Source organism: Pristis pectinata, chromosome 32 (genome assembly GCF_009764475.1).
Source record: "Pristis pectinata isolate sPriPec2 chromosome 32, sPriPec2.1.pri, whole genome shotgun sequence".
In the NCBI taxonomy this organism is placed as follows: Eukaryota; Metazoa; Chordata; class Chondrichthyes; order Rhinopristiformes; family Pristidae; genus Pristis; species Pristis pectinata.
Genome location: NC_067436.1, coordinates 8,823,195 through 8,895,283, shown reverse-complemented (window position 1 = coordinate 8,895,283; position 72,089 = coordinate 8,823,195). Strand labels below are relative to the sequence as shown.

At 44.6% G+C, this 72,089-nt stretch overlaps 1 protein-coding gene across 17 annotated transcripts; it reads right to left on the bottom strand.

Annotated features, from left to right (window-relative positions):
• Positions 1-14,609: 14,609 nt before the first annotated feature.
• Positions 14,610-62,107, bottom strand: LOC127585220 (pneumococcal serine-rich repeat protein-like). Of its 17 annotated transcripts, none has more exons than XM_052042499.1 (15): positions 51,589-51,723; positions 46,044-46,105; positions 36,880-42,339; positions 34,214-36,375; positions 33,314-33,372; positions 31,660-31,814; positions 29,317-29,450; positions 29,140-29,204; positions 25,734-25,879; positions 24,774-24,898; positions 22,749-22,807; positions 20,747-20,892; positions 19,289-19,500; positions 19,101-19,190; positions 14,610-17,510 (listed from the first exon to the last, which is right to left on the bottom strand). In XM_052042499.1, exons 2-15 carry the CDS (start codon positions 46,081-46,083, stop codon positions 17,487-17,489), a joined length of 8,877 nt encoding a protein of 2,958 aa, XP_051898459.1. In that variant the 5' UTR covers positions 46,084-46,105; positions 51,589-51,723; the 3' UTR covers positions 14,610-17,486. The 17 variants fall into 17 exon arrangements, with proteins under 17 accessions (XP_051898459.1, XP_051898466.1, XP_051898467.1 ...); XM_052042506.1 differs by having other exon boundaries at positions 34,214-35,703; XM_052042507.1 differs by having other exon boundaries at positions 34,214-35,073.
• Positions 62,108-72,089: the final 9,982 nt, after the last annotated feature.

Sequence of the window (72,089 nt, the reverse complement as noted above, 5' to 3'; positions counted from 1 at the left end):
CCTTGGTGCTGGTCTTCAATGAGATGCATTTTGTGGAAGACTTATTGTTTAGGATGGTGGCTTTTGAGTGCTGCTGGGGCTAAGGTGAGCATGTAGCCAATGAGCTAGGTGAGAGGGGGTGGGCAGTGTAGGTACAACCCAGCAGCTTGGCACACTGACACTATTGAATAGTTCCCTTTTACGATGAGATGGACTCTGACCTCACGATCTACCTTGTTGTGACCTTGCACCTTATTGCACTGCACTTTCTCTGTAGCTGTGACACTTTGTACTGTTATTGTTTTTAACTGTACTATATCAATGCACTCTGTACTAACCCAGTGTAACTGCACTGTATAATGAATTGACCTGTATGATCGGTATGCAAGACAAGTTTTTCACTGAACCTCAGTACAAATGACGATGATAAACCAATACCAATACAAGTAGGCTTTCAGTGCAAAAAAAAGACGCAATTAGAGACAAGTTCATCGACCATCCCTCTGCTTTCACAGATGCTGCCTGATCCGCTGAGTTCCTCCAACAGTTTGGGTTTTGTTTTTTGCCCCAGATCCCAGTGTCTGCAGTCTCCTGTCTCCATTCCTCCTGAGATGTTATTGACCGGAAGCATCTTATCTGTTATCATTGTCTGATCTACCCTGTATGTGACTCCAGAACTGCAACAAAATGGTTGATTCTTAACTATCTTCTGCATTGGCTTAGAAAGCCGCTTGGTAAAAGGACAATGAGGGAAGCAAGTAAAGAAATAGAAACAAGAGTAGTGGGTGCCTGGAATGGACCACCAGGGATAGTGGTGGAAGCAGATACGATGGTGGCATTCAAGAGGCTGTTAGATGCATGAACCTGGATCGATCGAACTGGGAGAAAACAGCGCCAACTGCTGTGCCAGCATGTGGTGGATGGGTCTCTGCAGCTTCTCCCCATGTTACGACCACCCAACAGACACCCTGCACGTATGAATGAGCCTTTGGCAGACCAGTGGGATGGATGGGTATGGATTTTCTGGCTGCTGCAGGCATCTTCTGCTGGGTGGGAACAGGGCGCTTCTGTGTGCCTTCTCTCCATCCCCCTCCCCGAGCAACAACCATCTGGGGGTGGATAGAGCCAAGCAGAGCTGGGAGCGCTGAGCAGACTCACTTCCTCACTCGCTGAGTCAGTGAAGGCCGTCACTCTCCCTTCACTGCTGTTTGTGTGATCCTCTCCCACACGGTTTCCGACTTACAAACAGCTTGGGTGCTGAAGAGTTAACAGGAACGGAACCCTGTCATAACCTGACGACTGCCTGTAGCATCCTGCAGATGGATACCAAGCTGATGTTCTCTGGGACACTTTCCACTCTCCATCTTTCTGCCATAGATTGTACCCAAAGGGTTCAGTGGCACCTTTGTATCAGCAGCGGCTGAAGGTAGGAGCTTTATAAAGATTTCACCAGCTGCTGCCACTTGCCTGCAATGAGGAAAAGTCAAACCTTTCTAAAGCACTCTACAGACAGTGTGGATCACTGAGGATTTAAACAGTGAAAGAAGAACAGAAAATGCTGTACGTGCTGAGCAGGTCAGGCTCCGTACAACCTGAAGCTCATCCTACCTGCTGAGCGCTTCCAGCATATTTGCTTTGATTTTCAGCTCCTTTAGTTCCTGCTTTTTGATTTTAAAAAAAACAGGTAATGTGAGATGCAAATTTGAAATTGCTAATTTTCTGAAACTTTGGATCTCTCTCCTCTGAAGGCTGTAATGTAGCTGGTTTGAGGAAGAGGTTCTTTGAGTTAATGCCCAGCTCTGTTGGATCGGTGTAGGAAGCTAAAGACAGAAGGAGAAGGTTAAAGAATTAAAGCGATAGAACCTCTGCTTGGGCACATTTTGTGCTGGGAAAGAGTCTTGGGTCTAAACCATTCACTGTGCAGACACAGATGGGCTGAATAGCTTCTGTCATGGGTTCTTTTTAAATGTTTGTTCTGCAATAGGTTGAAACTCTAGACAGCAGTTGAAGTTATATGTATGGGATAATGGAGAACGGTCTGGCAGATTTACATGAAGCCAGTGCGTGTGTAGAAATAGCAACGTGGCAGTGCTGATGCACTTGAATAGCTTGATACAAGATGAGCTTCAACTGTTAATTATATAAATTTTTGAAGTACATTTCAATGACTCTGCAAAATGCTATGATGTCCTTCCTTTGTATTCAAAGTTGGCTCCAGGGTAAAACATCTTAAGATTTACAAGCTTGCAAAGAAGAGGGTCCAGTTTTATTTCCTTGTTCCATTCCTACCGTGTTTTCACCAGTTCAGCTACTCCAGTGCCTCTTCTAATCTTCTAACAAGTGATCATCAACCTAGCCTACTAGTTTGCTGTCTCTCTGCCCAAATCTGCTGTGTGCTTTCTGCATTTGTTTTTATATGGCACCTGGCATATTTGCTAACTCGTTTTAAATCAACTTCTCGTGCAAGTCTGTCTGACCCATTAAACACTGCTTTCTCACGTGCACAACACTGTTTTACCCAGGTCAGATCAAAATCTCAGTGGGATGAGCCAGATCTGTGTTGGGAGAAGGAATCGGTGATAACAAAGGAATTGTTGACATTTCAGGGTTTTGACCTGAAATGTCAACAATTCCTCCTTCCCACACAGATGCTGCCTGACCCGCTGAGTTCTTCCAGCAGATTGTTTGTGCTCCAGGTTCCAGCCTCGGCAGTCTCTTGTATCTCTGTAGATCAAAATCTGCTGGGAAAATTTGACTGTGCAGTTCATTTGCCTTGGCTGTTGTCTTCCCCATTGTCATATGAGCATCAACACCATCAAGTTGTAGATTTCCTCCCATTCTAATCAGAAGTGTTGCTTTTGGATGCAACCTATGATCTCTTGTAGAAGTACAATCAGCTTGGAGCATGCCTTCTACTTTCCCATTTAAAGGAACACTCTGCAGGCATTAAGAGCTTTAGAATACAAAGGCTGTTGAAAAACCTTCCAAAGCGACACGCAAAATGTTGGAGGAACTCAGTGGGTCAGGCAGCATCTATGGAGGGAAATGGGCAGTCGACATTGAGAAATTAGACCCATTGAACACTGCTTTCACATGTGCGCATCACTGTTTTACCCAGAATAGATCAAAATCTCAGTGGGTTGAGCAGTGTGTGGGGTGGGGTGGGGGGGTGGTGGTGGAGAAGGAATCATCGATGGTGCAGGTCCAAACCCTGTATCAGGTCCTACAGATTGTTTATTGCTCCAGATTTCCAGCATCTGCAGTCTCTTATGTCTCCAAAGTTCACAGTCTGCTTTAAACCTGCAGAAGTGGTTTCTTCAGCATTTAGCTGCCAAATTACTCATTGCCTGAATGCTCCCATGGTGAGACTGCTGGTATAGGCATTCTTTCTAGCTGAAGTATGGCAGGATTTTCTTCACAGTCAGCAGCTACCATATCAGTGTCGCCTATCTCTGCGCAATGGTCAGTTTGCTCTGAATGAGGATATATTTCCAGTGCTAGTATGTTTTAGTCTTTCCTAACAAAAATAGGACTAGGATTGGCAATGTGAAGTTTTGCTGAAAAACATCCACTCTAACCTCTTATTAATTTTACTTTGTGTGTCTTGATGTCCGGTGCTCCTCAGGCGATTGGAAATCCGTTCCATTTCACAGACTTGTACAGCCTGTGGGGAAGCTACTGTCAAAGTTGAGTTTATTGTCAGATGCACAGGTGCAATGAAAAACTTACTCGCAGCCACATCACAGGCACGTGGAATTATGTAAGCAGCAGTCACAAGAAAATCTTAAATTAAACATAAATTATACCCAGTTTTTACAAGAAAGGTGTGCCGCAGGGATCGGTGCTGGGTCCGTTGTTGTTTATCATCTATATTAATGATTTAGATGATAATGTGGTAAACTGGATCAGCAGATTTGCAGATGATACCAAGGCAGGCACAGTGGTGTAGCAGTTAGCATAACGCTATTACAGTGCCAGCGACCCGGGTTCAATTCCTGCCGCTGTAAGGAGTTTGTACGTTCTCCCTGTGACTGCATGGGTTTCCTCTCGATGCTCCGGTTTCCTCCCACATTCCAAAAAGACGTATGGTTTGGGAAGTTGTGGGTATGCTATGTTTGTGCCGGAAGCGTGGCGACACTTGCGGGCTGCCCCCAGAACATTCTACACAATGATGCATTTCACTGTGTTTTGATGTACATGTGACTAATAAAGAAATCTTAAAGACTGGGGCCATAGTGGACAGCGAGGAAGGCTATCAAAGCTTGCAGCATGATCTGGACAAGTTGGGAAAATGGGCTGAAAAATGGCAAATGGAATTTAGTGCAGACAAGTGTGAGGTGTTGCACTTTGGGAGGATAAACCAGGGTAAGACTTACACAGTGAATGGTAGGGCTCTGAGGTGTGTGGTAGAGCAAAGGGACCTGGGAATACAGATCCATAGTTCCTTGACAGTGGCATCACAGGTAGATAGGGTTGTAAAGAGCTTTTGGCACGTTGGCCTTCATGCATCAGGGCATTGAGTACAGAAGTTGGGATGTTATGCTGAACTTGCATAGGATGTTGGTGAGGCCAAATTTAGAGTATTGTGTGCAGTTCTGGTCACCTACCTACAGAAAAGATATCAATAAGCTTGAAAGAGTGCAGGGAAAATTTACATAGATGTTTCTGGGACTTGAGGACCTGAGTTACAGGGATAGGTTGAATAGGTTAGGACTTTATTCCCTGGAGGGCAGGAGAATGAGGGGGAGATCTTATAGAGATGTACAAAATTATGAGGGGTATAGAGAGAATGCATGCAGGCTTTTTCCCCTCAGGTTAGGTGAGACTAGAACTCAGAGGTCACAGGTTTGGGGTGAAAGGGAATCTGAGGGGGAACTACTTCACTCAGAGGGTGGTGCGAGTGTGGAATGAGCTACCAGCGAAAGTGGTGGATGTGGGTTCAATTGTAACACTTAAGAGGTTTGGATAGGTATGTGAATGAGAGGTATGGAGGGCTATGATCCAGGTGCAGGTAGATGGGACTAGGCAGAAAACAACTGATGGCTGGTCTGGGACTCTAGTTTGGTCTGCTATTGTCTCTTGGCATCCCTCAACTTTATGGAGATTGTACCTTTATTTCCTGTATAGGTCGGGGTCACCCGATTTGAACGCAGCTGACCTGGACTTCAGTAGGGAGTGGACCTCTCGGTTCAGCTATGGTTTCTGGTTGGGGAACACATGGATTGACTTCTTGGGTGCACAGTCATCTACACACCTGCTGATGAAGTCTGTGAAGGCAGTGGCATACTCATTTAGGTTGGCCGCTGAGTCCTTGAAATGGACCAGTCCACTGACTTATTTTTATTCTAATTGTGTTCTTTCTTGTAAAAATTGTGTATAATTTGTTTCTCTTGTGAATGCTGCTTATATGATGCTATGTGCCTGTGGTGCTGCTGCAGGTAAGTTTTTCACTGCACCTGTGCATACACGTACTTGTGCAGATAACAATAAACTCGACTTTGACTCATTTATCCTCATTTCACAAACCCACCATTCAGTCTGCTGAACTCCTGCTGTGCTCCATAGCACAGATATTGTTCCTTGGGTAGCGAGGCTAGTTATCTAAGCAATCCTGTGGTATCACCAGGACTCTATATATTTGAGGAAGATGTCTTTACTTCACACAGAGATAGTTAAAGTGGACTAACAGTTGTCTCTGATACAAAGGGAAAAGTTATGCAATAAATCCATAATTGCATGTGAATGGATAAGAGATTGAGTCAATTTGCCTTAAGGAGACGAAGGTTGCTCAATTTGTAGGAGCTTCTTGTAACTGAGGTAATGCGGTAGAAGTGTCAATTTAGTAGTTTAAAGGGAAAGGTTGTTTGGAGGTGAAGAACAAGACCAAATGTTAGATGTTAAAATGTGCCAAATCGTGAGATGTTGTTGCATATTCTCTTATTTTATATTCAAATCAGTGCAAATGACTGGGGCGTAGAGAAAGTTCAAAGAGAAAGTATGTGCTTTCAGTCTTCAGGACTGGCTGTTGAATTCAACAATTTCAGCTCATTACCACTTTCAACTGCTCTGAAATTTGCTCCGATCAATGTTGCAGTCTGCATTGAACACAAGAAAATAGGAGCAAGAGTGGAGCACCAGGCCCCTCGAGCCTGCCTCGCCATTCAATCTGATCATGGCTGATCTATGCTGGCCTCAACTCCTCTTCCGTGCCAGTTCTTCTCTCTTCCCCCCCCCCCCCCCCCCCCCCCCCCATAAACTTCCCTAATCTATCAAAAATGTATCCACCTTCGGTTTAAATACCTCCAATGATCCATCATCCACAATCCTCTGGGGCAGCGAATCCAGAGATTCGCCACTTTTGTGTGAAGAAACTCCTGCAAACCTGAGGCAAGGCATGGAAGGATTCTTTCCTGCTGCAGGCAAATGGGATGAGCGTAGATGGGTATAAAGCTCAGCGTGGACATGATGGGCCAAAGGGGCCTGTTTCGGTGCTGTGCGACTCCATGTAGAGATTGAGATGTTTCCACCAGTGGGAGGGTCTCAAATGAGGGGACCTCGACGTGAGGTAAAGGGGCTCTACCGTGGGCCCGGATATTTTGTCTTTCAATAAAATCTCACCTAAGCTCCCAAGAATACATGAGCGTTAGGGTCATACAGCAGAGAAATAGGCCCTTCAGCCCACTATGTTCATGCCAGCTCTTTTGCCCATCCACACTAATCCCATTAGGACTATATCCTTCTATACCTTGCCTGTTTAAGTGTGTCTAAATGCCTCTTAAATGTAGTGATTGATTCTGATTCCACTACCTCCTCCTCTGGCAGTGCGTTCCTGATCAACAATGCAGATAAAACTTTTATAGCCTCTTCTGACAGGATAGTCCTCTCAGCCCAGGAAGTGTCCTGCTGAATCTGTTTTAGATGGCCTCCCATGTTACTATAACTTTTCTTAGATGTGGACCAAAACTGTGCACAAAGTGTGTAAGTTGAAGAACAACACTTACCAAGTGATGTGACCTCTCAGTACATTGTTGTACCAGGTACTGCTGTTCAGTTTACCTTCAGCAAAGGATGTTTTGTTGGCAAGTGGTAATATTTGTATCAGTTCAATAGTATCTCCTGTATATGGGCAGGCACAGTAGTGTAGCGGTTAGCATAACATTATTACAGCGCTAGCAACCCGGGTTCAATTCTGGCCGCTGTCTGTAAGGAGTTTGTACATTCTCCCCATGACTGCGTGGGTTTCCTCCCACATTCCAAAGATGTACGGGTTAAGAAGTTGTGGGCATGCTATGTTGGCGCCGGAAGCGTGTCGACACTTGCGGGCTGCCCCCAGGACACTCTACGCTCACTGTGTGTTTCTATGTACATGTGACTAATAAAGAAATGGTATCATAGCCATTGTGATAGCATCAAGAGTAGATTCTTATAGAGTCATAGAGCACTACAGCACAGAAACAGGCCCTTCGGCCCATCTAGTCCATGCTGGCCTGGTTCTCTGACTAGTCCCATCTACCTGCACCCGGACCATAGCCCTCCATACCTCTCCCATCCATGCACCCATCTAAATGTCGCAATTCAACCCGCATCCACCACTTCCGCTGGCAGCTCGTTCCACACTCGCACCATCCTCTGAGGGAGGTGTGAAACTAATCGGGCAATCTTGTATTGCAACATACTTGTCTCATAAGAATTAGTGCAACAAAGTTGATCATTTTTATGTATCTTCTTTGAATGAAGCTCTTGCTTCCATTAGATGAGAGTACCTCAGTGTTATGGAGTAAAAGAACCAAGTGTCAGAAATCCATTAATTCTGTTGAATGCCACTGGCTACAATGACTGTGAATTTAGTTTGCTAAACTAATGGAATTTACAGCAGGAAATGAGGCCGTTCACTCCATCCAGTCCCTGGTTCTTGGAGAAGGCGGCATGAGTAGAAACCAATTATTTGTGTAAACCGCTAAGTGTTTATTAAGTACAAGATTCTACATTTAACACCGGGTGATCTTGGACAAGGATGACTTACTTCCACTCTGGGTTTGTGGGATCTGAGACCAATGCAGGAACCACAGATGGGTAGTTTGTGAGCCAGTGCGCTCCTTCCACCACTTCCACAGGGCTTCTGTGTGCTCCGGGTGCATGGTCTGAAAGTTCTCAACGCCACCCTGAACACTCCTCCTCCACTTTGAGCGGTGGTGGGCCAGAGATTCCCAAGAGTCGCTGGGGATGTTGCATTTCTTCAAGGAGACTTTATGAGCACATACTTGAAGCTTTTCCACTGACTAGATGAAAAACACGATGACGCTGAAGGAACTCAGCGGGCCAGGCAGCATCCGTGGAGAAAAGCAGTTTCTCATCTTTCATCAGTTTTTGATCATCGTCTTTTCGTCTAGATTCCAGCATCTGCAGTCCCTTGTTTCTCTTTTCCACTGTCTGCCTGTTAAGTACAAGATTCTTAACGGCAGTCGACAGTTGGCATGCAACTCTCAACCTTTGAGCTCCGGAACCTGGTGGACGTGGGAGACGCAAGAGACTCTGCAGATGTTGGAATCTGGAGCAACACACACAAAATGCTGGAGGAACTCAGCAGGTCAGGCAGCATCTCTGGAGGGAAATGAACAGTCGACGTTTCGGGCCGACACCCTTCATCAGGACCGGAAAGGAAGAGGGCAGAAGCCAGAATAAGAAGGTCGGGGGGAGGTTGGCAGTTGATAGGTGAGTCCAGGTGAGAGGGGGAATGAAAAGGAGTGATGTAAGGTGATAGGTGGAAGAGGCCAAAGGACTGAAGAAAGAATTCAGTAGGAGAGGGCAGTAGACCGTGGAATAAAAGGAAGGAGGTGTGGAATAGATAGGTCATGAGGGTGGGGCGAGCAAAAAGAAGGGATGAGGGGGCCACAGGAATGAGGGAAGACGGGAGAGGGGAGGGGGTGACCGGAAGTTAGAGAAATTGATGCTGAGGCCATCAGGTTGGAGACTCCCAAGGTAGAACATGAGGTGTAGTTCCTCCAACCTGCGTCTGGCCTCAACGTTGCAGCAGAGGAGGCCATGGATAGACATGTCAGTAGGGGAGTGGGATGTGGAACTGAAGTAGGTGGCCACCAGGTGATCCTTGTTTCTGCAGTGGATGGAGCGAAGGCGCTCGACGAAGCGGTCACCCAATCTGCGTCGGGTCTCACCGATGTGGAGGAAGCCGCACCGGGAGCACCGGATTCAATAAATGACACCCTCGGACTCACAGGTGAAACACTGCCTCGCCTGGAAGGACTGTCTAGGATCCTGAATGGTGGTGAGGGAGGAGGTGTAGGGACAGGTGTAGCACTTAGTGCGGTTGCAGGGATAAGTGCCGGGAGGGACGAATGGGTAAGGGAGTCACGGAGAGAGCAGTCCCTTCGGAAAGTGGAAAGAGGGGGTGAGGAGAAGATGTGCCTGGTGGTGGGATCCCGTCGGAGCAGGCGGAAGTTGCGGAGACTGATGTATTGGATACGGAAGCCCGTGGGGTGGTAGGTGAGGATAAGGGGAACCCTGTCCCTGTTATGTCGGGGGAGGGATGGGGTGAGGGCAGACGTGCGGGCAGTGGAGGAGATATGGATGAGGGCAGCATTGATGATGGTGGAAGGGTAACCCCATTTATCGAAAAAGGAATGGATCTTGGACATCCTGGAATGGAAAACCTAATCATGGGAACAGATGCTGCGAAGGTGGACGAACTAGGAGAGGGGGGTAACATCCTTGCATGTGACAGGGTGGGAAGAGGTGTAGTCAAGGTAACTGTGGGAGTCACTGGGTTTGTAAAAGATGTCGGTGGTTAATCTGTCTCTGGAAGTGGAGAGAGGTGTCGGAGACGGACCAAGTGAATCTGAGGGCGGGGTGGAAATTAAGGCTAAGTTGGTGAAATTGACGAGCTCCGCACGGGTGCGGGAAGCAGCCGCAATGCAGTCGTCAATGTAGCGGAGAAAGAGTTGGGGGGCGTTACCGGTGTAGGCTTGGAACGTGGACTGTTCCACGTAGCCGATGAAAAGGCAGGTGCAGCTGGGGCCCCTGCGAGTGCCCGCGGCTCCTCCTTTGGCTTGGAGAAAGTGGGAGGAGCCGAAAGAGAAGTTGCTGAGGGTGAGAACCAGTTCCGCCAGATAGAGGAGGGTCTGTCGTCAAGAAAGAAACAGAGAGCCATTGTTTTTAGTTTGCCCGTGCCGTTCCTGTCTTCCCACTAGGTCCTTAACTCTGTACAAATCAGTGACCATGTATGGTCTTTAACTGAGTGCATAAGTTGATTGGCTCTTGTGTTCAAGACTAACACACTCATTTAAGGTCCCAAGTCTTTTAGTTCCATCCAGGTAAACAGGGACATGGAAGGAAACCAGGATACCCAGTTGTCTGGCCAAGTGTTATACTCCTTGGTTGACATATATATCAGTAATTGGTAGTTTCACTAACGAGTTAGTGAAGTGAACGTTTGACTTGGTTTGTGCCTCAGACTTTTGACTTATTACTTTATGTGGGTTTAGTGGGCATTTGTTGCCATCCATAATTGCCCTCGCAGCTACAGAGAATGCCGAGTGTTTCTGGCATTCTCTGGTTTTGTTTCGGATACCTAGCATCTGCAGTGTTTCAGGAGCTCAAGGTCATTCAGCCATTATATTGCTCTGATCATTCACGCCGGCTTCATCAGCATTCCACCTGTAGGTATCGAATCTCGTGAACTGTTATTCAGTGTTATCTTAATCTAATGGTCAAGCAGGTTAGGCAGGCTCACCTTTCAAAAAAACAGACGTGCTCTGTAGCATCTTCCCACTTAATCACTAACCAAGGATCCTTATCACAGTTACAAAAACACACACATAGTCTACATATTAGCTGCAGTTTTTTTAAACATTTAACTTAGCATGTTTCCTTCATGCCTTAAGAATACAATTTTGCAAAGATTCATAAATGAAGGTTTGAGAAGATTTTGCTGGACGTGACACTGGTTTTGCTAACTAATGCCAGATACAGTGGGATTGCGATTAAAATGTAGCAGATTGAAATGGCAATTAATTAACCTTCATTCCTTTGCTAATGAATTGTCCTTCAAAATGTAAAAGAGTGCATTTAAATAAAGGGGCTGCTTTATTCTGAAAAATGAGGGTTTTGTTTTGACAATGCTAACTTGACTGGTTGTTTTCCTCAAAGTTCTCAATACCTTCCAACATTCTAAAGAGTTCAGAATGTGATGCGTAGTCCATTAATCTTTTAGGGTGTGTGCTGTTGAAGACGTCATTAAGTCTCATGTTCTTTTGAGCTGAAGAGGTTCAAATATTGAGGCTACATTTGTTGCTGGGTGCAGTGTCTAATGTGGGCTATTCTGCAATTTCAGAGGGGGCACTAATTCTTGTGTCTAAGAGGGTGGGCCTGTGTTACAGTGGCAAAGTTCCCACCATTGAATCGGAAGGTACCACTAGGTTAAGGCGGAAGGAGTTTGGAATAGGCCTGTTGGACTAGAGCACAGATGTCTTGTTGGTCTTTCCCACTCCCTCTGAAGTCTGAAGTGCAGCTGGGTGACTTGTTATTAATGCTCTCTGGACTGAAGTTTGGATAGTTGTGCAATATCACCGATAGCCTTTCCCAGTCCAACCATGTAGATGCCACGGTCAAGAAAGCGCACCAACGCTCTTGTTTCCTCAAGAGGCTACAAATATTCGGCTTGTCCCGTTAAACCCTCACCAATTTTATAGATGCACCATAGAAAGCATCCTATCTGGATGCATCACGGCCGTAAGAAACTGCAGAGAGTTGTTGACACAGCTCGGCGCATCACGGAAACCAGCCTCCCATCCATGGACTCTTGTCTACACTTCTTGCTGCCTCAGAAAAGCAGCCAACATAATCAAAGACCCCACCCACCCCAGACATTCTCCCTTCTCCCCCTCCCATCAGGCAGAAGATACAAAGCCCGAAAGCACATACCACCAGGCTCAAGGACAGCTTCTGTCCCGCTGTTATAAGACTATTGAACAGACCTCTTGTACGATAGGATGGACTCTTGACCTCACAATCTACCTAGCCATGGCCTTGCACATTGTCTACCTGCACTGCACTTTCTCTGTAACTGCAACACTATATTCTGCATTCTGTTATTGCTTTTCCCTTGTACTACCTCAATATGCTGATGTGGTGAAATAATCTGTGGATGTTATACAAAACAAAGTTTTTCACTATTCCTCAGTACATGTGACAATAATAAACCAATTGCCAATTACTAAATTACACGTGAACTCACACTGGATTCCCCTCTCTGCTGACTATAAGCCGGAGCTGTTCTCTGGTTTGGAGAGTGCCCGTTCCCATGGTCTCAACCTTTGCATGTCTTCTCTGGGTGATTGTAAATGAGGACATCCATGTTGCTCACCTTATTTCACTTCACTTCTCCAGAAGAAAGTCCTCTCCTTTGCAGCAACAGATTGGTCTTGGAACATGACGCTTTTCTCCGCCCTTCTCGACCCTGCACTCTGCTTTCGATATCAAGGCTCAAGGCCCCATTTTCATCCATCACGTTTAATCTGAGCTGAGAAGATGTGTCTGGTTCCTGTTAAAGTTACTAAATGGAAGCAGAGTGTCACAGAGTCACACGGCATGCAAACAGGCCCTTCAGCCCATTGAGTCCAGCCAACCGTCAAGCACCCATTTATGCTAAACCCAGTCTACTCTCGCCACATTCTCATCAGCTCCTCCGAGACTCCACCACTCACCCACACAATAGGGGTAATTTACACACCATTTAACCCCTGGACTTCCACATCTTTGGGATGTGGGAGGAAGCCAGAACACCCGGTTGTGTGGCAACACGTTAAAATCTTTGGTTGGTGAATGAATGTAGCACAATACAGCACAGGAACAGGCCCTTCGGCCCACGATGTTGTGCTGAACTGATTAAACTAGTAATTAAGTGTATAACAAAACTAATCCCTTCTGCCTGCACAATGTCCATTTCCCGCCATTCTCTGCACATTCATGTGCCCATCTAAGACCCTCTTCAACGCCTCTATCATATTTGCCTCCACCACCACCCCTGACAGCACATTCCAGGCACCCACCACTCTCTTTGTAAAAGAAAACTTGCTCTGCACATCCCATATGAGCTCATCCCTTCTCACCTTAAATGCATGCCCACTAGTATTAGACAATTTGACCCTGGGAAAAAGATACTGGCTCTCTACTCTAACTATGCCTCTCGCAGACTTCTATTATGTCTCCTCTCAACCTCCACAGCTCCAGAGAAAACCCCCCAAGTTTGTACAACCTCTCCTTAAAGCACATGCCCTCTAATCCAGGCAGCATCCTTGTTATGACCTTCTACCTTGTTATGAGCTTGCACCTTATTGTCTACCTGCAATGCACTTCCCTTTTGCTGTGTCACTTTACTCTGTATTCTGTTATTGTACTACCTCAATGCACTGTGTAATGAATTGATCTGTACGAACGGTATGCAAGACAAGTTTATCACTGTACCTCGGTACAAGTGACAATAATAAACCAAAACCATTCCTGGTAAACCTCTTCTGTACTCTCTCCAGACCCTCCACGTCCTTCCTGTAATGGGGGCGACCAGAATTTAATGCAATAGTTCACTATGTGTCAATGATTTGTAGCTTCACTAACAGGAGTTGGTGAGGTGAATGTTCGACTTGGTTTGCGTCTCAGAACTTTGAGTTATTGGTTCACGTGGGATTTGTTGGCATTAATTTGGTGGTGAGTGACCTTCTTAAACTGCTGCAGTCCTTCTGGTGAAGGTGCTTCCACAGTGCTGTTGCATCAGGAGTTCCAGGATTCAGACCCAGCAATGGTGAAGGAACAGTGATGTGTTTCCAAGTCAGGATGCTGTACAACTTAAAGGGGAGCTTGCAGCTGGTGTTGTTACCCTGTGCCTCTGCCCTTTGTTCTCCTTAGTGTAAATGTTTGCAAGGTGGTTTCAAAGAAACCTTGGTGTTTTGAGAAGGTTTGCACTGGTACACCAGTGGTAGAGGGAGACGATATTTAAGGTGGAGAATTGACTGAGAAGCAAGTGAGCTGCTTCCTCCTTCAATGGGTTGAGCTTTCTGAGTGTTTTTTGCACTCGTCCAGGCAAATGAGAGTGTTCTATCACACTCTTGCCTTGTGGAAAAGGCTTTGAAGTGTTGGGAGGTGGGTCACTCTTCACAGGGCACTCCTCCTCTGACTTATTCAAGTTGGCACGGTATCAATGTGTTTGGTCTGTTTAAGTTTCTGTGTGGTATCAAAACCTTCCTTTCCATTGTTTGGGCCCAGGTGATGCCCAAACTGAAGGAAGATCTATATAGTTCATGGAAGAATCTGTTCAAACACACCTGGAGTCAAAACATACGGTCTTGAATAGGACTAGGAAGGTAGCTTGACTTTATCACTCAAACATAATCTATGGTTATTATGAAGGCCCAACCCAAGCTAATTGTTGATAGGTAGACAATGTCTGACTAACATCTGATATTGTGATACACAAAAAGAGCTGGAATTGTCTGATAATTGATGCCCAAAGTCAACAAACAGACTGGGTCTAGGAACTTTATGTTAAGTCAATCTCTTCTGTTTAAATGAAGCAAAAAGTAAAGGATTCACAATGGGCCCAAAAGATTGTTCTGATTTATAAGAAGCATTTATTCAGTAGTACAATACATTTACAACAAAAAAATAAAAAAGGTCAGAAAATATATCTCTGCATTATGTTTTATTTCAAATTAACATGTTCAATCCATTGAACTAGAGGGTGTTTTTATAAAGAAAACTTGGCACATATTTATTCTTTATAGTGCTTAACAGTAAGAATAGTAGATAAATAATCCCTTAAAATCGATTTAATTCAATTTAGCATCACTAAGAAGGTGAGTTAACTTATGATAGTGTGGGAATAATAGACATATACTTAGAAACAATAGCTGTGATGAGTCACACTGGCACTACATTTACATAGTACCTTTCACTTCCCTTTCGGGATGTCTTAAAGCACTTTAGAACCCCTAAAATACTTCTGAAAATCAGTTGCTGTGGCAATCAATTGGTGCACAGCAAGCTCCCACAAACAGCAATATAGCGATGATCAGGTAACTTGTGGCAAAGATGAGTGAGAGATCAGTGCAAGGGTAACTGCCCCTACTGTTGTTCAAGCATTCTGAGGCTGTGACGAATACATTATACTCACATTTCCCTCTGAGGGGAGGGTACAATTAGTGCCACAATGAATTCAGTGTGAAAATGTAGTCACATTGCTTCCTTGTAAAGAAGAGGTTGAATTTCACCTTACCTAATGCTACCTTACTGTCTGAAGTCCTTAGGAAAATAGTTTTGACAAGGATACTGGCAGGGATTGAACTAAAACCTGTTAAACTTGTGCTCAAGTGAACCTAACCTGCTCAGCAAACATAGTTTCAGCCACACTTCTGTCATCAGCCAGCTTAAACCGGTTCTGTTCCTGAGAATCATGTGTTACTACTGGAGGATTTATTTTGTAAAGTGCAGGTTTTGAGATTTTTTTTCAAGGAGTCTTCAAATATCTTGCAGTCACAAAACTAACTTCAAACTCCTTTTGTACGTGAAGGATTAGTATAAGTATTGTAACCAGAAGTGACTAGTTTATGTTATAATGGTTGCAAGTTACTCAGTAACACATACAATTTCAGCTACAGCCCTAAACACAGCGATTTCAAATCAACACAACCTGGAATCCTTCTTGGTTTAACAATGAGATTCAAAGTCTCAATAAGATCAACGTTTCAACAATAGCTAGGTCAATCTGCAATACATTTCCACTGAGAACTTATGTCCATATCCCGCCTTAGATTTAGCCTTCTTGTTTCTGAATGCCAATGAAGTTAGTGTAGCTTAGTAGAAAGATGCAAAGCAATAAAACATGCATAAGTTAAATCCTTCAATGTTAGTACAATCTATAACATGAACTAAATATTCATTGCCACACAGAGAACAATCTCCCTTAAATGTTACAAGTTAATGCGTTTGATTGTGGTGTATGTGCCTCGTATCATTGGCACATTCATTCAGAATACCTGAGCCTTGAAGTTCAGTTGTGGCGTTACGGTCACATGAACACATAATACAAAGTTTTCAAACTCTTCACTTTATAAATAGATAAAGTCTCCTGCAGAGGGTCATTAAGGATGAATGCATTGAATAATTGCATCCCTGTGTTCTAGCCCTGACATCTTTAGCAGCTGGCTCACACAATGTTGTTGTAGGATAGGCACCCTGGTGTTTTTATAAATATTGCTTTCTCCTAAACACACGGTGCATAATAAGTTGAAACAGTGCAGAGGGGCAGATTGAGGATTAAGATAAAGGTCCTTGTAGTCCATGTCACATGTAATAAATTTTCTTATTAACACATACTTAGCATCAGAGCTACATAGAGTGCAGGAGAGAGCAAGGATGCATGCACTTGAGATGATCTGTGTCTAATTGCTAAGTTCACCCCTTGACACTGACAATCTTGTCTTTGCGGATGTTACTTTCATTCATTTTTCCTGAGATATCCATCATTGAGGCTCATAAGAACAAGCAACAACTGTGTGACACTGAGGGTGTGTAATGCAATGAGGTTAACATTGAGCCTGCATGCCAGTGCTGTGTACAAATATCATCTGTTTGTAAGCATCAGAGAGAACTTGGTTGTGCTAATGATCTCAGTAGCCCTTTCACTTCGGCAACGTTCTGTGTTACCTGAAAACTAACGACCACTGGGCGACAAAGTTGCAAGCTTCTATAAAAATAATGTACAATAGATTTACTGCTAGGAAGATTCCTGCAGATCACAGCATGTCTAGGACGTAAGGAAATTCCTCTTGTCACTGATGTACACAAACTCAACACTCCCTACATTCTCATTTCATCTTGACATTTGCTGCTCTGTTTGGCTGCAAACTTGATTGCAGTTGCCCCAATGGTATCCCAACCATTCTGCCTTCCAGTAAATAAATTGCCAACCTCCAGTGTGCATTGTCTTGCACTCAGATAAAGCTACATTCATTCAGTGCAGGTTTGCTTTTGTAATGGTTTATGGTATAATATTAGAGATGCATGCAAGCCGATCAGCTTCCACACACCATAGGTCTGTCATCAATTCAGCAGAAACCTGACTTAGGTTGACTTCAAATTTTAATACAAAGGCAGAATATTACCAGTTAAAAGACAGAACTTTACAGATGAGTATAAATTTAAGACAAAACTCCCATCAAGAGCAAATTCTGGATAAGCTCCTGTCCGTATAGCATGGCAATGCATACATCTTCAATTATGGTGGGAGCACTGAGTGATTGCCCAGGTAACTACCACTTTATAAATGATATCTGCCTTGATGTGAAAGAATCAGCCTGGTGATGATTCAGTTCATTTGGTTGCATGTGCATTAGTTTGGATAATTTGTTAGATAAATACTGTGATCAATATTCTTCATAATCCATGTCAGTTTATCCCTCTGAATCCAAAACTCTGGTCACTGCTATCCTTGCTGCTTGTCAGTTGATGTTGTACGATTGACCCTAGAGTGCGACAGAAGAGCCAGTGTTACTCTGGAACCTTCAGTGCATTCAAAGCCCGGTAATGATACATTCTGAAGCCATGGATCTCAAGGGCTTTTTGTAACAAAGCCGGCTGCTCTAAGAAGTGACATCTATGGCCATGATACAGAAACAGTAATATTTGCAAGGATAATTACACATATTAAAACATTCTGAGGGTAGTCCCAAGATTATTCCATCATAAGTAGGGGGAGATGGAAATTGCCTTCAAGAGCACACCCTCCAGAGTGTAACTTTACAGAATCAATACTTAAGCCAAGCTGCGAATCCATGCTTGGTACTCTCTCACATGTTAAGCTGCACTCTTCGCTGAACTTTTATATTGACCATCTCTTGCTTTGCAACCTTAATAAACCCAATTTGACTGGTTTCAAAGTGCACTCTCCCCATTGAAAACCAGGTGTTCACATCTGTGGGACAATCGTGGTGTGACAGAACCAGTTGGTACCTATGGGACAATCCTAGTGTGACACAACCAGTTCACACCCGTGGGACAATCGTGGTGTGACAGAACCAGTTCACACCCGTGGGACCATCGTGGTGTGACAGAACCAGTTCACACCCGTGGGACCATCGTGGTGTGACAGAACCAGTTCACACCCGTGGGACCATCGTGGTGTGACAGAACCAGTTCACACCCGTGGGACAATCCTGGGAACTTGACACAGGTGACATTAAACATTCCTAACCTTAATGAGATCAGGGTGCATCTTATTCTGTGTCTGATTTAGTAATGAGATTTTTTGATGTTTACATACAAGACACTTTCTGCCTTACATAGAAATGGAAGTTGCTTTTCCATGACCTGTTTAAAATAGTTGACAATTTTATCGTGTATTTTCTTGTCAAAAGTTAATGCATTACTTAACTCGGAAATTTTCCCACATCAAAAATTTGATTTGTGTCCTGTGGTGGCACAAGACTGTTTCTTGCACAATAGAATCTAATACTGGAGTAGGAAATGACTTGGCCCACTACAACTAGTCTTTGGAACTCTTTTCCTCAAAGGGCAGTGAAAGAGGAGTCATACAGCACGGAAACAGGCCATTCAGCCCAACTGGTCCATGTTGACCAAGACTGCGTTCTAAGATAGTCACATTTGGCCCATATCCCTCTAAACCTTTCCTATCCATGACCTGTCTCAACCACACAGATAGTTTTCGGCCCCACAATTCTAATCTTCCCTCTTAACCATGCAATTTTCCCTCATTCAAGCATTTATCCAGTTCTCCTTCAAAATTAACTATTGAACCTGTTCCCATCTCTCTTTTGTTCCTAGAATTTTCTATAAATTTATGGCTTTCTAAAGACACTTGCATAAAGCCAAGTGGACAGCATTTATTTATAGTGATTGAACAATCAAAAGCAAACATGAAATCATCTATTAATCTGGTATCCATGGTTGTTGCTTGAAACTAGAGGCCAGATTTGGAGCAGCAAACTGAGTCAGCAGGAGGTGAACCCCAAAGATGCCTCTTCTGGATCCAAAAGACTGTTGCTATTGTGATTCCTTATTCAGGTGCAGGCATGTTGGATAGGGATGACACTTACCCCAAACATTGGAAGTCTCAAATCCAAATTATCAGGTGATTCCAACCGGAGGGCATTTGCTACTTTGGAACAAAAACCTGTCTTAACGAACTGCAGAAAAACAAGAGGAAACGTGTTGAAATCCTTTGCTCATGATTAAAGAAGTGCCGTGATTATGGTCTGTCTGCAGGTCATTTTAGGAAACTTACCAGAACAACAAGGAAGGGGAGTGCAAGGAGAGCCAAGCCGCACATGACAATGATTGCAACAGCATAACCTGGGAAGGGTCTTCCTGGAGCTGGCTGATTAACTGTTGTACTGGCCGTGGTTGTAGTTGCTGTGGTTGTAGTTGCCGTGGTCGTAGTTGTGCTGGTTGTAGTTGCCGTGGTCGTAGTTGTGCTGGTTGTAGTTGATGTAGAAGCTGTGAATGAGAAGTGTCTTCTTTAATACATGTGAGCCATATAACAAAGTTCTTTCAAGGTATCGACTGGTAAGTAGAAAAGTTCCAGGATATAAGAAGAAGAATTCTTCCTCGACCTCCCCACAGCTACACTAAACTTTACAGCCACCCGACTCCTTGTATGCTGGATGCAAGTTGGAATAAGTTGTGAACTCCCAACTCTTGCCCAAGTGCTGAGTCCAGCAGCGAAAGAGAAGGTCTGCTATTCAACCTCCAGTGACCTCCGAGCAGCAAGTAGTTAAATGGCACGTTGGCCTTTATTATTGAAAGGGTTGGAGTTTAAAAATAGGGAGGTTTTGTTACAATTGTACAGGGTTTTAGTGAGGCCACACTTGGAACACTGTGCTTGGTTTTGGTCCCCTTATAGACGTAGATGCATTGGAGACTGTCCAGATGAGATTCACCAGGTTAACATGTGGAATGAGAGGGTTGTGCTATCAAGAGAGGCTGGACAGTTACGGTCTTTATTCCTTGGATGTTAGAAGAATGAGGAATGACCTTATTCAAACATGTAAGATCCTAAGCAGGCTTGACAGGGTAGATGCTGAGATATTTCCACTAGTGGGAGAGTCAATAACAAGAGGACATAGTTACAGGATAAGGGGCTGGTCATTTAAAACTAAGGTCTGCAGAACTTTCTTCTCAAGAGGGTAGTGAATTCTCTGCCCCCAAGGGTGGTGGAGGCTAGGTCATCAGATGTATTGAAGGTGAGGATCGATAAATATTGAAAGATTGAGGAATTGAGGGTGATGGGGAACTGGCACAGAAGAGGAGTTGAGGCCGGCATGGATCAGCCAAGATCACATTGAATGGTGGGTAGGCTTGAGGGGTCGAGTGGCCTCCTCCTGCTCCTATTTTCACGTGTACGTCAATGCGTTAGTGTGCAAGAGCAGAGCTCCGGAATGCACTGACACTGCAGATGACCAGTGATTCCTCCTGGAACTGCTTACTAAAGGTCAGTGCAATCTAGCCTGTGATATGCAGACTTTGCACCCACCTCTATAGCTTTCCCTATCCAAATCACCATTCCCATTAGTTTCAAAATCAGGACAAAAGGGTACAGCAAGCATCAACCCACCAGCTCCCTGTATGTGCCCTCCCAAAGTTGGATTCAGGCCCATCAACTCCTCAAATAGTATTTTTTTCTGTCCTGCAGATTGATACAATGCAATCTAGAGATGTTTCTTTTTGGAGAACTATGACATACTTGTGTTGGTAAGGCGGTCTGTATCCAGAGTTAGACCCGCACTGTTGAATTCTGCAGTGTTATTGGCCAGTTGTTGGATTACATTAGCTCGCGTAGTTGTACTTGGTTGAAAATTGACTTGGGCATCACATAGAATGGATCCGTTCCTAGATAAATATAAAGAGAACAAAAAAGAACTGTTGACTATGCATTTATTTGACGAGAAATTACTTGATGTTGTGACTATTGGCAAGGCCACATCCTAGCTAATGGGGAAAATACATGACCTGGTGTACTGACGTCTGCAGTCTCTTGTGAATCCATTCTAATGCTGCCATCTGCATGTCACCTCAGCCACAACTGATGGTTAATGTCTTCCACAGAACATTCGTCCCAACCCACCATTGCTAGTCCACCATTGTTCCATATCCCTTATTGTTACCCCGACGAAAACAGTTTCGCGTTCCCCTCCGCCGTCTGACAGTGTTCACAACCTCTTTTTATCTCATTCATTCAAGGGATGTGAGCTTCTCAGGCTGAGTGGGTGTTTGATCGCCCACCCCTGCTTGCCCTTGGGAAGGTGAAGAAGCTGCCTTCTTCTGGAGGCGAGTTAAAGACTTTCATTCCCCTATTTTTCGGAGTGTGAGTTCATCCTAGCCTCATGGTTGTAATTGTATCCAGGTGCCTTGGAAAACTGTTTGGCTGTAGAAATCCATTTAAAGCACCTTTAAAATGTCAAGTGCATTACTGGTGGAATTTTGGGCATAGCTGGAAGAATAAATGAGGAGAGGAGAGAAGGGTCAATGCTTCCATGTGGTGAAGGGCATAACTAGAGGCCATCAATAAAAGATGGGAACAAGGAATCCAGTGGAGAATTGAGAAGAAACATCTTCACCCAAAGAGTAGTGAGAATATGGAACTCACTCCCTCAAGGAGTGCTTGGGGTGATCAATTTCGGTGCATTAAGAGCAGCTTGTCTAGTCTTTGAGGGAGAAGTGAGTAGAGGGTTACGTTGATAGATTTAGACAAGACAGGATGAGGCTCAGATGGAACACAAACAGTAGCATGGACTCGTTGGGCTGAATAGCCTGCTTCTCTGTTGTATATCTGTGCTCTTATGTAAGTCCCTGTTCCCCCCCACCACCCACCCCCCAGACAGTCTCCCCACCTGTTTTCAGTTGTGTAGGTCAAAGTACAAGGAGTTTTTTGTTACTTCCTACATGGTCAACATGGAAGATTACAGCACCAAAGAGACCATGCAGCCCATTGTGTTTGTGCTAATCTGGAAGGACATAACCAACCTAATCCCCTTACCTCTTGCTCTGTAACTTTCTACCTATCTAAATGCAACACAGAAAAAAAGCGCTGGAGGAACTCAGTGGGTCAGGCAACATCTCTGGAGGGAAATGGACTGTCAACATTTGGGGTTGAGAGCCTTCATCTGGACAACCACAACCAGATGAAGGGTCTTGACCCAAAACGTCGACTGTCCATTTCCCTCCATAGATGCTGCCTGATCTGCTGAGTTCTTCCAGTGCATTTTCTTTATGTGTTGCTCCAGATTCCAGCATCTGTAGTCTCTTGTGTTTCCTATCTAAATACAATGTGGGTCTTTGTCTCCACTAATCTTACCGATGTCCCCCAGCCCCAAACATTGTCCTCAATTCAAATCACCTCCCACCCACCCTGGATATTGACCTTTCTGGTAGAGTAAACAGATTCTTCTTTCCCATTCTATCCTATCCATCCACAAGAGGTACAAGAGCTTCAGGAAGCAGATGAAAATTCACCTTCAAAACTATAGGACAGAGAACAAAAGCAGGAAAGAGTTTCCTTTGTAGGTTGGTGAAGAAATCATCAGTAATGGTCCTACTCTTCCCCACTGACACTCTGGATAAAAACAACTAAGAGTACAGAGAGTGCCTTTAATATAAAGAGGATACACCCATAACCATAACGAATCACACAAGCATTTGCCCCACATTTTCTTTCTCGTTGAGTGACAGAGGAGAATGGTACTTACACAAATCTCTCAATTACGACATCCAAGTAGTTGCGATTGCTGCTAAAGATATTGTTCACCTAAAGCACAAAAGCGGCAGATGTTTTAGCATAGCCGGCGTAGTGAATCAGTGAGTAAAATGGTCATGCTTTACTCTTAAATAGAATATTTATGTCACTTTTCTAAACATACAAATGAGTTAAACTTTGCTTTCCCCTTTTCCTTTGGATTTATAATAAAGTCACAGGGCGTAGCAAGTACTGCTTAGTTTGTGCATCTAAAGGAGGAATTGTGAATTGTTTAAGGGCTCACTAACTTCTCTTGCTGGGAATATCTTCCTCAGTATCCAAGGTGGTTTATAGGTCCCAAAGCAGAACTTTGAATGATGTGAAGGTACCTGAGATGAATTTAACACTTGGGAAGCTCAGATGGGACACAAAATGGTAGATAACAACCTCTGTGCATGAATTCAGAATGACGTTAAGAGTTAATCAGTTTCACCCTACTTTCCTTATTCCACGACACAAGATCACACAAAGAAATGGGCCTGGTGATTGCATCTAGGGGTCCTTAATAATAAACCAAGTCTGGTCACAACATATGACAGTGGGATAAAATTCTGCATTCTGTTGTTTCTTTTTCCTTTTGTACCGCCTTGATGTCCTTATCTATGGAATGATCTGTCTGGATGGCATTGCAAGCTATAGCTTTTCACTGTATCTCGATACATCTGACAATAATAAACCAATTACCGATTAGAACAGACTCTGAAGTAAAACCATGCAGTTTCACTATTCATGGGAATTTTATGTAAAGGGATTGGCATGAAATTTGGCCAAAACCCTTAGTCGTGGAATCTGTAATCCTTGTCATTCCCCAACACAAGTTCTTTAATTTATGTTTTTCTTGTGAATGCTTCTTATCTGATGCTATGTGTCTGTGATGCTGCTGCAAGTAAGTTTTTCATTGCACCAATGCATACATGTACTTGTGCATCTGACAGTAAACTCGACTTTGACTTTGACAATCTCAATAGCCATTGCTGAAAGCTTTCATGAGCTTTGTGGAGCTGACCTCACAATCTGTGAGCATGGCTTTCTCAGGCTAATATTCCTGTTCCCACTGAGAATGAAACTCTGGGTGTGCACAGAGCCTGTTTTCATACATTGTCCAAATAGCAGGTCAAGTGTGTGTGCCCTTAACATCATGACCTTCTGCCTCTAGCCCCTGTCCTGCCATTTCATATCATTTTTCGCCCATCTGTTGTGAAGGATGAACCGTTCAGAGCATTCTTAAAATTCCTTGATGTATTTCTCAGATGACTAAGAACTCCTGGTCACATGGGTGAGTTGGCACTTACAGATAAAGTCACAGGAGTAGATAGTTATTCTAAGGTTCAGCATTGTTACATATGCAGATTGACCTCAATGCAACCAAATTTCAGAAATGCACCTAGTGTAGCAGTTAGCGTAACGCTTTACAGCGCCAGTGACCTGGGTTCAATTCCGGCCACTGCCTGTAAGGAATTCGTACGTCCTCCCCAGTTTCCTCCCACATTCCAAAGACGTGCAGGTTAGGAAGTTGTGGGCATGCTACGTTGGCGCCAGAAGCTTGGCGACACTTGCGGGCTGCCCCCAGAACACTCTACGCAAAAGATGCATTTCACTGTGTGTTTTGACGTACACGTGACTAATAAAAAAATCTTATTACCACAACATGCATTTGGCGACAAAGATCTAACTTCTTCATTTCCCATTAAATAAAATAGATGAAAAGAAAAAAAATTACATAGTATCTGCTTAACAGTTTAGAAGCCTGCTTATATCACCTACTGTGCCTGACTCAAGGCTACATAGAAGTTTTACTGCTTTGTTTATGCACCAACAGTGACAATCTTTGTCTCATAAGATTGGGTGTATAATAAGCCAACTTAATTAAGCATCACTTCAAACTGTAAGCAGAAAAGTGTTATTGGTAAAATATCTCACAGCTAAAGAAAGTTAGCTTTATCTTCACACAGCATATAAGTCTAAATGGAGTACGCACCGCTTTTGTAATGATGGAGCTGATGTTTCTGAACCTGGGGCTTCCTCTGTTGTTGAGATCATTTGTAAAATTGACATTTGTAAAGCGAAGTTGAATTGAAAAATTTTGGGAAACAAGAGTCACACCTGCAGGAGGAGAAGCAACAACGTGTCAAGCCTAGATGTCCTTTACCCCGCATTCTTGCCAATCAGTTCCTGAATAAAATGGGCAATTAGGTATAAATAGTCCCTGGTGGAAGAGTTCATTGCCAGAGAGATGCTATTGTCCAATTGCATTTGTGCCCAAGAATGTTCCCCATCTGCCTGTGAACCTTTCATCCATTTCCCAGTCCCTAGTAAGTTACCTGTGGCACTACCCATGATTTATATTTAATATTCAGATGGTAAATGGGATACAAGTGTAAATGGATACAAAATCTTGCTCCACAGAGTTAACTAATGGCCAAAGCCTGTGACCTTTTAGTTGGCATCATGAAATGAGGACTTTTAGCATTATAAATTACAATGTGGAGGGAGTGTAATTCTAATAGGTAAAGTTGGAATAACACAATGGCAATAGAAAGCTAGGTCTGCGGAGGAAATGCATGCAAGATCTAACTATATAAAAAACAAACACTCGATAAAAATGTGAATCTTGCCAACATTTGTTGACATATATTTGGGTAAAGTTTGTAGTGTCATTTAGTACAGGTGGTTTAGTGTAGTTGTGTGATGTTCACAAGGTTTTTATTTTATTGGAAATATTAAATTAAGCATATATAAAATTGAGCATGGAGTAGACTTGCAAACTGAGCGGAGAGGACTCCTGGACATTCGACTTATCAGTTTGATTGTCAGACACGTTGTTGGGGTTTGCCTATATAACAATGATTAGTCAACTTTAAACCAGTTACAGAAGGTAGGACACTGTGAACTAGGGAATAAAGTGTGAAACACCACTGCACGTCACCTGGTGACTTACCGTTTACTGTTACGCTGGATATGATGATGTCAAAGCCTGAAGTAGTGATATTTCTAATAAATAAATCTCGCAGCTGTGGTCGATTTTCAGGTTTGTCGGTGGTGATTTGGACATTTGTAGTCACCTGCACCATTTCTGTAGAATTGCTGAAATATAAACATAACCAGAATCTTCAGAGGGTTGGTCACTGAGTTGAGTCATCAATTTTCCATCGACATTACTTGTATCTAATAAGCTTTGTATCTATAATAATGCTGTATGTCTTTTGGTGGAAGGGATCTTGGTACACTATACGTGCCTTGGTGCAGTTTGGGCATCCTGGGCTCTTGCAATGTCATAGAGTTATACAGCACGGAAATAGACCCTTCAGCTTAACTGGAAACTTTTTCACACAGAGGCTGATGAGTATGTGGAACAAATACCAGAGGAAGCTGTGGAGGCGGGTACAATTACAGCATTTAAAAAACATTCAGACAGGTACACGGATAGAAAAGGTTTAGAGGGATATAGAGCAAACTCAGGCAAGTGACACTAGCTCAGGTAGGCACCTTGGTCAGCATGGTGAACTTTAAGTGCATATGTTTTGGTGTGGGGCATGTTAAATTTTCTCTTCAGTTGATATTTGGGATCTTGGCATTTATTGTCCACTTCTGATTGCCCTTGAGAAGCTTGTTAGAAGCCTCCTTCTTGAACTGCTGCAGTCCTTCCAGTGAAGGTGTTCCCACAGGCCTGTTCAAGGACTTAGGCTAGGGTTGCATATGTATACCTTTTGTACAGGGAGCTTGGTGTACCTTAGTGCTACATTTCATGCTTCATATTTTTCTAAGGGCTTCGAAAGAGGCCATTCGGACCATTGATCCAGTTCCATCCCCCTATTTGTTTTCTTGCAACCCATACGTTCTCACCCACCCCTCAAGTTCACCAATTCTCCTACCATCCACTCACACCAGGGGTAATTTACATTGGCCAATTAATCTACTAGCACACCTTTGGGATGTGGGAGGAAACTGGAACACCGGGAGGGAAACCCACGCAGTCATAGGGGGATCGTGCAAATTCCACATAGACAGCACCTGATGTCAGGATTGGATCTCTGAGGCGGTTGCTCTAATATTCATCAAACCAAAGACCGTTGCACAGTTTTTTGTTTAACAATTCATTATGAGCCAGAACGGAAAGATGACATTTTTCAGGTGTCTATAACCATACGTCACCGAAACAGGTCATTTGTCTCACTATGTCCACGACAACCGTCAATCACCCATTTTTACACTGATCTCAATTCTTTTCTCCCCACTCCCCTATCAACTCCCCCCAGGTTCTATCACCCACCTACACTAGGGGCAATTTACAGCGGCCAATTAACCTACCCACCGGCACGTCTTTGAGGAAACCGGAGCACCCGGAGGAAATCCATACAGTCACAGGGAGAACATGCAAACTTCACACAGACAGCACTGGAGGTCAGGGTTGAACCAGGTCATTGGAGCTTTTGGGCAGAGGCTCTACTAGCTGCACCCCTGGGCCACCCTAACTGTAGTGGATTTGATAGAGGCGGACAAGATCATGATGGGTGTAGAGAGTTTAAGCAGAGGGAAGCTGTTCCCATTGGTGAATGAACATCGAGAACACTTATGCTGGAAGTCTGAAATAAAAACTGCAGGTGCTTGAAGCACTCTACAGCTCAGGCAAAGGACACAAAGTGCGTCCACAAACCATGATCTTCCATTTGTTAATTTTCTAAGCCGTCATTCCTGCAGAAATCTGTGAGTACCAGCTTAGAAAGTGTACATTTCAGGGCAATGGTCCTTCATCAGAATCACTACAGGGACGGTTCAAGGAACAGGGGGATATGGAATTAAACATTTGGGGAAAAGAAATGGGGGGATTTATAAGGAACACCATTTTTACTCAGAGGGTAATTGTGGTTAGGAAGTCACTACTGCAGACTGGCAGAAGCAGAATCAATCAGTGGGAATTGGATGGACACAAGAGGGAATAATATCCTGGCCTACAGGGAAAGAGTGGAGGAAAAGTACTGATGGGATTGCTATACCAGCAGCTAGAATGAAGTCAATGGGCTGAACGGTGTCCTTTTGTGTTAAGAAACGATCAAGGTCCTGGATGGGGCTGTAGGTTTTTTTCCAGTAGAGTTGGGCCCAATATGTAATCCATAACTCTTTTGAGAAGTTGTGACAGGGTTAGACTAAAACTTTGGTTAGGCCACATTTGGGGTATTGTGTTCAGTTCTGGTCGCCCCATTACAGGAAGGATGTGGAGACTTTGGAGGGGGTGCAGGAGAGGTTCACCAGGATGTTGCCTGGATTAGAGCATATTAGCCACAAGGAGAGGTTGGACAAACTTGGATTGTTTTCTCTAGGGCATCAGAGGCTGAGGGGAGACCTGATGAAGGTTTATAAAATTACGAGAGGGTAGATAGCCAGATTGTTTTTCCCAGTGTGGAAATGTCACATACTGGAGGGCATAGGTTTAAGCTGAGAGGAGGAAAGTTTAAAGGAGCTGTGCGAGGCAAGTTTTTTTTACACAGAGAGTGGTAGGTACCTGGAACACACTGTCAGGGGAGGTGGTGGAAGCATATAAGACAGCAACATTTAAGTGGCATTTACACAGATACATGAACATGCAGGAAATGAATGGATCATGTTAAGACAGATGCCATCGTGGTCAGCACAGACATTGTGGGCCAAAGGCCTTGTTCCTGTGCTGTGCTGTTCTATGTTCTATTTCATTATTTAACATGGATGTTCTGAGGTCAAGTAGCAAAGTTCTTTTATTCAATCATTTCCAAGATGGTAAACATAAGCAAAGGAATATTTAGCAAGTGTGACTATATCATGCTGGTTCCTGGTTCCTGCATTGTCAGTGACCAGTCAATGAAAGGCAAACACCTGCTGCAACATTTATATTAGGTAAGACGGATCAAATGCCAACATCAATCAGTGTACCGGGCTAATGAAATTAGATCGGTATTCTTCGGAGTTTAGAAGAATAAGGGGTGATCTTATTGGAACATATAAGGTTGTTGGGGGAATGAGAGGGTAGATATTTTCACTAGTGGGAGAATCTCGATGGAGGGGACATAGTTACAGGATCAGGGGGCGGTATTGAAAACTAGGCTGTAGAGGAATTTCTTCTCACAGAGGATGGTGAATCTCCAGAATTCCCTATCCTTGTGGAGGCTGGATCATTGGGGATACTTAAAGAGGAAGTCGAAGAAGGATCAGGAAATATAGAGAACTGGCACAGAGGAGGAGTGAGGCAGAGCATCGCAGTGCAGTCTTGAGAGGTCAGGTAGTCTACTCCTGCTCATATTTTCTTATGTTCTTTGATCAGACTGAGAAGAAAGTACAAGGCTCTGATAATACGTAATTTGAAGGAGACATACCTGAAACTGACAGCATAATTGGACGTGGAGTTTGAGCCAAATTCAGAAGACAAAACTCTTTTAAGCTGTTTGATCAAAAGAAAAGGTCAGTTGGACAACCTTTACGCTTGATGTAAGCTATTTGAATCTGCATTTGCCAAATTGAACAGAATCTATGTGCAATTTGCAATTACTTACCCAATCTATTACTGAATTCCGGAGGTTTACAAACTCATCAGAATTGGCGTCGTTGAGACTGGTGGTGAAAGCTCTATCTTCTATTACAAAGGAAACATTCAAAGAAATTGGCTCCAAATTGTCCAGTGTGTTATCTGAAGAACAAACAATCGATATATAAGCTGGGTAATAAAACATCTTTATATGACTGAGCAATTTAGCTTTTGTATTTCTACCTTTGAGCCTTCCCCAATGGGTACCTAACCTTCAGAGAAACTGCAGACATAATTCCCACCATTTTGTGACATTGATTTTCAACAATATACTGATACTGTCAATTCAAGTACAAGTACTCATAACTTAACTCCTTCTATGGCCTTGTTTCGGTTGTTAATACTCTCATGGGCCTGCCAGCAGAGTACCCAGGTTACTGTAGAAAATTTATGTCAGCTGCATGAACCAGCAGTGAACTGTGGAGTCCAGTTTTACTGCATTAAAATACACGGACTGAGAGTACAATGTCTCTGGTCCTATTCCCTCACTGTTAACAGAGACAAAGGATGTCCACGGACCATGATTTTCCACCTATTACGTTGTCAAGCCGATGTTCCTGCAGAAATCTGTGAGTACCTGTTTGGAGAGCTAATTCCAACATCAGAAGTATCACAACAAACAGTGACCAGTGTGTTCATGTTGGCCCCCAACACTGCAGATGTCTATGATTGCTTGATGAAAATGCTTCCCACTGGATTAATATCCACAATATTTTGCACCAAGTGAGCTACTGCTGTATTCGATGAAATCGCAAAGAAGCGCTCGCCTTGGCTTTGCTTAGAGAGAGTTTAACCTGGAGACACAAGGGACTGCAGATGCTGGAATCTGGAGCAACACACAAGGTGCTGGAGGAACTCAGCGGGTCAGGCAGCATCTTTGGAGGGAAATGGACACTCGACTTTTCGGGTCGAGACCCTTCATCGGGACTGAAAGCCAGAAGGGAGATGGCCAGTATAAAAAGGAGAAGGGAAGGGGTGGAGCAAGAGCTGGCAGGCAATAGGTGGATCCAGGTGAGGAGGAGTGATAGGCGGATAGAGGAGGGAGAGCGGAAATAGCGACAGAGGCTGGGAGATGATGGGTGGAGGCAACGAAGGGCTGCAGATGGTGGGATCTGATAGGAGAGGGAGCATGGCATCAAGTGAGGGAGGTGGGGAGGGCAGAGGGGACCAGTGAGGGAGGGGACCCAGTGGGAGGAGTGTGTGGGTGATGGACAGATGGAGAGGGTGGGGGAGTGGAAAGAAACAGGGTGCTGGAGGGTTGGGGTGAGGGTAGAAGGAACTGGGTGGATCAGGAGGAGAGAGAAAAGGGACAGCGGGGGGAGCACTTACCCGCACGCTCCTCCCAATATGTTCTTCCAGGGAAAAAAAAGTCCCAGGTTACCTATCCTCTCCAGTTTGCACCCTCTCCAGTTTAATGACATCCTTCCGATAGCGTGGCGACCAATGTTTGTGTTGGGGAGGAACCTGGGAGGCTCTCCTTACAATCCTAATACTACACAGACAGTATCTTTTTCTTATCTCGCACTTCCTGTAGTCTGACGTGCATATCTTATTGTTCACTTATTTCTTTCAGTGCCTTATATTAAAGTGAGATGTGAACCCTCCTCAGAGATCCAATTCTCCTCACTTCTCCTTGGCCTTCACCCTCTTCAGCAACTCTTCAACCAAACTGGTACACAGTGCTGCCAATATTCACGGGACTAATAGAATCCTGGCTATATAACTCGGCAGTATTTATTACTACAGCACAGCGATGCAGTTCATAGAGCTGTTGCCTCACAGTGCCAGAGTCCCGGGTTCAATCCTGACCTCTGGTGCTGCCTGTGTGGAGTTCGCACGTTCTCCCTGTGACTGGATGAGTTTCCTCCCCACGTCCCAATGCCGTGCAGACTGGTAGGTTAAATTTCCCCACGTGTGCGAGGGAGTAGTAGAATCTTGGGGGGAGTTGATCGGAATGTGGGAACAATAAAATAAGAGATCAATGTAGGATTGGTGTAAATAGGTGGTTGATGGTGAGTGTGGACTCGATGGACCGAAGGGCCTGTTTCTTTGCTGTATCTCCCTATAATCTAGAATTGTACGTACTGAAGTGCAAATTTTTTTATTCATTCACGGGGTGAGAACATTGATGTGTCCAGGAGTGAGTGGGGGCAGCTTTCAAAGAACCTTTGTTACTAACCATCATCATAATAAGTAGCAACGACCAGTCAACAGTGAACCTTCAGCCCCATCAGTTGATGCATCAGGCTTTAGAACAACCAGTCAGATATCCCTTACATTGTGAAATTTGCTGCATGTTTTTAACACTTACTACCAGATTTGATGGTCGAGCGAATAATTGTTAGGTTCCCTAAATCTGTGCCATTCGCCAACTGGCTTGCAAGTATCTTTACCACCTCTGAATTAGATGGCGGTGTGCCAGTATTGTTGAAAATCAGGCTGCAGTTTGCGACAATGGATCCTTCGCTAGAAAAGAGAAATAAATTAATCCAGTTCCATGTTAACTGCAATATCCAAATAATTTCAGAATTAGTACCCTTTGACTCTCACCAACTTTTACAGATGCACCATAGAAAGCATCCTATCTGGATGCATCACGGCTTGGTACGGCAACTGCTCTGTCCAGCACCGTAAGAAACTGCAGAGAGTTGTGGACACAGCCCAGCGCGTTACGGACACCAGCCTCCCCTCCTTGGACTCTGCCTTTACCTCTCGTTGTCTTGGTGAAGCAGCCGGCATAATCAAAGACCCCACCCACCCGGGACATTCTCTCTTCTCTCCTCTTCCATCGGGTAGAAGGTACAAGAGCCTGAAGGCACGTACCACCAGACTTAAGGACAGCTTCTACTCCACTGTGGTAAGACTATTGAACAGTTCCCTTATACAATGAGATGGCTATGACCTCACGATCTACCTTGTTGTGACCTTGCACCTTATTGCACTGCACTTTCTCTGTAGCTGTGACACTTTACTCTGTACTGTTATTGTTTTTACCTGTACTACCTCAATGCACTCTGTACTAACTCAATGTAACTGCACTGTGTAATGAATTGACCTGTACGATCGGTTTGTAAGACAAACTTTTCACTGTACCTTGATACAAGTGACAATAGTAAACCAATACCAATACCATGTAGAGAACTGTAGTTAGACAGGAGTTTAGAACCAGTATTGACCTAGTTTTGAATAACTAATCATACTTTTTTGTGTGTTTTATACCCAACACCTCTTTCACCCCATTGTAATATGCTGAGCCCTCATATTCCAAAACAATTGAATGAGTAATTTGAGTGATTACAGCATTAGTGATTAAAAACAATCCTGTTAATCCCAGTGCTCAATGGGTGTTGCGTTGTAAAACCAGCCTTCCTGTTTGAGAACTGGATGCTTCAAGTTTACTTTCTGGGTTACTTGACTGGGAACACGACTGCTCTGCCACCAAACCCATGACTTTCCAGTGTTTAATCTGGAAAATGCAGAGCCAACATTCCAATTATATTGAATATTATTGACCTCTGTAACCTAGTTGCAAAACCCCAGCCATGAGGTCAGAGTGTCATAAAGAAAGACAGCACGGAAACAGACCCTTCAGCCCAACTTGTCTGTGGGCATCTTGATGCCCATCTAAGCTAATTCCATCTGCCTGCATTTGGCCCATATCCCTCTGAATCCTCTGTGGTTCCATACGGCGGACCTGACAGCAGACGCAGTGGTGCAGCAGTTAGTGTAACACTATTACAGCGCCGGTGACCCAGGTTCAGTCACTGTCTGTAAGGAGCTTGTACGTTCTCCCTGTCACTTGCGGGCTGGCCCCCAGAACACACTACGCAATAAGATGCATTTCACTGTGTGTTTTGATGTACATGTGACTAATAAAGATATCTTATTTACTTCATCTTTAATTAAGGTTAAAAAAAGCTGAATTAATTGACTCAAGGGCGACATGCTAATTGCTCATTCCTTACCTGAATCCCTTGACTTCTGAACGAATGTAACCTGTCGTATTTCGGTAAACCTTATCGAGCTTTAAAAGAAAAGAATATATTGGGATTTGCTTGTAATCGTTTTGTTGTAAGCAGTGGCATTAACATCTTTCGAACTCATTCTGAGTGAATGTTAAACATACAAAAGTACAGCACAGGAACAGGCCCTTCGGCCCACAATATCTGACGCTGAATCAAACTAAGTTTCTTCTGCCTGTACGTAGTCTGCGCCCCACCATTCCCTGCGTGTTCGTGTGTCTCTCTAACAGCCTCTTAAACGCCACTATCATATCTGGTTCCACCACCACCCCTGGCAGCCTGTTCCAGGCACCCACCACAATGTTAGTTAGAGGAAGTCGTAGAATGAAGACACAGATGTTGGAATCTGGAGCAGCAAGCAATCTGCCGGAGGAACTCAGAGCAGCATCTGTGGGGGGGAAAGGAATAGTCGAGGTTTGGGGTCAAAGCCCTGCATCAATATGGAGAGGGGATCCGTCCAGTACATAGAGGAGAGAGAGTGTGGTCAGACAGCAAACCGAGGTGATTGATGGTCTGGAGGAGAGGTGAAAGATGATTGACAGGTTGTACCAGGTTGCAGTGTTCATCCTCCCCTCACTCCTTTGGCCCTCAATTTCTCTCCCTTTGTCTGCGTCCACCTATCACGCACCTGTCCCTGTATCTCAACCCGACAACCTCTCCCCTCCCTTCCTCGACACTAAAAATGTGCTTTCGGAATATCGATAAAAGAAGCAAGAAAGATTCTCCACCATGAGAAAAATGAAACAGGACACAAAAAAACACAAAAATATTCATTAACGTGAAGCAACAGAAATTGAATCAATAAGTTATGGGAAAAGAACTGAACAAAATGAGGGGACTTACCCCATCTCGGATCTTCTTGGCAAGGTTTTGGAACCTGCGTGAATTTGGATTCTTTAAATCTCCATCGAAGGTTTCATTTATACTGAAAACAAGGTCGGTATCAATAGTATCGGAGAAAGGGGATGATGTTGTTTGTGTTGTAGTGCTAGATGTTGTTGGTGTAGTGGCTGCTGAAGACTGGGTTGTACTGGCAGCTGTACTTGGTGCAGCTGTAGTCGATGCCTGTGTACTGGCTGATGTACTTGCTACAGCTGTAGTTGATAGCTGTGCACTGGCCGATGTACTTGGTGCGGCTGTAGTTGACGACTGTGTACTGGCTGATGTTGTAGTTGATAGCAGTACACTGGCTGATGTAGCTGGTGCAGCCGAAGTTGACGACTGTGCACTGGCCGATGTACTTGGTGCGGCTGTAGTTGAGGACTGTGTACTGGCCGATGTAGCTGGTGCAGCTGCAGTTGATGACTGTTCACTGGCCGAAGTACTCGGTGCGGTAGTAGTTGACGACTGTGTATTGGCCGATGTACTTGTTGCGGCTGTAGTTGACGACTGTGTACTGGCCGATGTACTCGGTGCAGCTGTAGTTGATGACTGTGTATTGGCTGATGTACTTGGTGCAGCTTCAGTTGATGACTGTGTATTGGCCGATGTACTTAGTGCAGCTGTAGTTGATAACTGTGCACTGGCCGATGTAGCTGGTGCAGCTGTAGTTGATGACTGTTCACTGGCCGAAGTACTTGGTGCGGCTGTAGTTGACGACTGTGTATTAGCCGATGTACTTGTTGCGGCCGTAGTTGACGACTGTGCACTGGCCGATGTACTTGGTGCAGCTGTAGTTGATGACTGTGTACTGGCCGATGTAGCTGGTGCAGCTGCAGTTGATGACTGTTCACTGGCCGAAGTACTTGTTGCAGCTGTAGTTGACGACTGTGTACTGGCCGATGTACTCGGTGCAGCTGTAGTTGATGACTGTGTATTGGCTGATGTACTTGGTGCAGCTTCAGTTGATGACTGTGTATTGGCCGATGTACTTAGTGCAGCTGTAGTTGATAACTGTGCACTGGCTGATGTAGCTGGTGCAGCTGTAGTTGATGACTGTGTATTAGCCGATGTACTTGTTGCGGCCGTAGTTGACGACTGTGTATTAGCCGATGTACTTGTTGCGGCCGTAGTTGACGACTGTGCATTGGCCGATGTACTTGGTGCAGCTGTAGTTGATGACTGTGTATTGGCTGATGTACTTGGTGCAGCTTCAGTTGATGACTGTGTATTGGCCGATGTACTTGGTGCAGCTGTAGTTGATGACTGTGCACTGGCCGATGTAGCTGGTGCAGCTGTAGTTGATGACTGTTCACTGGCCGAAGTACTTGGTGCGGCTGTAGTTGACGACTGTGTATTAGCCAATGTACTTGTTGCGGCCGTAGTTGACGACTGTGCACTGGCCGATGTACTTGGTGCAGCTGTAGTTGATGACTGTGTACTGGCCGATGTAGCTGGTGCAGCTGCAGTTGATGACTGTTCACTGGCCGAAGTACTTGGTGCGGCTGTAGTTGACGACTGTGTATTGGCCGATGTACTTGTTGCGGCTGTAGTTGATGACTGTGTACTGGCCGATGTACTCGGTGCAGCTGTAGTTGATGACTGTGTATTGGCTGATGTACTTGGTGCAGCTTCAGTTGATGACTGTGTATTGGCCGATGTACTTAGTGCAGCTGTAGTTGATAACTGTGCACTGGCCAATGTAGCTGGTGCAGCTGCAGTTGATGACTGTTCACTGGCCGAAGTACTTGGTGCGGCTGTAGTTGACGACTGTGTATTAGCCAATGTACTTGTTGCAGCCGTAGTTGACGACTGTGCACTAGCCGATGTACTTGGTGCAGCTGTAGTTGATGACTGTGTACTGGCCGATGTAGCTGGTGCAGCTGTAGTTGATGACTGTTCACTGGCCGAAGTACTTGGTGCGGCTGTAGTTGACGACTGTGTATTGGCCGATGTACTTGTTGCGGCTGTAGTTGACGACTGTGTACTGGCCGATGTACTCGGTGCAGCTGTAGTTGATGACTGTGTATTGGCTGATGTACTTGGTGCAGCTTCAGTTGATGACTGTGTATTGGCCGATGTACTTAGTGCAGCTGTAGTTGATAACTGTGCACTGGCCGATGTAGCTGGTGCAGCTGCAGTTGATGACTGTTCACTGGCCGAAGTACTTGGTGCGGCTGTAGTTGACGTCTGTGTACTGGCCGATGTACTCGGTGCAGCTGTAGTTGACGACTGTGTACTGGCCGATGTACTCGGTGCAGCTGTAGTTGATGACTGTGTATTGGCTGATGTACTTGGTGCAGCTTCAGTTGATGACTGTGTATTGGCCGATGTACTTAGTGCAGCTGTAGTTGATAGCTGTGCACTGGCCGATGTAGCTGGTGTAGCTGTAGTTGATGACTGTTCACTGGCCGAAGTACTTGGTGCGGCTGTAGTTGACGACTGTGTATTAGCCAATGTACCTGTTGCGGCCGTAGTTGATGACTGTGTACTGGCTGATGTACTCGGTGCAGCTGTAGTTGATGACTGTGTATTCGCTGATGTACTTGGTGCAGCTTCAGTTGATGACTTTGTATTGGCCGATGTAGCTGGTGCAGCTGTAGTTGATAACTGTGCACTGGCCGATGTACTTGGTGCAGCTGTAGTTGATGACTGTGTACTGGCCGATGTAGCTGGTGCAGCTGCAGTTGATGACTGTTCACTGGCCGAAGTACTTGGTGCAGCTGTAGTTGACGACTGTGTATTGGCCGATGTACTTGTTGCGGCTGTAGTTGACGACTGTGTACTGGCCGATGTACTCGGTGCAGCTGTAGTTGATGACTGTGTATTGGCTGATGTACTTGGTGCAGCTTCAGTTGATGACTGTGTATTGGCCGATGTACTTAGTGCAGCTGTAGTTGATAACTGTGCACTGGCCGATGTAGCTGGTGCAGCTGCAGTTGATGACTGTTCACTGGCCGAAGTACTTGGTGCGGCTGTAGTTGACGTCTGTGTACTGGCCGATGTACTCGGTGCAGCTGTAGTTGACGACTGTGTACTGGCCGATGTACTCGGTGCAGCTGTAGTTGATGACTGTGTATTGGCTGATGTACTTGGTGCAGCTTCAGTTGATGACTGTGTATTGGCCGATGTACTTAGTGCAGCTGTAGTTGATAACTGTGCACTGGCCGATGTAGCTGGTTCAGCTGTAGTTGATGACTGTTCACTGGCCGAAGTATTTGGTGCGGCTGTAGTTGACGACTGTGTATTAGCTGATGTACTTGTTGCGGCCGTAGTTGACGACTGTGCACTGGCCGATGTACTTGGTGCAGCTGTAGTTGATGACTGTGTACTGGCCGATGTAGCTGGTGCAGCTGTAGTTGATGACTGTTCACTGGCCGAAGTACTTGGTGCGGCTGTAGTTGACGACTGTGTATTGGCCGATGTACTTGTTGCGGCTGTAGTTGACGACTGTGTACTGGCCGATGTACTTGGTGCAGCTGTAGTTGATGACTGTGTATTGGCTGATGTACTCGGTGCAGCTTCAGTTGATGACTGTGTATTGGCCGATGTACTTAGTGCAGCTGTAGTTGATAGCTGTGCACTGGCCGATGTAGCTGGTGCAGCTGTAGTTGATGACTGTTCACTGGCCGAAGTACTTGGTGCGGCTGTAGTTGACGACTGTGTATTAGCCAATGTACTTGTTGCGGCCGTAGTTGATGACTGTGTATTCGCTGATGTACTTGGTGCAGCTTCAGTTGATGACTTTGTATTGGCCGATGTACTTACTGCAGCTGCAGTTGACGACTGTGTATTGGCCGATGTACTTGGTGCAGCTGTAGTTGATGACTGTACACTGGCCAATGTACTTGGTGCAGCTTCAGTTGATGACTGTGTATTGGCCAATGTACTTGGTGCAGCTGTAGTTATCAACTGTGCACTGGCCGGTGTACTTGGTGCAGCTGTAGTTGACGACTGTGTACTGGCCGATGTACTTTCTGCAGCGGTAGTTGACGACTGTGAAATGGCCGATGTAGCTGGTGCAGCTGTAGTTGATGACTGTGTACTGGCCGATGACCTTGGTGCAGCTGTAGTTGACGACTGTGTACTGGCCGATGTAGCTGGTGCAGCTGTAGTTGACGACTGTGTACTGGCCGATCTACTTGGTGCAGATGTAGTTGATGACTCTGCACTGGTCGATGGAGCTGGTGCGGCTGTAGATGATGACTGTGTATTGGCCGATATACTTGGTGCGGCTGTAGTTGATGACTCTGGAACGGCTGATGTAGCTGGTGCAGCTGTAGTTGATGACTGTGTACTGGCTGATGTAGCTGGTGCAGCTGTACTTGAGGACTGTGCACTGGCTGATGTACTTGGTGCAGCTGTAGTTGATAACTGTGTATTGGCTGATGTATTTGGTACGGCTGTAGTTGATGACTGTGCACTGGCCGATGTAGCAGGTGAAGCTGTCGTTGATGACTGTGTACTGGCTGATGTAGCTGCTGCAGCTCTAGTTGACGACTGTGCGCTGGCCGATGTACTTGGTTCAGCTGTAGTTGACGACTGTGCACTGGCTGATGTAGCTGGTGAAGCTGTAGTTGACGACTGTGTACTGTCCGATGTACTTGGTGCGGCTGTAGTTGATGACTGTGCACTGGCTGATGTACCTGCAGCGGCTGTAGTTGATGACTGTGCACTTGCCGATGTACTTGGAGCAGCTGTAGTTGATGACTGTATACTGGCCGATGTACTTGGTGCAGCTGTAGTTGATGACTGTGTACTGGCCGATGTAGCTGCTGCAGCTGTAGTTGATGTCTGTGCACTGGCCGACGTACTTGGTGTGGCTGTAGTTGATGACTGTGTATTGGCCGATGTACTTGGTGCGCCTGCAGTTGATGACTGTGTATTGGCTGATGTACTTGGTACGGCTGTAGTTGATGACTGTGCACTGGCTGATGTAGCTGGTGAAGCTGTAGTTGACGATTGTGCACTGGCCGATGTACCAGGTGCAGCCGTAGTTGACGACTGTGTACTGGCCAATGTACTTAGTACGGCTGTATTTGATGACTGTGCACTGGCAGATGTACCTGCAGCAGCTGTAGTTGATGACTGTGCACTGGCCGATGTACTTGGAGCAGCTGTAGCTGATGACTGTACACTGGCAGATGTACTTGGTGCAGCTGTAGTTGATGACTGTGTACTGGCCGATGTCGCTGGTGAAGCTGTAGTTGATGACTGTGTACTGGCTGATGTAGCTGGTGCAGCTGTAGTTGACAACTGTATACTGGCCAATGTACTTGGTGCAGCTGTAGTTGATGACTGTGTATTGGCTGATGTACTTGGTACGGCTGTAGTTGATGACTGTGCACTGGCTGATGTAGCTGGTGAAGCTGTAGTTGACGACTGTGTACTGGCCGATGTACTTGGTGCAGCTGTAGTTGATGACTGTGTACTGGCTGATGTCGCTGGTGCACCTGTAGTTGATGACTGTATACTGGCTGATGTAGCTGGTGCAGCTGTAGTTGACAACTGTGTATTGGCTGATGTACTTGGTACAGCTGAAGTTGATGACTGTTCACTGGCCGATGTAGCTGGTGCAGCTGTAGTTGATGACGGTGTACTGGCTGATGTAGCTGGTGAAGCTGTAGTTGACGACTGTGCACTGGCCGATGTACTTGGTGCAGCTGTAGTTGATGACTGTGTATTGGCTGATGTACTTGGTACGGCTGTAGTTGATGACTGTGTACTGGCTGATGTCGCTGGTGCACCTGTAGTTGACGACTGTGCACTGGCCGATGTAGCTACTGCAGCTGTAGTTGATGACTGTGCACTGGCCGACATACTTGATGTGGCTGTAGTTGACGACTGTGTACTGGCCGATGTACTTGGTGCGGCTGTAGTTGACGACTGTGCACTGGCCGATGTACCTGGTGCAGCTGTAGTTGATGACTGTGTACTGGCCGATGTACTTGGTGCGGCTGTAGTTGATGACTGTGCACTGGCCGATGTACCTGGTGCGGCTGTAGTTGATGACTGTGTATTGGCCGATGTACTTTGTGCGCCTGTAGTTGATGACTGTGTACTGGCTGATGTAGCTGGTGAAGCTGTAGTTGACGATTGTGCACTGGCCGATGTACTTGGTGTGGCTGTAGTTGACGACTGTGTACTGGCCGATGTACTTGGTGCGGCTGTAGTTGATGACTGTGTATTGGCCGATGTACTTGTTGTGCCTGTAGTTGATGACTGTGTACTGGCTGATGTAGCTGGTGAAGCTGTAGTTGACGATTGTGCACTGGCCGATGTACTTGGTGTGGCTGTAGTTGACGACTGTGTACTGGCCGATGTACTTGGTGCGGCTGTAGTTGATGACTGTGCACTGGCCGATGTACTTGGAGCAGCTGTAGTTGATGACTGTGCACTGGCCGATGTACCTGTTGTGGCTGTAGTTGGTGACTGTGTATTGGCTGATGTACTTTGTGCGGCTGTAGTTGACGACTGTGTACTGGCCGATGTACTTGGTGCAGCTGTAGCTGATGACTGTGTATTGGCCGATGTACTTGTTGCGCCTGTAGTTGATGACTGTGTACTGGCTGATGTAGCTGGTGAAGCTGTAGTTGACGATTGTGCACTGGCCGATGTAGCTACTGCAGCTGTAGTTGATGACTGTGCACTGGCCGACGTACTTGGTGTGGCTGTAGTTGACGACTGTGTACTGGCCGATGTACTTGGTGCGGCTGTAGTTGATGACTGTGCACTGGCCGATGTACCTGGTGCGGCTGTAGTTGATGACTGTGTATTGGCCGATGTACTTGGTGCGCCTGTAGTTGATGACTGTGTACTGGCTGATGTAGCTGGTGAAGCTGTAGTTGACGATTGTGCACTGGCCGATGTACTTGGTGTGGCTGTAGTTGACGACTGTGTACTGGCCGATGTACTTGGTGCGGCTGTAGTTGATGACTGTGTATTGGCCGATGTACTTGTTGTGCCTGTAGTTGATGACTGTGTACTGGCTGATGTAGCTGGTGAAGCTGTAGTTGACGATTGTGCACTGGCCGATGTACTTGGTGTGGCTGTAGTTGACGACTGTGTACTGGCCGATGTACTTGGTGCGGCTGTAGTTGATGACTGTGTATTGGCCGATGTACTTGTTGCGGCTGTAGTTGATGACTGTGCACTGGCAGATGTACCTGCAGCAGCTGTAGTTGACGATTGTGTACTGGCCGATGTACTTGGTACGCCTGTAGTTGATGACTGTGTGCTGGCCGATGTACTTTGTGCAGCTGTAGTTGACGACTGTGCACTGGCCGATGTACCAGGTGTAGCTGTAGTTGACGACTGTGTACTGCCCGATGTAATTGGTGCAGCTGTAGTTGATGACTGTGTATTGGCTAATGTACTTGGTGCGGCTGTAGTTGATGACTGTGTATTGGCTGATGTACTTGGCGAAGCTGTAGTTGACGGCTGTGCACTGGCCGATGTAATTGGTGCAGCTGTAGTTGATGACTGTGTATTGGCTAATGTACTTGGTGCAGCTGTAGTTGACGACTGTGTATTGGCTGATGTACTTGGTGAAGCTGTTGTTGATGACTGTTCACTGGCTGATGCACTTGGTTCAGCTGTAGTTGACGATTGTGCATTTGCCGATGCACTTTGTGCAGCTGTAGCTGACGACTGTGTACTGGCCGATGTACTTGGTGCAGCTGTGGTTGACGACTGTGCACTGGCCGATGTACTTGGTGCAGCTGTAGTTGACGACTGAATATTGGTCGATGTACTTGGTGCAGTTGTAGTTGACGACTGTGTATTGGCTGATGTGCTTGGTGCAGCTGTAGTTGACGACTGTGGATTTGCTGCTGTACTTGATGCAGCTATAGTTGACTGTGTACTGGCTGATGTACTTGGTGCAGCTGTAGTTGTTGACTGTGAAACGGCCGATGTAGCTGGTGCAGCTGTAGTTGACGACTGTGCACTGGCCGATGTACTTGGTGCAGTTGTAGCTGATGACTGAGTTGTACTGCCTGTTGTTGTTGATGCCGGTGTTGTATCGCTTGTTGCTGCATTTGTTGCCGTTGTCGAACTCTCCGTAGTTGATGATTGTGCAGAAATCGAGCCTTTAATGAGGAAAACATTACAGTATGTAGTTCAGATTTATGTTGCCTTGTGGAACTTGCAGTTCATTCTCATGGATGGCTGTCATGAATGATTGCTGACATTTACTCCCCTCGTCCCATGACCCTGAATGTTCTCCCCTGTATTTCTGCATCCAGTCCTCCGATGGCTTGCTTCTGCCATCGTACACTGTGTATTCATCTCCTTTGAGACTGACATCCTAATTAACCTGCTCTGTTAACCGTCTGTGGTGATTCAGCGGCTGCATGTTCCAGCACCGTGCCTTGGATTAACCATGAGTCACAGGCTCGCCTTACTGGAACAACATAAAAAGGAGGGGTTGAGGCCCTTCACAGGACTGGAGAGAGGGGAGATCGCCAGTCTAAAAAGGTGGAGGGAAAAGCTGGTAGATGATAGGTGGATCCAGGTGAGGGGGCGGGTTTAGGCAGTTGAGGGAGGTGGGAGAGTGGGAATGATGTAAGAAGCTGGGAGGTGATAGGTGGAGGTGACAAAGGGCCGAAGAAGATGGAATCTGATAGGAGAGGACGGTGGACCATGGAAGAAAGGGAAGGAGGTGGGGAGGGGAACCAGTGGGAGGAATGTGTAGGTGACGGCCACATGGAGAGAGTGGGAGAGGAGAAAGAGATGGGGTGATGGGGGGCGGTGGGATCAGGGAAAATACAAAGAAGCAGTTACCAGAAGTTCGAGAATTCGACGTTCCTGATGTTCGTTTGGAGACTACCAAGGTGGAATACGAGGCACTGTTCCTCTAATCTGCGTCTGGCCTCGACTCGGCAGTGGAGGAGGTCGTGGACGGGCGCATCGGTGTGGGAATGGGAAGTGGAATTAAGATGGCTGGCCGCTGAGACACCCTGGCTGTTACGGTAGATAGAGCAAAGGTGCTCGAAGAAGTGATCCCCCAATCTGCGTCGGGTCTCACCGATGGAGAGGAGGCTGCACTGGGAGCACCGGATGCAATAAATGACGCCGATGGGCTCACTGGAAGCCTGATACTTCAGGCTATTCCCTTGTGGGAGGAGCTACATTAGACAGGCAATGCAGCAATCATAGGTCAGTACTTATACATAGGTTCTTGATGTAGTGCAAGAGGTCACGTGTCTCTCGTGTTGCACCTTGGGAGCTGGCGTTAACCTCAGTGGGACTGTTGGACCTTCGGATGATTGTGCAGACTCCAATCTATTTTAGAGGCATTTGGATTACTCCAGAAACTGGTTGTGTTGCTGGTAAGAGTTGAAAGGAGCAAGATAAGTAAGACTTTGACGGGAAAGGAGGTTGTGACCTAAATGCCCATCCAATTAGAAGGACGCTGCTGAGGGTGGTGTACACCTTTTAGCGCACAAGGGCGGCACCCTGGCACAGCTAGTAGCTCCACTGCCTCGCAACACCGGAGGCATGGGTTCAATCCTGACTTCGGCTGCTGTCGAGGCTATCAGATTGTTGACTGGTGCTCTTTTAACTGTCTGCAACCCTCCCCTTTGAAGTGGCAACATGGAACCAGATAGACCATGATGGTTTCTATCCTTCAACAGGCAGAAGTCCTAATCCCATATCCTCTCTCTGCACCCAAATCCCTTGACCTCGCATTCACTTCAATCAGCTGTCTCTCTGTCCAGTCCTTAAACATTTATTCTGCTACATTACAATGCCCTGTGTCAAATTTGCCTCTTCTGGCCTTAGCTTCTGGAAGATAATTCCTGAGTGGATGGTGGAAACTATTAAACAGTAACTTTCAGAAAGGAAATTACAAATTTCTATCGATGTAGAGAGCATTCTGACTGGTTGCATCACCGCCTGGTATGGAGGCTCCAATACACAGCATCGCAAGAGGCTGGAGAGGGTTGTAGACTCAGTCAGCTCCATCATGGGCACAACCCTTCACACTTAATGATTCAGAAACAGCTTCTTCCCATCCACCGTCAGATTTCTGAATGGTCCATGAACCCATGAATGCTACCTCATTATTCCTTTTTTGCACTATTTATTTAATTTTGTAATTTATAGTGATTTTATATCTTTGCACTGTACTGCTGCCGCAAAACAACAAATTTCACGTCATATAAGTCAATGATAATAAGTCTGATTCTGATTGTGATTCTGAAGCAACTGGATGTGAATCTGTTGCAGGTCTCTGGGGGAAGAGGAGAGAAGCGTTGGACCAATAGAAGCTTCTTTCAAAGAGGCCAGATGGGTGGGAATGGGCTCTTTCTATGCCTCGTATGATCTGTCTGCTCAAGTGTAAGTGACCTGTGGCAAAACTTGGAGCCATTACTGAGAACAACATAACCATTGTGTGGTCACACATTACCATCGTATGTCCAGTTACTCTTGAACCAGATAGTTTGCTAGGCTATTTCAGGGAAATGTGAAAGCTCAAGCACACTGTTGTTGGTCTGGAGTCACATAGAATCCAGACTGGGGAAGGAGAGCAGATTTCCTTCCCTGACTGAGATCATTGAACCAGCCAGGTCCTTAGAAACTATCCAGTACTTTCATGTTCACCAATACAAGTACTCACTTTATGTTCCATTTCTTTAGGTGATATACCCAGACAGTGTGGCAATGCTTGGGTATTTATCCTCCTGATCAAACTTGGTGATCACACCATTGCAAGCCACTGAGATAGATTTTATGCACAAACTTTTTCCATGACTGTCCTCCACTCACATTGGTGCAGTTGGTAGAACCACTGCCTCATAGCTCCAGCAACCCTGGTGCGATCCTGACCTTGGGCGCTGTCTGTGTGGAGTTTGGACATCCTCTCTGTGACCACATGGGATCCTCTGGGTGCTCCGGTTCCCTCCTACAGCGCAAAGGTGCACGGGTTGGTAGGTTACCTGGCTGCTGTAAATTGCCCCTAGCGTGTAGGTGACTGGTATAATCTGGGGGGAGTTGATGGGATTAGTGTAGGACCAGTGTAAATGGGTGCTTGGTGGTTGGTGTGGACTTGGTGGGCTGAAGGGCCTGTTTCCATGCTGTATGACTCCATGACTACATTTGCCCAGGGTAGTTATCCCACTTTAGCTGGAAGAGGTGGCCGTAGTTCTTGTTTACCATTGCTCTTTAAAGGACTCTGTTTTCTGCGTAGGTTGACATTGGTTTACTGTGAGTCACGGACCTCACCCCTGCTTAATGATAGACATAGCACTGTCAATAAGTACTCCATTACTTCCACAAGAGGATTTGATCTCAGTCATCACATCTGCCTGCTGACCCATTAGCTCAAACACTGTGCAATCATACCCAAAAACCACACAAAATAAGGAGCAGTATAATGCAAGGACTCCTATTATATCTGCACTTTGCACTGAAATCATTTAATATTAATTTCTTAAAGACCCCAATTTCTATCCCATCAGCAGTGCTTATATCAGCTTCATGAACCACAGAGTATGTCTAATATACTTCATAAGACTATTGAACAGTTCCCTAGAATGATAAGATGGACTCTTGACCTCACAGTCTACCTCATTATGACCTTGCACCTTATTGTCTGCCTGCACTGCACTACCTCAATGCATTGTTGTACGTCAATGCACTGTAATTAATTGATCTGTATGGACAGTATGCAAGACAAGTTATTCACTGTACCTCAGTACATGTGACAATAATAAACTAATTTACCAATTAATTTGCCAATTTACTTCCATGCATTTTATTGAGGTATGGCGTAGGATGGTTCACTTACCTACAAGGAGTAGCAACAAGAAAGGATGAAGTATCTCCATGGTTTAACCTTTGTGTGAAATTCTGAAAGAAAAACAAAATGAACAATCCCATTTTCAGTTATGATGTGCACAACACACATGTCTGCTCACCACTATCGGTTTCTGTGACTTACCATTTTATCACTTACCTTCTGATTCCTTGCAAAATGAGCATCAATCCACGGACTCTGTCTACACTTCTTGCTGCCTCGGTAAAGCAGCCAACATAATCAAAGACCCTACCTACTCGGGGCATTCTCTCTTCTCCCCCCTCCCATTGGGCAGAAGGTACAAAAGCATTGAAAGCACGTACCACCAGGCTCAAGCACAGCTTCTATCCTGCCGTTATAAGACTATTGAATGGTCCCCTAGTACGATAAGGTGGACTCTTGACCTCACGATCTACCTCATTATGGCCTTGCACCTTATTGTCTGCCTGCACTGCACCTTCTCTGTAACTGTAACACTTTATTCTGCATTCTGTTATTGTTTTCCCTTGTACTACCTCAATGCACTGATGTAATGAATGATCTTCATGGATGGCATTGAAAACAAAGTTGTTCACTGTGCTTCGGTACATGTTACAATAATAAAATAATCTACCAATCATATCTATCTGCATGTCGACGTATAACTATCTATTCGACTGCTAAACATGATGGAGGAGATGCAGATAGAAGGAGATGAAAGAAGAGAGGAATGAGAAAACTAAATTGCAGGATAGCTGTGGTTAACAAGCCAGCCCCACCCTCTCTCACCCAGCACCATCAACACTTGAGTTTATTGTCATAAGCACAAGTACATGTATGCACAGGTGCAATGAAAAACTTACTTTCAGCAGCATCACAGGCACTCAGCATTGGAAACACAACATTCACAAGAAAAACATAAATTAAACATAATTATGCAAGAAAGAACACAATTAGAACAAAAAAAAGCCCATTGTAGTGCAAAGTGGTCATGGTGTTGCTGTACTGAGGTAGTGATTAGGGTTGTGCAGGTTGGTTCATGAACTGAATGGTTGAAGGGAAGTAAATGTTCTTGAACCTGGTGGTGTGGGACTTCGGGCTTCTGTACCTCCTGTCTAATGGTAGCTGCAAGAAGATGGCCCGGATGGTGGGGATCTTTGATGAAGGATTTTGCCTCCTTGAGGCAGTGTCTCCTGTAGATACCTCCAGTGGTGGGGAGGGATGTGTCATTCAATCTCCCGTGGTTCCCTCCCTATCATTGGCAGTTCTCTCTACCTCTCTCCCTTATTGGAGTTTGAAATGTTCAATTTCTGAATTTTCAAAGAAAAGTCATCAACCTGATATATTATCTTGATTTCTCTCTCCAAGTTCTGTCTGACCCACTGAGTATTTACAGAATTTTCTGCTTTTATTTCAGATTCTCAATATTTCCAGTTTTCTTTTGCTTATGTAGACTAAATGGTTGAGATACCATACTTATACCAATCCATCAGGGGTAGGACAGCCATCACTCATTTCAGCTCCTCTTTCCAGAGTGACACCATGGTCCAGCTTCTTAAGTTATTCCTTGGTTGGTAATTGGTAATTGGTTTATTATTGTTACATGTACTGAGATACAGTGGAAAGCCTCTGTTTGCAAGCCACCCAGACAGATCATGCCATGCATAATTACATCAAGGTAGTACAAAAAGAAAGAAAATAGAATGCAGAATAGAGTGTTACAGTTACAAAGGAAGTGCATTGCAGGTAGACAATAAGGTGCAAGGGCCATGACGAGGAAGATTGAGAGATCAAGAGTTCATCTTTATCGTATGAGAGATCATTCAAGAGTCTTATAACAGTGGGATAGAAGCTGTCCTTGAGCCTGGTGGTGTGTGTTCTCAAGCTTTAAGATGATACCTTGCAATAATCATTCTTGAGCTTCATATCAGATTGAGTACAGGAGTTGGGACATTATGTTGTAGTTGTATAAGTCATTGATGAGGTGGCACTTGGAGTACCGTGTGCAGTTTTGGTCACTCTATTTATAGAAAAGACATGGTTAAACTGGAAAGAGTGCAGAGGAGATTTATGAGGATGTTGCCAGGACTAGAGGGCCTGAGTTATAGGGAGACGTTAGCTAGGCTAGGTCTATATTCCTTGGAATGTTGGAGAATGAGGGGAGACATTATAGAAGCTTTTAAAATTATGAGAGGCACGGATAAGGTGGACGGTAACAGTCTTTTCCCCAGGGTAGGGGAGTCTGAAACTAGGGGGCATAGATTTAGGGTGAGAGGGGAAAGATTTAACAGGGACCTGAGGGGCAACATTTTTACACAGAGGGTGGTGAGTATATGGAACGAGCTGCCAGAGGAAGTGGTTGAGGCAGGTACAATACCATTTAAGAAGCACTTGGATAGGTACATGGAGGGGCGGGGCTTAGAGGCATATGGGCCGAACGCAGGAAATTGGGACTAGCTGAGTGGGCACTGTGGTCTGCATGGACTGGTTGGGCCGAAGGGCCTGTATCTGTGCTGTATTGCTCTATGGCTCTACAGCAGTGTAAGCACTGCCCAAGGCTTTAACTCAAATCATTTAACACGGTTGGGTAAAATACAAAGGAAACTGTAGAAATGAATGAGCTTGCAACTTTCTAGTCTTGCAAAATAAGCCTATTTCTCTACATAAACCTGCAGGAACAATGCCTACGATCATCAACATTACCATTGCACCTGAGTGACAGATTAAATTTGAGAATGGACACCTTAATGTTTACATTTATGTAACAGGTCTGTCATCACCTATGAACTATTCCTGACTACATCTGAATGATTCTTTCTTTCTCAAGTGTCTTCTCTCCTGCCAAGCAGGCAGACAATAAACTAGCCCCCACTTTGCTGTAATTCCCCCTCTATGTGATATAAGTGATGGTTGATGGGTCTGCTTTACGCTTCCTTCCTATGCTGCCTTAGGCACTGACCTCTGTTCAGTTCTTTGCCTTGGGTGCCTAGAACGGGAAAATGCTAAGTGGCAAAAACGGGGGAGCAGTGAGCACTGGGGTATATGGTGATTAGTAGCTCTGGTGCCATGTGGCATTGGATTGGTATTACAAGCTGCCAACACACACAAAATGCTGGAGGAACTCAGCAGGTCAGGCATCATCTATGGAGGGAAATGAACAATCGACGTTTTTTTGTTTCTCGGTCCGAAACGTCGACTGTTCATTTCCCTCCATAGATGCTGCCTGACCTGCTGAGTTCCTCCAGCATTCTGTGTGTGTTACTCCAGATTTCTAGCATCTGCCATCTCTCTTCTGTCTTACAAGCTGCCTGTCAATGTTGATTCTTGTATCAGGGGGTCCTGCTTGCCCTGGGACAGCGGCCAGAGAGGGACTTTTCTGTTCTGGTTCTCAGTCTCGACAGAAGCCATGGATAGTGGGGACACCATCTGAGATTGGAGATATCCACCAGAGCATCAACCCGCCCAAAATCCAACCATTAAAATAAACTTGGCTAAAGACCCAGGAATGAAATTGAAATCCAATCTGTGATTTAAAAAAACCAAAGAACTTACATGGGACCTAAGGATTAAGAAAATGAGAGTTTGGAACTTGGGCATGAGACTAGATGGAATGCTCTGGTGCTCTAGAGAGTGCTGCACGGTCAGAGATGCTGCCATTGCCTGGATTAATGTTAAACTGAGGCTCCATTCATGTTATTCAGATGGATGTAAAAGATCCCATGATAATTTTTTGAGGTGGAATTCTCCCTGATGTCCTGGCGTATATTTATCATGTAATCATAAAAATAGCTGAATCTGTGGTCATCCTAATACTAGAAGGCATGCATTTAATTCTATTACCAGAGGGCATACATTTAAAGTGAGAGGGGGTAAATCCAAAGGAGGTGTGCGGGGCAAGTTTTTTTACACAGAGAGTGGTGGGTGCCTGGAATGCATGGCCAGGGGTGGTGGTGGAGGCAGATACGATAGAGGGGTTTATGAATGTGCAGAGAATGGAGGGCTATGGACATTGTCTGGACAGAAGGCATTAGTTCAGCTGGGCGTTTAATTACCAGTTTAATTAGTTTGGCACAACATTGTGCAACTTTGTAATACAACAATGATTTAATCTCTTTAATAGTCCTGATGTCCTGAATGATGCATCAGTTTAAGTTAATATTAACATCATTGCATTAGTCATTCAGTTAATTTCTTTATAGCCAGCCAATTGCTTGAAGACAATTTGTTTTTGCTTCAAACCAATTTTTTCAAATTAAATCCTTATGTTTTTATTGAGTATTGTCTAAGCTAAAGGAAAGGCAACTTTGATTGAAAAGCAAAAATAAAACACTGCAGATGCTGGAAATCTGAAATTGTATTTCTACAATTTAAAGTTTTTATTACAATTTGATGGAATGGATAGATATTTCCGTACTGTTTTATGGGAGAAGTGTGTCTCCCTCCCTAGCTCCAAGGCATTAGAACAGGCCACAAAGTGATTACAATTGATTTAACACAGAACCCCATCAGAACTGGGATCTGTCAGGGACTGCAGGTTAGTAATCTTCTTAAACTTAAACAGGATCAAGAATGGCTCAGGTTTTCTTGCAGTCTGAAAGCAAAAGAACAACAGATGCTGGAAATCTGTAATAAAGTTAGAAAAATACTGAAGATATTTAGCAGGACATGGAGCATCTGTGGAGCGGGAAACAGAGTTAACATTTTGGGTTGATGACCTTTCATTGGAGAAAGGAAAAGAAAAGCATGTTTTAAGTTACAGAAATGGCAACTGTAAAGCTGTTGTTGCATTGGTACTGTGCCAATCACTCAATAAAACTAAGTACAAGCTAAACTACTTCAAACAAAGCTTTTCTTCCCTGAGATTAATGTGACAAATCTAAACATTATATAGTGCTAAAAATCACAGTTTTCCCAATATCTGCCTTTGACTATTTTGGACTTTAATCAACAGAGAACACATGACCTAAATTCACAAGTCCGTGGACTGAAATTCAGTCAAGTGCATTGAATCTCAATTCAGTTGAAACATCCAGAAGCATTTTTAAACAGGTGTTAATAGAACTGGATTTAAGAAGTTGCTGCTTTAGAAATTCAATTTAATTTTCTTGAAGCAAAAGATAAAATGACCCCATTCGTTTTCAGTAAGCAATCTCATGTTAAAGATGATATATTGCTTTGGTCATGCTTTATTTAACAAGGCAATTGATCTTCCCAATACACCTGTACTTAGATACTATGCATCACCAAGTTTGCAGTGGTCTTACAGTGAGGATCCAGTATATTGAACATATAAACAGCAACACAGTGCACATGTTTACAAATCATTCATGTTAATAAATTGACTTAATACACATTTTCTTTTAAGAGGTCTTAAATTCTGAGTCTTTTTCTATTGACCATATCCAAATAAAAATGTACCCTTGATTTTGATTGTCAAAATTAACAATCAATTTTGATTGTCATCCATATCAAAATTTACTAAAGTTGACCTTCAAAAAGACAATGTTTTGCTGAAGTAAAAGTGATAGAATAATAAAGAAAAGATCTGCAGAATTACCTCTTTTTGAAATAAACTCTTTCACTGTTTAATCCTTTCTGAAATTCCAACTTTGACTGAAGAATATGCTCGGAAAAGATCTCTGGAACAGATTATCTCCCTGGCTGATAGCTGTTCCTTCTGTTTTAGAGTGGCAATGCTTTTCTGAGATAGTTACAGGTTCTTTATGTGGCTAAGGGAGGTGTCTTGTTTCGTAGTATCATGACGTTTTTCTTTCTGTCTTTTCTCCTTCAGGCCCTCTTGGTATGGAGCTGACGAAGAGTGATGGAATTCCAGTTGAACTGGTCCCACCACTCTTTGAGGTGGGCTGACTGCATTCTTTCCACACTAATCTTCAAAAAGATTATTTTCTCTGCCTACTTGCTTGATCAACAGTGACCTCTGAAGCCACTCACAGACACTTAGAGACAATGAGTTTGTAACCTGCCAGTTTTGGAGCCCTCTCCTCATTCAGCATCCTGAATTGCTCCAAATATCCTTTATTTACATAGAAGTAGGAGGCCATTTGGTTTCTTGTCCCATTCAGTAAGATCATGGCTGATCTTTTACCTCAATGCTATTTACCTGACCCAACCCCAAACCCCTTGATTCTCTTAATGAATTTGTGTCTAAAGTTCTACTGATTCTTGCTTTTATTATTTTAACTGGTGGATCAGATAAACCTATTTTAATGAATCAAAAACAAAATCTGTGAAGAATTAAAGACTTATTGCCAAAGTCTTGAGTGCACAAATCTAGACCTGTGCAGCATTGAGGGATTGTTGTCTTTTGGGTGAGATATTATGATGAGGCTTCAAGTGTTCTCTCAAATGAATAGCCAAGCTCCATTGTGTTGTTTCAGTCTAGAACAGGCAAAGTATCTCCAGAGCATCTGTGGAGGGAAATGGACCGTCGACGTTTCGGGTCAAGACCCTTCATCTGGACTGACCATTTCCCTCCGCATATGTTGCCTGACCTGCTGAGTTCCTCCAGCAGTTTGATTTTTGCTCCAATTTACAGCATCTGCAGTCACTTCTGTCTCCAAACCATCTCCAGAACTTTGACACAGGTTCGTTAATCAATCCAATGTCACTGAAATACCTGATTATCTAGTTGCCACAACATTGCTGGATGTGGGAGCTTGCTGGGTGAAGATTAGCTACCTACAACAAAACATCTCAGTGGAACTTCATTGGCTGTAGAAATGATGGGGCCTCCAGATGTTGCGAAAGGTGCTATACCAATGCAAGCCTTTCTTCCATTGACTACACAGCATAGAAACAGGCCCTTTGGCCCACTGGGTCCATGGTGGCCATTGTACCTATCTATACAAGTCCAGTTTTTCTGCCCTTGGCCCACTATGACCTTCTGTGCCATGGCATTTTAAGTGCTCATCTAAATACTTACTAAATGTTGTGAGAGAATCTGCCTCTACCACTCCTTCATGCAGTGTTCCACATTACAGCCACTGTCTGGGTGAAACATTTTTTTTCTTTAGAAGTCTTTTAAATGTCCTGCCTCTTACCTGAAGCCCATTCCCCCGAGTTATAGAGAGGGAAAGTTTCTAACTATGCCCTTCATACTTTTCTCTGCTTCTATCCCAGATTATCTGGGATTATCTCCCTCCAACTAAGGGAAATAATCCCAGACAACAGCCCAGTAAATCTCTTCTGCACCCTCTGCAGTGCAATCTTTTCCTTCCTATAAGGTGACCAACAGTGCTCCTGATACGGCTTGATTAATGTTTTAGACAAATTGCGGGTTCTATGCTCTTTTGTTAGAGTCATCAGACTGTTAATTCTTCCTTCATTATGTAGCATGTGACCTTTAAAGGGTTTTCAGCCTTTTGTGGTGTTATTTTAGATTGCAAAGTTTTGCCTATGTAACACTATATTTCATAGTAGAACAGGATGGAAAGAAGCACAGCAAGCTCCCACAAACAGCAGTGCCAATAATCTGATTTAGTAAAGTCCGTTGATGCTTGTCTCAGATTTCAGGAAAGAAACAGATTGAGTTTAAAGTTGTTTGCCAGGCAAATGTGACACAGAATGAACGTACATTTGAGGGAGTGGTGCAGTCAAATATTGAAGGGAAACTAAGTTCATTACAGGAGTAAAAAAACAACAGGATGCTGGAGGGACACAGTAGGTCAGGCAGTATCCGTTGGAGAAAAACAGACGGTCAACGTTTCGGGTCAGGACCCTTCTTCAGGACATTCTAGGAGGCAGAGCAAACGTGGGTGTGATAAGGTGCATGGGAGGAATGCAAGAAACCTGACTAGTAAAGCAGACAATACATGGAAAGATGACATTGTTGCTATCACAGAGACATGATTGAGGGAAGGATTGACAGGTTAACATTCCGCAGTAAGGAATCTTAAGGCGTTCAGGAGGAGGTGTTAATTGCAGTATTTATTAAGGAATCCATTACTGCAATAACGGGTGGAAGATATCCTGGAAGGCTCTTCAAATGAGGCCATGTGGTTAGAATTTAGGAACAAAACAGGGGGTGAGCACTTTGCTGGGGACATACTGCAGGCCTCCTGATTTTTTATCATGAGATAGGAAAGCAGATATGTAGACAAATCACAAAGAGGTGTAAGGGTAATGGCGTTACAGTGGTAAGGCGTTCCAACTTTCCCAATTTTTTTTTAATGAGATTTCTTTATTAGTCACATGTACATCAAAACACACAGTGAAATGCATCGTTTGTGTAGAGTGTTCTGGGGGGCAGCCCGCAAGTGTCGCCGCGCTTCCGGCGCCAACATAGCATGCCCACAACTTCCTAACCCGTATGTCTTTGGAATGTGGGAGGAAACCGGAGCACCCGGAGGAAACCCACGCAGACACAGGGAGAATATTAACTGAGATCATTCTAATGTGAAAGGCTCAGTAGAGCAGGGATTTTTTAAAGTACACCAGGAGAACCTTTTAAGCCAAACAGTACTGGACCTGATCTAAGAGAATGTAGCTGGGAAGGTGGTTGAGATGTCAGTGTGAGAGCACTTCAGACATAACAGCCATAACTCTATAAGTTAGAGAAACAAAGGATTGCAGATGCTGGAATCTAGCTGAAAAACACTATGATGCTGGAGGAACTCAGCAGGCCAGGCATCCTGAAGAAGGGTCCTGACCCGAAACGTTGACCGCCTGCTGTTCTCCACGGATACTGCCTGGCCTGCTAAGTTCCTCCAGCATCATCGTGTTTTTCATGACTCTGTAAGTTTCAAGATAGCTATGGAAAGGGATAAGCATAGTCCAGAAATTAACTTCCTGGATAGGGGAAAGACTGATTTCAATATCATAAGTCAAGACCTGGCAAAAGTGGTTTGCATTGTCTGAGGTACTTTTTTTTTGCATGAAATCTTAAATCTCTTTGGTGGATGGTGTACTTTCAAAGCTGAATAGGGGCTTAGAGTCAGGGAGTCATACAGCCCACCATGAAACTGGGAAGCATTTAAATGTGAAATAGAGACCACTCAGAGACAATGTGTTCCTATAAGGAAGGAGGTGTTGGCACTTGAGATGATGCAGAGGAGATTTAGCAGGATGTTGCATGGGATAGAATGTATCAGCTATGAGGAGAAACTGGATAGGCTGGATTTGTTTTCCTTAGAGGCTGAAGGGGGACCTGGCTGAGATATAGAAAATTATGAGGGAACACAGACAGAGCAGATAGAAGGAAACTTCTCTCCACAATAGAGACGTCAAAAACTAGAGGACATAGGTTGGGGTGGGGGAGAGGTTTAGAGGGGATCTGAGGAGGAATATTTCTCCCAGGGAGTGGTTGGAATTTGGAATGCAGGGGGTGGCGGAAGCAGGTCGTCTCACAACATTTAAGGAGCATCGAGACGAGTGGTTGAATTGCCAAACCATGGAAGGAACGTGGAGAGAATAAAATGGGTTATGGTAGGATTAATAGTTGTGTCAAAATGGGTGCTTGATGGTTGGTATGGTCTCAGTGGACCGAAGGGCCTGTATATTTCTCTCGGACTCTAAGGCAATGGACCAAGTGCTGGTAAATGGGTTTAGTGTGGATGGGTCAGCACGGATGGGCCGAATGGCCATCTTCTTTGCTGATTGACCCCCTGGCTTGAAGCCCCTACTCTTCCTTGAAATAACACCACGAGGTCTTTTGCATTCACCAGAGAAATTTACAATTTCATCAAAGAAACCGTTCGTCTGACAATGCGGCGCTGCCTGAGTTATTACAATGGAGCATCTGGGACTGGAAGCCACAACATCTGGCAAGTCCAACTAACGGAGTGAAGCTGACCCCCCTGCAGTTGAGATCACTGGACAGGAAAGTTGCCTCCCAGTGGATCCAGCTTGATTGAAGTGCCCCTGTTATAGGATAGCCCATCATTGCTCTCTCTTGAGGAATGGCATCCAGGTATGTTTGGAGAACAGCTTGTACCGTTGAGTTCTACCATAGAAAGAAGAAACTCCTGAAGCAATGGAGAGCCAGGGATAAAAGAACAGGATCAGAAAAGTATGGCAAGATTTAAATGTATCTGGGGTTTGGGTGTTTGGACTTGAAGATTTGCTTTAAAAGAACACATCAGGGAACTTGTTATGGAAGCTCAGGCTCGTGGTTAATTAAAGTTACATTACAGTGCTGTATAGAATGACATTTGATAATTTTGTATTAAGTATTATAATTATGTTGTCAGTTTTGAACTACACTTAAAGTTACACCCTTTGTTGCTTTATTACTGGTTGGCTATTTCCTGGTTATACAATTTATTCACAGACAAGTACATTTGCAGGCATTGTAAAACTTCATTGTAAATGTGTGTAAGCTCAGGTCCACACTGTTCTGCAATATAAGAAAAATATTGTGATCATGCCTTCAGTACTTTCTTTTCAAGGTAGGGGAGTCTAAAACTAGAGGGCATAGACAGGGTGAGAGGGGAAAGTTTTAAAGGGGACCTGAGGGGCAACTTTTTCACACACAGAGTAGTGCGTATTTGGAGCGAGCTGCCAGAGGAAGCGGTAGAGATGGTGCAATCAAAATATTTAAAAGACATTTAGACAGGTACATTGATGGGAAATGTTTAGAAGGATATGGGCCAGACACACGTAAATGGGACTAGCTCAGGTAGGCAACTTGGTCGGTATGGAGAGCTGGGCTGAAGGGCCTGTTTCTGTGCTGTATAACTCTTTGAATCTGTGACTCTTATTTGTTTCTGTGTTGCTCTGGCGGTTTCTGACCTGCATATATTCTGTGGTTATGCACAGGTTAGTGTTGTCAAAGTGAGAGGACCTATGCATTCATTTAAATCTGGCTACTTTTGGGGGGCGTGTTAAACATATACAAACATGTATAATTACACACACATGCACACAAACACACACAGACACAGCATGTACACACAGACATATACCACATATGTACATACATACATACACACAGGCATGGTAGTGTAGCGGTTAGTGTAATGCTTTACAGCGCCAGCGACCTGGGTTCAATTCCGGCCACTGTCTGTAAGGAGTTTGTACGTTCTCCCCGTGTCTGCGTGGGTTTCCTCCGGGTGCTCCGGTTTCCTCCCACATTCCAAAGACGTGCATGTTAGGAAGTTGTGAACATGCTATGTTGGCGCCAGAAGCGTGACGACACGTGCGGGCTGCCCCCAGAACACTCTATGCAAAAGGATGCATTTCACTGTGTGTTTTGATGTACATGTAACTAATAAAGATATCTTATATATTCAGACACACACACAAATATGGTCTACATATACATATATTGACATGCACATGCCCTTCATATACTTCATGATGTCGGAAACACCAGTGACCCTACTCACACCCTGGCCCCCTCCACAGCCTCTTGCAGGACTAGCAGCAAAGAAAAACCCAATGAACACTTCCTTTCCAGCCTATAGGCAGTAACATGGTCAGCAGTCCTTCAAAACAAGCGTTAAAACTAATGTGGCTCGGTACCAATTTTTATATAATACAACCGGTGAAGTGCCCTGAGCCATGTTGTATAATTGTGAATTGTATTTTGCCTGCAAGGTGCTCAATATTTGACTTTGGCATGGATGGAACACATACTTAAGACAGATTGTAATAGAACCATCTGACTGGCGTGACCTGGTGAAGACTTTGGAAGTGGAAATTCATTCCTGGTTTCCCATTCCAAATTCCAACACACACTAATTTGGCACCATCAAAGTCAAAGAAATCAGAATATTGGAAGTAAAATTTAGTGACAGCTGTGACTATTTTGCGAATTTTAAACAAGTCATATTGTGTTTCAGTTGGATTACAGCAGAGGCACAAAGCTCAGTAACCCTTTGCTACCAATCTGGAGATAACAGTGGATTTGGTCCCAATTCAGGTGGTGCTCCTGCCTGGGTGTGGCTACAACACTCAAAGTGGAAACTAGCATCACATTGGGAATAGTATCCCAATTGCTGAAAGATCTCTGGATTCGGCTAATTAATCTCTCGGAGATCAGGGGTGGCCAGTAAAGTCGGGATCTAAAACTAACTTGATATAATCAGTGTCACTCTCTGCCACTATCCTCTCTGTTGACCTTGCCCATGGTGGAGAAGCATCGAGACTAGGAGCAGAGGCCATTCAGCCCTTTGAGCTTGCTCTGCTCTTCTGTCTCATAGTTATATTATTTCTATCTTCTCGTATCTCTCAATGCCTTCGGTGTCAAGAAAACTCTCTATCTCCTTCTTAAATATATTCAGTGACTTGTCCTCCGCAGCCCTCAGTAGTAGACAATTCCTCAGATTCACTGCCCTCTGAATGAAGACATTTCTCATCGTCTTAGTCCTAAATGTCCTTGATCCCTCATTCTCGACCCCTCAGCCAGGGGAAACACCCTCCCCATCTTCAGTCTGTCTCTCCCTTGTCAGAAATTTGTACGTTTCAGTGAAATCCTTTCTCACGCTGCTTTTACCAAAGGTTTCTCTGAGATCTCCCTTATAATTAGAGTGGTCAGTTCCACTCTCACTGAGCACATATTCTAAAGGCATTGCAGAGAAGAGCCCGGAGTTTAGTGTTGAGTGTCTAGATTCTGAATATGTACAGCACAAAACAATGCCAATTGTCACATTGTGCCTAGGCTGGCTCCTTGGTACATGGATCCAAGTAGTTTCCTTTTGGATTCTGAGATGTAAGAGAATACTGAGGACTGTCAAGGAGGAGATCTTGTGGGTACTAGAGCAATACAGCACAGAAAGAGGCCCTTCGGCCCAGCTCATCCATGCCGACCAAGTTTCCCACCTAAGCTAGTCCTATTTGTTCGCGTTTGGCCCATATCCCTCTAAATCTTTCCTATCCGTGTACCTGTCCAAGTGTCTTTAAGTCTTTTTATTGTACCTGCCTCAACCACTTCTCTGGCAGCTCGTTCCATATACACACCACCCTCTGCATGAAGAAGTTGCCCTTTTAAATCATTCCCCTCTCACAGTAATCCTATGCCCTCTGGCTTTTGGTTCCCTTTCCCTGGGAAATGGTAAAGGTAAATCAGATGAGCTGTTTTAAATCAAATTGTCAGAGTCATCCAGTGCAGAAACAGGCCCTTCGGCCCACTGAGTCCGTGCCGACCATCGAGCAGCAGTTGTTACACTTCCCAACTCATTTTTTTTCTTCATAGATTCTACCACTTACCTACACAGCAGGAGCAATTTACAGTGACTGACTAACCTATCCATCTTTGGGATATGGGCCGGGGCAGGCACGGTAGTGTAGCGGTTAGCGTAACGCTGTTACAGCACTAGTGACCCAGGTTCAATTCCGGCCGCTGTCTGTAAGGAGTTTGTACGTTCTCCCCGTGTCTGCGTGAGTTTCCTCCGGGTGCTCTGGTTTCCTCCCACATTCCAAAGACGTACGGGTTAGGAAGTTGAGGGCATGCTTTGTTGGCGCCGGAAGCGTGGAGACACTTGCGGGCTGCCCCCAGAACACTCTACGCAAAAGGTGTATTTCACTGTATGTTTCGATGTACATGTAACTAATAAAGAAATCTTAAACCCATGCTGTCACAAGGAGAACATGCAAACACATACAAACTCCATGCATACAGTGTCCAGGGTCAGGATTGAACCCTGCCACCCTGGCCATTCCCTTTTCTCTCTTCTACCTTCTGGGAGAAGATGCAGGAGCTGAAAGTCCAGATGTCCAGACTGAAGAAGGGCTTCTTCCCCACTGCGACCAGACTCCTGAACCAATCACCTCTCTCACATTCCCTTCCTGGTGGTGCTGCCATGTTCTTGGACTCTTAACTCTTCCTCTCTCAGTTATTCCATTGTTTTTTTGCACCATTCTGCTGCTTTGCACTCATCACTGTATTTATTGTTGAATTTATTGATACCATGTACACTGTTTACTCTGTGAGCTTCACCCGAGCAAGGACTTTCATTGCACCCGAGTGTATTTGACAGTAAACTAATCTGAATCTGAAATAGTGCAGTGGCAAGAAAACTTGTTCATGGTGGTTCAAACTTGTACAGAGGGATGAATTGATATGAAAGATTATGCAGTATGATCCATGTCTTTGAAAGTGAGATTGAATTTAATACCAATTGTGGTGCAGACTGCAAATGGCAGTTTTCTGAATCCAATTATTTTGGTAGCATTGTTTATTTGTACACCACCTAAAAGCAGCATTTGGAATAAAGGAGCAGCCAATACTCAGACAATGAGTAAATGTGCCAAGCCTCTTAGTTTACACAAGCCTTTTTCATGGTATACAAGATCTTAGATTTGCAAGACCACTCCTTAATTGTCAGGCTAATTTGTGAGGAGAATTTCACACAGGTGACACCCTAATGCTGTTCCTCCTAACATAAAGATGTCCATTTTCAACATCAAAATGAATAGCATTGCTATTTTTAACTTATTAAACAGTGCCTATGTCTTTAACAAATTAAACTGTGTCTGCACCTTTGACATATTAAACAGCACCGGCATCTATAACCTGTTAAAAGCCTGGAGCAGCTTTGTGGGAATAGTAGGTCAACGTAGTAGGAACAAGGAAACGTGTTCTAAGAAATGATCAGAGGAGAGGGAAGGGGAGAGGTTTATGTCAAAATTTCCAAAGCTTGGGGCCTTAGCAACTTAAGAAGTAGACATCAGAATCCAATTTATTACCACTGACTTAGATGATGTGAAGTTTGTTGTTTTGCGGTAGCAATACAGTCAGTGGTAGAGTGAGTGAAGATAATCACAGGACCATAATTAGAGGGTCACAGAGGCTGTAGAGCAGAGAAGGAACTCAGAAGTGAGACAGACCATGGAGTGATATAAATACACAGATGAGAAATGTCAAAATTTGAGTTATCACCAGTCAGAAAGCCAAAATAGCCCAGCAGTCACGGAAAGGATGAAACCAACAGATTTTGCAAAACTTTGTGACTTTTGGCAATAACAGCAAATTGGCCTTGCCCCCGAATAAAAGGATTAACAGGTAGATTTTGAGCAAAAATAGAAAGGCTTGATCAAAGTGCACAATGAAGGAAGCTTCTGCAGCTGAAATGGTTGGAATCCTGTTAGTCAGGTCGGATGAACATTTACTTTGATGTTTCTTGTGCAGAAAGTTCAAATAATTCTGTGAAGCCTTGGAGACAGACACAACTTGTTCAGTATCAATACCAACCAATAACTCAATTCCGATATTCCAAAATCCTATTACTGCCTTGTGACCAAACCACACCTGCACTTGTTAAATGAAAATCAAAAAACTGCAGATGCTGGAAATCTGAAACAAAAACAGAAAATGCTGGAAAAAAACTCAGCAGGTCAGGCAGCATCAGTGGAGAGAGAAACAGTCAGTGTTTACAGGACCCGGAATGTTGACTGTTTCACTTTACACAGATGCAGCTTGACTTGATGAGATTTTTGTTCCACATTTTCACATTAATTTCTTCTTATATAAGTTTTTCATTGCATCTGTGCATACATGTACTTGTGCATATGGCAATAAACTTGACATTGACTTATAATTCTTCCAGAACATTACCAACAACTTAAGTCAAGAACACCTTGCCCTTTCATGTACAATGCAGCTTCACAAACGAGTGTCAATCTTTTTTGTTTTTTTTAATTAAACTTTTTAAATTAAAAAATTCTCAATGCTGAGTATATACATTGCTTTTTCGTTTACAAGTAATTAATAGCATTTAAAACAAATTAAACTTTTAGTCAATCAAAAAGGGTCTTCTACCTGAAACATTAAGGTTTTCTCTCTCCACAGATCTCCCTGACCCGTTGGCTTTTTGCAGCATTTTCTGTTTTTATTTTAAATACTCTTTCCTTAAGTCAATTCTTTATACTGGCATGCAATGCATCTAAATAATTGTCTTGCTCTTTAACAAAAAAAAGGGTCAAATTATTCAAATAAAAGCTCTTTCTTACTAAAATAAAAGTTTGAAAATCAATTAAGAGGCACCGAATAAAATGGATGATTTCACCACAACTACATTAGAGAAAACAGATAAAGAAATACCTCAGTGGATGCGATTCAGTCCTTAGTCCTTTGCTCAACTGATTTAGTTCCCTACCTTATAGTATTTATTAAACACAGTCAGATTTGTTTCGTTATCAGGTAGTGGGTGTTAGATTTCTAATGACATTACCTCACATACCTGTGGTGACGTTTGTGTTATGTGTTTTGCATTGCAGTGCTTAACCATTTAGTAATTTTGATTCTTTTTGGTTTCATTCTGCACTCACACTCATTTATTCATCTCTTCCTGCAATGGAAAATTATGTTAGGTTGCATTTTTTCGAAATGATGCACAGAGAAATAGTTCTTGCACACTTTTAAAGGCCATTTATTGCATTGAATTCTTTCTTTCTTTGATATTTCCTTTAGTGCCAGGCCAGAGTAGTTAGAAAGGCTCCGGGGTCAGTGGTGTGTTCATCTTGTGGATGTGGGAGTTCTGGGAGACCTCCAGTCTCCCTGATAGCTACATCTGCACGAGGTGCATCCAGCTGCAGCTCCTTACAGACCGTGTTAGGGAACTGGAGCTGCAGCTGGATGACCTTTGGCTCCTACAGGAGAACGAGGAGTTCATAGACAAGAGCTACAGGGAGGCAGTCACTTCTAAGCTGCAGGAGGCAGGTAGCTGGGTGACTGTCAGGAGAAGGAAGGAGAATAGGCAGGTAGTGCAGAGTACCCCTGTGGCTGTTCCCCTCAATAACAGGTATACTGCTTTGCATACTGTTGGGGGGGGACAATCTATCAGGGGAAAGCTGCAGTGACCAGGTCTCTGGCACTGAGCCTGGTTGTGTGGTGCAGAAGGGAAGGGGGGAGAAGAGGAGGGTGGTAGTGACAGGGGATTCCATAGTAAGGGGGGCAGACAGGAGATTCAGCGGACGTGAAAGGGACTCCCGGATGGTATGTTGCCTCCCGGGTGCCAGGGTCAGGGACATCTCGGATTGGGTCCAGAGCATCCTGGAGGGGGAGGGTGAACAGCCAGAGGTCGTGGTACATACTGGTACCAATGACATAAGTAGGAAAAGAGATGAGGTCCTGAAGAGGGAATATAGGGAATTAGGCAGGAAGCTGAAAAGCAGGACCTCAAGGGTAGTAATCTTTGGATTGCTGCCTGTGCCACGTGCCAGTGAGGGTAAGAATAGGATGTTTTGGCAGATAAATGCGTGGCTGAGGAGTTGGTGCAGGGGACAGTGTTTCAGATTTGTTGATCATTGGGATCTCTTCTGGGGAAGGTACAACCTGTACAAAAGGGACGGGTTACACCTGAACTGGAGGGGGACCAATATTCTTGCGGACAGGTTTGCTCAAGCTTTTGGGGAGGGTTTAAACTAGTTTGACGGGGGATGGGAACCAGAGTGATAGGTCAGAGGTTGGTGCATTTAGTGCAAGTAGATGCAGAGTGTAGAAAGACTAGGGAAGGATAGGCAGTTGAAAGGGCAAAATTGCAGTCAGTTAGATGAGCTGAAGTGTGTCTACTTTAGTGTGAGAAGTATCAGAAACAAGGCTGATGAGCTGAGAGCACAGCTAAGTACGTGGAACTACGATGTTGTGGCCATTATGGAGACTTGGCTGTTACAAGGGCAGGAATGGCTGCTGGATATTCAGGGGTTTAGATGTTTCAAAAGGCACAGGGACAGAGGTAAAGGAGGTGGGGGAGTGGCTTTGCTGATCAGGGACAGTGTCACAGCTGTAGAAAGGGAGGACAACCTGGAGGGATCGTCTACTGAGTCAGTGAGAGTGGAAGTCAGAAACAGGAAGGGAGTGATCACTCTATTGGGAGTATTCTACAGACCCCCCAATAGCAGCAGAGACACAGAGGAGCAGATCGGGAGGCAGATTTTGGAAAGGTCCAAAAATAACAGGGTTGTTGTCATGAGTGATTTCAACTACCCTAACATTGATTGGCACCTCCTTAGTGTAAAGGGGATAGATGGGGCAGAGTTTGTTAGGTGTGTCCAGGAAGGATTCCTGACACAGTATGTGGACAGGCTGACTAGAGGAGAGGCCGTACTGGACCTGGTACTAGGCAATGAGCCTGATCAGGTTTCAGATCTCTCAGTGGGAGAGCATTTTGGAGACAGTGACCATAACTCCTTGACCTTTACCATAGCCTTGAAGAGGGACAGGAGCAGTTGATATAGGTTTAGTTGGGGGAGGGGGAATTATGATGTGATTAGGCAGGAACTTGGGAGCAAAAATTGGGAACAGATATACTTGGGGAAGTGCATAACAGAAATGTGGAGGTTGTTTAGGGAGTTCTGGCTGGTTTATCTCATTGAGGCAGGGTAAGGATGGTCGACAAGAGATGTAGGATATCTTGTGAAGAGGAAGAAAGAAGCTTACCTAAGGGTTAGAGAGCATGGATCAGACAGGGCTCTGGAGAGTTACAAGGTAGCCAGGAGGGAGTTTAAGAATGGACTTAGGAGAGCTAGAAGGGGGCATAAGAAGGCCTTGGTGAGTTGGATTAAGGAAACCCCCAAGGTGTTCTACACATATGTGAAGAATAGGAGGATGACTGAGGGTAGCACTGATCAGGGATAAGAGAAAACATGTGCCTGGAGTCAGAAAAGGTAGGGGAGGTCCTTAATGAATACTTTGCTTCAGTATTCACCAGACCTTAACGTTTGTGAGGATGGTGTACAACAAACTGATATGCTAGGGCATGTTGACGTGAGGAAAGAGAATGTGCTGGAACTTTTGAAAAACTTTTGATAAGTCACCGGGGCTGGACGGGATATATCCAAGGTTATTACGGGAAGCGAGGGAAGAAATTGTTGCGTCTTTGGCAATGATCTTTGTGTCCTCACTGGCCACAGGAGTAGTGCCAGATGATTGGAGGGTGGCAAATGCTGTTCCTTTGTTTAAGAAAGGGAGTAGGGATAACCCTGGGATTCCAGACCAGTGAGTCTTACTTCAGTGGTGGGCAAATTACTGGAGAAGATTCTTAGAGACAGGATTTATGGGCATTTAGAGAAGCATAGGCTATTAGGGACAGTCAGCATGGCTTTGTGAGAGGCAGGTCGTGCCTCATGAGCCTGATTGAATTCTTTGAGGATGTGACAAAGCACATTGATGAAGGTAGAGCAGTGGATGTGATATATATGAATTTCAGTAAGGCGTTTGATAAAGTTCCTCATGGAAGACTCATTCAGAAAGTCGGGAGGCATGGGATCCAGGGAAACTTGGCTGTGTGGATTCAGAATAGGTTCGCCCATAGAAGACAGAAGGTGGTTGTAGATGGAGCGTATTCTGCCTGGAGGTCGGTGACCAGTGGTGTTCTGCAGGGATCTGTTCTGGGACTTCTGCTCTTTGTGATTTTTATAAATGACGGATGAGGATGTGGAAGGGTGGGTTAGTAAGTTTGCAGATGACATGAAGGTTGCTGGTGTTGTGGATAGTGTAGAAGGTTGCTGTAGGTTACAACAGGACATTGACAGGATGTAGAGCTGAGCTGAGAAGTGGCAGGTAGAGTTCAACCTGGGTAAGTGCTAAGTGATACACTTTGGAAGATCGAAGGCAGAATACAAGGTTAATGGCAGGACTCTTAGCAGTCTGGAGGAACAGAGGGATCTTGGGGTCCACATCCATAGATCCCTCAAGGTTGCCGCGCAGGTTGATAGGGTTTCTAAGAAGGTGTATGGTGTGTTGGCCTTCATTAGTTGGGGTATTGTGTTCAAGAACTGCAAGGTAATGTTGAAGCTTTATAAAACTCTGGTTAGACCACACTTGGAGTATTGTGTTCAGTTCTGGTCACCTCATTATAGGAAGGATGTGGAAGCTTTAGAGAGGGTGCAGAGGTGATTTACCAGGATGCTGCCTGGATTGGAGAGCATGTCTTATGAGGATAGGTTGAGCGAGCTCGGGCTTTTCTCTTTGGAGAGAAGGAGGATGAGAGGTGACTTGATAGAGGTGTACAAGATGATAAGAGGCATAGATCGAGTGGACAGTCAGAGACTTCTTCCCAGGGTGAAAATGGCGAACACCAGGGGATGTAATTTTAAGGTGATTGGAGGAAGGTATAAGGGGGATGTCAGGGGTAAGTTTTTTACACAGAGAGTGGTGGGTGCGTGGAACACACTGCTGGCAGAGGTTGTGGGGGCAGACACATCAGGGACATTTAAGAGACTCTAATGATAGAAAAATGTGGGAGGGAAGGGTTAGATAGATCTTAGAGCGGGATGGAATGTCAGCACAAGGGCCTGTACTGTGCTGTAACTTTCTATGTTCTAAGTTCTATGAATACACAAGGCAACCAGTAGCTACTTTCAAGGCGTTGTCCAAATGGGATGGAAGCAACAATTGCAAAGTTAAGGTATGCAGTCAAACTGGAAATTCATTAGCTGCACATAAGTCTTCTTCAGGGTGTGTCTCTTCCCACCCTTACAAACTTCTCGATCTACGCACTTTGACACAAAAATAACCCAAATGTGTACGTGTTTCTAAATTTGCTTTTTCAAACAATGCCAAAGGACAGTAATAACTGATCAGAATCAGGTTTATTATCACTGACTTATATGACGTGAAATTTGTTTTGTGGCAGCAGTGCAGTGCAAAGGCATAACATTACTATAGATTACAAAAATAAATAGTGCAAAGTAAATGAAAAATGAAGTAGTGTTCATGGGTTCATGGACCATTCAGAAATCTGATGGCAGAGGGGAAGAAGCTGTTCCTGAAACGTTGAGCGTGGGTCTTCAGGCTCCTGTACCTCCTCCCCGGTGGTAGTAACGTGAAGAGGGCATGTCCCGGATGGTGAGGGTCCTTAGTGATAGATGCCACCTTCTTGAGGCACCACCTCATAAAGATGTCCTCAATGATACTGCAGTTGTTACAGTTGTAGAGGGTGTTGGAGAAACGCCCCTGGAATACTGTGCACAGTTTTGGTCTCCTTACCTCAACAAGGATGTCGCTGCATTGGTGGCAGTCCAAATGAGGTTCAACAGGATAATTCCTCGGATGAGAGGCTTGTCGTATCAAGAAGGAGACAGTTTTAAGTTTGTATTCTTTGAAGTTTAGAGGAATAGGAGTGACCTTATGTAAACATATAAAATACTAAGGGGGCTTGACAGGGTAGATGTTGAGATATCTCCACTAGTGGGAGAGTCATGAACAAGAGGACAAAGTTACAAGTTAAGGGGCTGGTCATATAAGAGAAATTTCTTCTCAGAGGGTAGTGAATCTCTGGATCATTAGATACTGTATATTTAAGATGGAGAGAGATAAATATTTGGAAGTTGAAGGAATTGAGGATTATGGAGAACTGGCACAGAAGAGGAGTTGAAGCCATCTGGATCAGCTGTGATTATCTTGGGTGCGGAGACAGGCTTGATGAACCTGGTGGCCTGCTCCTGCTCCGAGTTTCTTGTGTCGGTGGGAGTATGGCACTAAAGTTGTGCTGCATGGGATAGACTCATAGTGGAATTTGCAGGTGAAAAATGGATATCTATGAGTTCACTGACTGAACTATAATCTACTGCAATCTCCAGTTGCCTGGCACGTCCTTCACTCTATTACCATCAAGCAAGGGGATCAACCTTGGTTCATATGGGGAGTGCAGAAGGGCTTACTGAGGTACTTGCTCATTCACTGAAGCTCAGGGGCCACTTCTCAAAAGGGGCAGATATTAATGATGAAATTCATCAGTGCCTTCAGTGCCCCAGGACAGCCTTTGGCCACCTGAGGAATAGACCACTGTAAGGTTAGTACTTCAAAGCTAATGGCCTACTAGACAGCAGTGATATCCACAATGCTGTGTGCTTCTGAGACTTGGACAACCTTTTGGCAGTATATCTAAAAGATTCTCTATCAACACTGTCTCCATAAAACTTTCCAAATCCACTGAAAGGAGAAGCAAACCAAGATCATTGTCTTCTCTCACTCTCTCACATTGAGGCCCCAGTTCTCAGTTGGCTCCATTGGGCAGACTATGTCATCTGCAAAACTGACACCATACCACCAAAACAAACACTCTATTCTGAGCTCTGTTGCAGGCAGAGATTACCAAGACAACAGAGGAAAAGATTGAATGATGTTCTCAAAAGCTCCTTGGAAAAATGCACAATTCCAAGGTGAAGTTGTGGATGTGGTCCTCATGGATTTTAGTAAGGCTTTTGACAACGTCCGACACGGGAGGCTCATCCACAAAATTAAGATGCATGGGATCCACGGTGACTTGGCTGTTGGGATTCAGAATTGGCTTGCCCATAAAAGACAGAGGGTAGTGGTTGATGGGACTTATTCTGGCCGGAGGCGTGTGATGAGTGGTGTTCTGCAGGGATCTGTACTGGGACCTCTGCTGTTTGTGACATACTGTATGTATAAATGACTTGGATAAAAATGTGGATGGGTGGGTTAGTAAGTTCACACATTGGTGGCGGGCGTTATGGACAGTGTAGCCTGTTCCTGTGCTGTACTGTTTGATGTTCTATGTTCTAGTCCCACTGACTTCTGTGAGTCTCAAGTTCATGTCTACTCCAAGTGGAGAAAGGACATCAGAGATGGCACCTGAGAACCTTGATTCCGTGACGCGACAGCGCATGTTTTTCTTTTTTTTTCTCTTCACTATCTTGTATAATTTACTGTATATTCCGTGTGTTGTCTAAACCTACATGTCTGTGATGCTGCTGCAAGCAAGCTTTTCATTGCACCTGTACCTCACTGTACTTGAGCACATGACAATAACCTTGAGTTGACACAGAAGCCCAGTGTAAATGGCAGAAGGAACATGCTACCTCACAAACTACCTACCTGTCTGCCCCATTAACCCTCTCTTGCCCCAATTGTGGAAGAACCCGTGCTTCTCACACTGGCCTCTGAGAATCCACAGATCTAGAGTGGATGCAACTCACACTCAATCCCAAGGGACAACCTAAGCTTTTCACCTTAGTTTTTTCTTGACCATTGTCCGTTACCTTGGTACCTGGGTTTTAAATATGGTGCCTGCTGGTGAAACTGCAGACTTGGGTATGAAGGTTCAGCTATTCCCATTAATTTCAAAGATAGAGCCTAGTGGCTTTGAAACAGGTTACATTCCTCCCCCCACCTGTATTTCCAGGGATTCTTAACAATACCCTCAGCCTATAGATCAGTAGTTTTGATCCAAAGCCAATTGTGGAGATCTACACACAACCTAGGGTGACGCTCACTGCAGTACAGCTGAACTGTCAGAGGTACCAGCTTTCAGATGAGAGGTTAAGAAGAGGCAGCATTGACTCTTTCAATAGGATCTAAGAACACGAGAGTTATTTGCCCATTCAGCACAAGAAGCAGGAGAAGGAATAGACCAAATTGCCCCTTGAGCCTGCCCTGCCACTCATGGCTGATACAGTCTTGGCCTCCAAAACAATTCCTGCTTCCGCTCCATAACCTCAGGCAGAGCTAACTGGAAATGCTGCAGGGACCCAGGTTCATTCCTGTCCTCGGGTGCTACCTGTGTGGAGTTTGCCCTGTGACCGCGTGGGTTTCCTCCAGGTGCTCCCGTTTCCTCCCACGTCCCAAAGACGTACGGGTCGGTAGGTTAATTGGCTACTGTAATTGGCCCAGGTGTGTAGGTGGATGTCAAGGGAGCTGGGAGTTGATGGGGAAGGGAAACAGAATAAGTAATAAGGAAATTAGTGGGAGAAAAGCACTGGCAGGAATGCTCAAAGAGATAGCATGCACTCAATGGGCTGAAGGATCTCCTCCTTTCATAAGGAAACATGAAAATACGTCTGTGTGCAGTAAATTTAACTTTTCACCTACTTCAATGGAAATAAACATTGAAATTTTAAACAGTTTGGTTATTTGCTACCTTGTGTACATAAAAAATTATAGAATTAGAAACAGGTTTATTATCACCGACTTATATGACATGAAATTTGTTGTTTTGAGGCAGCAGTACAGTGCAAAGACATAAAAATTACTGTAAATTACAAAAATAAATAACTAGTGCTAAAAAAGGAATAATGAGGTTGTGTGCATGGGTTCACGGACCGTTCAGAAATCTGATGGCGGAGGGGAAGAAGCTGTTCCTGAAACAATGGGTGTGGGTCTTCAGGCTCCTGTACCTCCTCCCTGATGGTAGTAACGAGAAGAGGGCTTATCCCAGATGGTGAGGGTCCTTAGTGATGGATGCCGCCTTCTTGAGGCACCATCTCTTGAAGATGTCCTCATTGGCTGGGAGGGTTGTGCCCGTGATGGAGCTGGCTGAATCTACAACCCTCTGCAGCCTCTTGCGATCCTGGGCATTGGAGCCTCCATACCAGGCGGTGATGCAACCAGTCAGAATGGTCTCCACTGTACATCTGTAGAAACTTGTAAGAGTCTTTGGTGACGTACCGAATCTCCTCAAATATGTAACGAAGTATACCCACTGTTATGCCTTCTTCGTGATTGCATCAATGTGTTGGGCCCAGGATAGATCCTCTGAGATGTTGACGCCCAGGAATTTGAAGCTGCTCACCCTTTCGAACAGTGTCTCTGGCGGGAAAGGAATTGTTGACGTTTCAGGTCGAAACCCTGCATCAGGGCTGTACCTGAATCCTGATGCAGGGTTTCAACCCGAAATATCGGCAATTCCTTTCCCTCCCACAGATGCTGCTCTGCTAGCAGATTGTTTGCTGTTCCAGATTCCAGCCTGTGCAGTCTCCTGTGTCTCCGTGTAACCAGCTAATTTTAATTCCAATGTGCTTTGAATGAAATGAAACTGAAGATGACGAATGTGATTTGGTGACCAGCAAATTCTCACTTTCTACCAGATTCAGTGTTAGCTATTGTTTCTCTCGCAAGTACAATTCCAGTCAGCAAATAACTCTGACAATGAACACATTGTTTCCATTTGCAGGATCAAAGTCAAGTTTATCGTCATGTATATGTATGCACAGGTGCAATAAAAAACTTACTTGCAGCAGCATCACAGGCACATAGCAGTATTCACAAGAAAAACATAAATTAAACATAAATTGTACACAATTTTTACAAGAAGGAACATAATTAAAAACAAAGTCCATTTTAATGCAAAGTGATCAAAGTGGTCATGGTGTTGCTAAATTGCAGTGGTTAGCGTTGTTCCGGTTGCTTCAAGAATTGAAAGCTTGAAGGGAAGTAGCTGTTCCTGAACATGGTGGTGCGGGACTTCAGGCTTCTGTACCTCCTGCGCAGTGGTGGGATGTTGTAGACATGGTAGCTTGATGTGGACATTGGTGGCGATGCCAGCATTTATTGTCCATCCCCAGGTGGCTCACCCACACCGTCTCTTACAGCATATGAATTAGGAAGAGGTGGAGGCCAGCACACCTGCACATCTACTCTATGATCCATGGCTGATCTGATTGTGACCCCACCTACCCCTGGTAACCTCTCATTCCTTAGCTCATCAGGATTCCACCTGCTTTAAAAATAGTCACAGATTCTGCTCCACCACCCTTTGAGGAATTGGAATTAGAATTGGTTCGTTATCATCACATGTACGGAGATACAGTGTTCTTAGACCCTGTGGAAAGAGCTGATGTGTGCCATCCATACAGATCATTGTAAACATGGAGGTAGTACAAAGGGAAAAGCAATAACAGAATACAGAATAAAGTGCTACAGTTACAGTGAAAGTACAGTGCAGGTACGCAATAAAGTGCAAGGGCCATGACATGGTAGATTGTGAGGTCGAGAGTTCATCTTTAACATACAAGATTCCAGAGTCTTTTAACAGTGGAATAGAAGCCTTGAGCCTGGTAGTGCATGTTTTCAAGCTTTTGTATCTTCTGCCTGATGAAAGGGGGGAGAAGAGAGAATGTCTAGGGTGGAAGAGAGTTCCAAAGGGTCACAACCCACTGAGAGAAGAAAAATTCACCTCATCTCTGACTCAATGTAACTGCACTGTGTCATGAATTGACCTGTACGATCGGAATGCAAGACAAGTTTTTCACTGTACCTCGGTACAAGTGACAATAATAAACCAATACCAATATCATTGATTTTTTAAAATGACCCTTCATTCTCAACGCACCGTCTCTCCGTCCACTCTGTCTAGAACCAATAGGATCTAACCAGAAACAGGGTGTTTCAGGAGACAGAAGAGACTGAAGATGCTG

Coding starts and splice junctions, on each gene's coding strand:
- LOC127585220 (XM_052042491.1), bottom strand. CDS start 46,083: ATGGAGATACTTCATCCTTTCTTGTTGCTACTCCTTGTAG. Junction 29,451..31,659: donor CTCGACCATCAAATCTGGTA/GTAAGTGTTAAA, acceptor TTTGTTCTTCAG/ATAACACACTGGACAATTTG. Junction 20,893..22,748: donor GTCGTAATTGAGAGATTTGT/GTAAGTACCATT, acceptor ATATTTATCTAG/GAACGGATCCATTCTATGTG.